At 44.4% G+C, this 72,089-nt stretch overlaps 1 pseudogene across 1 annotated transcript; it reads right to left on the reverse strand.

Annotated features, from left to right (window-relative positions):
• Positions 1-6,112: 6,112 nt before the first annotated feature.
• Positions 6,113-34,023, reverse strand: LOC119620308 (putative uncharacterized protein UNQ9370/PRO34162; annotated as a pseudogene). Its single transcript, XR_012091741.1, has 2 exons — positions 33,913-34,023; positions 6,113-6,708 (listed from the first exon to the last, which is right to left on the reverse strand). The product of XR_012091741.1 is annotated as a putative uncharacterized protein UNQ9370/PRO34162 (transcript).
• Between the last annotated feature and the right edge of the window lie 38,066 nt (positions 34,024-72,089).

The following is a 72,089-nucleotide window of genomic DNA, read 5'->3' on the forward strand; positions in this document are numbered from 1 at the left end:
AAAAGAAGCAATTCCACCTAAAAATGAGACTCTACAGTTTGATGTGTCGATTCAGATCTCAATTGTTCATGCCCTTTCACTTGGCAACACCACTTCCACATAAAATAGGAGAACTTCTCTTCCATATAAAGGGAGAGAGCTTATGGACAAGAGGTTCATGACAGACCTTGAACAGCAGAGGACTGAAACCACCTAGGAACAGGCGAGTTGCGTAGCCTAATGTCTTAGTCTGTTTGGGCTGCTATAGTAAAATACCAAAGTCTAGTATACTGACCAGTCTTATAAACAACAGAAATTTATTTCTCATGGTTCTGGAGGCTGGGAAGTCCAAGATCAAGGCACCAGCAGATTCAGTATGTGGTGAGGTCCACATTCCTGGTTCATAGACTGTGCCTTCTCCCTGTGTCTTCACATGGTAGAAGGGGCAAATGAGTCTCATTTATAAGGGCACTAATGTCATTCACAAGGGTCTCATTTATAAGGGCACTAATGTCATTCACAAGGGCTTTATCCTCATGACCTAATCAGTCCCAAAGGCTCCATGTCATAGTGCCATTACCTTGGGAGTTAGGATTTCAACATATGAATTTTGGGGAGGGACACAAACATTTAGACCACAGCACATATTATTACATATTCACAAGCTAAAATGATATGGTAAGTAAAAACCATGTTAAAGAATGTTTATGATGTGGAAAATACATACAATATGAATGCATAAGTTGCATATGCTAGGATCCCAGTTATTTATGCTAAACACACACACAATATGAATATGTTCATTCTTTGATTCAAATACGCATCACCTACTATGTTCTCAGCAGTAGAGATACAACAGAGAACACCACAGACAAAGGCGTTGGCCCTTGTGGTGCTGACATGCTTCGGAGGAGGGAGCAGAAATAGACAATCAACAAAATAAGTAACATCTGTAGGACATCAGTGACACCTGCACTGGTGAAAACTCAAGGAGGAAGTAGGGAATGATGGTGGAGGGGGAGCGACTGCAATGGGCGTGGTGGCTCACACCTATAATCCCAGCACTTTGGGAGGCCAAGATGGATGGATCACTGGACGGTCAGGAGCTTAAGACTAGCCTGGCCAACATGATGAAACCCTGTCTCCGTTAAAAATACAAAAATTAGCAGGCGTGGTGGCGTGTGGCTGTAATCCCAGCTACTCAGAAGGCTGAGATGGGAGGATTGCTTGAACCCAGGAGGCGGAGGTTGCAGTGAGCCAAGATTGCACCACTGCACTCCAGCCTGGGTGACAGAGTGAGACTCTGTCTCAAAAAATATTAAAAATAAAAATAAACTTGCGGGTGAGAAAGGCCTCCATGAGAAGCAAAGAACCTCCTTCAGGAGGTGAGGGGCCAGTCATGAGCACATCCTGAGCTAGAGAGTTCCAAGCAGGGGGAAAATGAGTAAGTGTCAAACCCCCGGAGGCAAGGACCAGCCTGGCTGAGTCACGGGAAGGTCAGTGAGCCCAGTGATCTCAGCCCAAGGGGGCAGGGGCTTAGCACCCAGAGAAGAGGCCAGCAGGGGGTAAGAGGGTTTCAGTTCGCAGACATGGAAAACCACTGAGGCTTGAGCTGAACAGCATGATCTGAATATGTTGTAACAGGATCGTCCTGCCTGCTGGTGTTGTTCCATCAGCACATCAGCAATCAGTTGCTTTGATGGTAGAAAAGGGTGTGTATGTGATAGATAGATAGATAGATAGATAGATAGATAGATAGATAGACAGACAGATAGACAAGGACATTTGATAGGATCTCCAGTTATGCTAAACATATAGGTAATCTGAATATGTTCATTCATTGATTCAACAGATATGTATTACCTACTATGTGCCAGGCAGTGATCTCAGCCTCTCAGTTTATGTATATATATAAATCTCATTACTTTAGCAAAAAAAGGGCAGTATAATAAAATGAAACCAAAAAAAAAATTAAAGCAGGCCAGAAATTGCAAAGTGCCTTGAATTTCTCACAAATAGATACCAGATTGCGTGGTATAGATGAGGTGCAAATATTAATGTACCTAAACTTGACCAATGGCATTAATCAGTTTCATTTATTCCGATAGTAACATATCAATGTATGAAAACACACATAAAAAATGCTCTTCTTCATTTTCTGCCAAATTCCCACAATTCCTTCCTGACCCACTTGAAATACCTTTGTGACAACTGCATATTCTCCCGATCCCCCACCCCCATTGCCCCCACACCCCCTACAGAAGAGAAATTGCTTTCTCTTCTGTGTTTCTATAGAACTTTCTATAAACTAACATCATAGCATGGTTTCCTAATTTTTTATCTCTGCTGGAATAAGTGCTTATTGTCTTTATATCCTCAGCTCCAAGCACAGGGCAGAAAATATTTTCCCAACGGGACCACACTCTCTCCTCCAATCACAGCTTTCTTTCCCACTGAGCCTGGGTGTGAATTCAGTCAGAATGCTTTTCAACATGGTGAAATCAGCAGCTGGAGCTGGCAAGCTAAATGAAATCTAATTGCCAGTCAGACTTACCTCAGTGCCTTGGAGCAAGGTAGGTGGTGCACCTCCAAGTTTTGTTGATTAAATAAGTAAAATGAAAAACTATTGTTAGGTTTCTGGAAGGAAGAATAGTGGATGAATAAAGTAATGTAAATGCCCACACTATGCAAACTAGGACAGGTATATAAACGACCAACTGGCAAATTCAGACATGAAAACAATAGCTCAGGAAATTCACCCAAACAAACTCAACCACAATGATGTAACTGCAGTTAGATCAGACATGTTGCTGAAACCAATTAGGCTGATCAACTGCAGTGAGTCACGATCGAATGATAGCCGTTATGTCAATATATGTTGGCAAGAAGTAGCTGTGCTATAATTCTGGCATGCATGATCTACACTACGATCATACAGTTTACCAAAAAGTGTAAGTAAAAGCATTAACACGGTACTGAAAGGTGCCCTCAACATTTATAATAAATTGGCAACAGCATGTTCTTGGGAAGAGCCCCAAGAACACATCAACTTAATGCTGACCCAAAGGCTAAATATTTTTTAATTTATAAAGTAATAAAGCAGCTAAAAATGCATTCATATAATTCTCACACTTAGTAAGAATACTAATAAAACTTTCAAAAGTTTGTAAAAGCTCTGAGAGAGGAGTTGTTTTTAAAAAGAAAAAAAAAAGTAACAGAAACCCAACTTGTTTCTGTTCTGGTCTCCATAGACAGCTCAGTCAACAGGGAGTAACCTGTTGCAAGGAGTTAGCCCCAAATTCATCTTCCAGAGCATTTAACTGGTGGTACACATTTGAATCATCTGGGAAGTTTTGAAAAACATACTCATGCTCAGAGCCTACCTGAAAAATTCAGTTTCTCTTAAAGAGGACCTGGACATCAATATTTTAAATAGATTCCCAGATCTGAGAGCTGCAGTTCTAACCTTTACAACTGTACTTCAATATCTGTCAAAGATAAGACCCTAGATAGGATATCTGGACAGGAATGTCAAGAGCAAATTTTAATCACCCCAAGGCTGCACTGTCCAATAAAATTGCTACTTTGGCAGTTGAGTCCTTGAAATGTGGCCAGTGCCCTTGAAAACCGGAATTTTTATTTTATTGTAGTAAATTTAAATTTAAAAACCAATACTCAATTTAATTATTAGAAAACCAGTTGGGCGCAGTGGCTCACACTTGGAATCCCAGCACTTTGGGAGGCCAAGGCAGGTGGATCACTGAGGTCAGGAGTTCGAGATCAGCCTGGCCAACATAGTGAAACCCCATCTCTACTAAAAATATGAAAACTAGCCAGGCGTGGTGGCACACCCTAATCCCAGTTACTCAGGAGGCTGAGGCAGGAGAATCCCTTGGACCTGGCAAGCAGAGGTTGCAGTGAGCAGAGATCGTGCCACTGCACTCCAGCCTGGGCAACAGAGCAAGACTCCATCTCAAAAAAGAAAGAAAAAAAAAAAAAAAAAACCTTTAAATATATTTGGAACAACTTGGGTATATAAATCTACTTTTCAACTGTAAATTTTGTGAACTCTAAATACAGATCAAATAGTTCTGGTAAAAATTCCGTATCTGAATTGAGACGTGCTGTAAGCGTAAATCACAGACCGGATTTCCAAGACTTTCTACCAAAAAGAAATGTAAATATCTCCTTAATCAATCCATATTGATTCTATGTTGAAAGGGTAATATTTTTGATACGGTGAGTTAAATGAAATTATATTATCAAAATTCATTTCGCGTATTCCGATTACTTTCTAAATGTAGCTACTAGGAAATTTTTTACTACATACTTGTGTGACATTATATTTCTATTGGTCAGTACTCTCTAAGAGATTTAGGTATCAAAAACAGTACTGAAGAAAAATGTTTTGAAAAGCAAATAGCCAGCTCCTAATTCCAATTTTGCATTCATCAGGAATTTTCTTGAGTCAGTGAGTACTCACCTGAGTTGTGCTAACATTGAACTAGATGTTTCATATCAGAAATGGTCAAAAAGGATGTTATGCCCACCTGCAAAAAAACAAACCTTAGTAGAAGCCACAAACTCAGATACCATGTGCTTTCAAATTCATTCCTTCTTTTTTTTTTTTTTTTTTTTTTTTTGGTACAGGGTCTCACTCCATCACCCAGGCTGGAGTGCAGTGGTACAGTCATAATTCCCTGCAGCCTCAACCTCCCGGGCTCAAGCAGTCCTCCCACCTCAGCCTCCTGAGTAGCTGGGACGATAGGCATGTGCCATCATGCCTAGCTAATTTTTTTATTTTTTATTTTTTATTTTCATAGAGACAGGGTCTCACTATGTTGCCAAGGTTGGTTTTGAACTCTTGGATGCAATTACAGCCACTATGCCCAGCCTCAGATGCCTCACATTAATTTTTGTTGTTGTTGTTGTTGGGGGGGATGAAGTCTTCCTCTGTCGCCCAGGCTGGAGTGCAGTGGTTGCAGTCTTGGCTCACTGCAACCTCCACCTCCCGGGTTCAAGTGATTCTCCTGCCTCAGCCTCCCGAGTAGCTAGGATTACAAGCACATACCACCATGCCCGGTTTTGTTTTATTTGTTTTGATACGAAGTCTTGCTCTTGTCCCCCAGGCTGGAGTGCAATGGCGCAATCTCGGCTCACTGCAACCTCTGCCTCCCAGGTTCAAGCGATTCTCCTGCCTCACCCTCCCGAATAGCTGGGATTACAGGCGACTGCCATGATGCCCAGCTAATTTTTGCATTTTTATTAGAGATGGGGTTTCACCATGTTGGCCAGGCTGGTCTCAATCTCCTGACCTCAGGTGATCTGCCCACCTCAGCCTCCCAAAGTGCTGGGATTACAGGTGTGAGCCACCACGTCTGGCCAGATTCATTCTTTCATTTAAGGTTCCCAACAACCCTGTAAGTTATGATCACTATTATTACTATACTATGACTCATTGTACAGGTGAGGAAACAGGCTCACAGTAACCTGCCCAGGACCATATCACTGGTATGTTGTGACAACAGGATTTGGACCCAGGTTTTCCAAACCCAAATTTTCAACTCTTTCCGCTTCATCATACAGCCTTTCTGAAATATGTTCTATTAGTTAGAAATTCATTGTCCATGACTTTTTCCCTAAATACAAGCCTCTTCTCTGAACCAACCACAACTCTGCCCAGTTTGCCAGTTAAGAGTGTCAGAAAACTCAGCAAACAGCTCCCCTCTCCAACTCTGAAAGCAGCATCTTAGCCAAGAGCCTATGCAGGGCCTGAGCCCTCGGGAAGTGTATGTAATGTGGGGTGGGCCTCCTCTCTATTTGCCTAGGACTCGTGTAAAGTATAGCCTTTGAGAAATGCTTGGGAGAGCTGCTTTTCTAGGCTGCTGGGACCAGATAGCATCATCATTTGATTACTGGACTCAAATAAATATAAGCGCAGAGAAGAGCAATCTGAACATCTCTAATAAAGCCATTTCAAAACAGAAAATTGAAGGTGATGGGTGTTGTAACCCTCCCATGAGCAGATCTTTACTGAGCACGCATGGGGAACTCAGCTCTGGATTAAGACCTCAGGAGTCTTTATTAATGAAAAGTCCTATTTTCTGTGATGGGATCCATAGAAGCCCAAACCTTAGCACCACCTGATACACCCTGGTAACAAACCTGCACACGTGCCCCCTGAATCTACAATAAAAACGGACTTGTTTTCAAAGTCCCATTTTCCAAACCCAAAGGACTTTTTCAGAGATAGCCTGTGAATAGATTTCAAAGGCAAACTGAGATTGAGGTAAACTGCAGCCTTGGGTCGTGGCTTTCGGTACAGACTATGGAAATTCAGGTCCAAGAGGCACTCAGCATGCTTTAGGGCTGTGGTCAGCTTGGGTGTCAGCTCTGGGCTGACAATGTTCAAATGTGAAGCCCCCCCAGGAGCAGTGGGGAGGTTTGGAAAATGCTGAGCAGTCTGCAGGGCGATGGAGCAGGGAAAAAAAGGTCCCCTCTGCTCTGCCAGGCCCTCTCCTGCTTCTTCCAGCCTTGGGCCAGGCTCACCCAAAGCCCAACCTGAGCTATGGCTAGGGGTGCATGATCCATGCATGTCCTGTTCATGGCAGGTGAGCTCATTTTGCAGACCATCAAGAAACTAGGGACTTCTTGGATCTCTAGAATTTACGAAAAGGTGATGTCTGTCTTTGTAGCATAAGCTAAGATATCTCTCCTAACATATTGAACCTGGAGGAGTTCCACACAATATGTGTATGCAGGTGAGAAGCTATGTACCTTATTTGTGAGTGAGAGCGTGTGTTTGTATCCTTGTTGATGCCCAGGGCCTTAGAGTTTTATATAAGGAAACCCCGGAAGTAAAAATATGTTTCTTTGTGGGAAAGGGGCATGGTCATTAATTCGACACCGAACACTGCTCACCAAGCCCAGTGGTAGGAAGATTTAATGAGATCATTTATGTGAAAGCACTTGGTAAAAGAAGATCCCTCAAGTATCAAGGATTGTATTATGTTAACATGTTCTGATGATCAAGTGGAAAGAGTAGTAAATTATGGAAAGGAGAGATGAAAGTGTGGGAAAGGAATTCAGAAGCTAAGATTTGAAAGAGACATTTTAGGCAAAAAATTGAGAGGGCGTGTTAAAAAAAAAAAAAAAAAAAAGGCCCCTTCCAGTAGCAGACAGGGTTGGGAGCCATTTCCCTAAAGACACACCACCTGGCTCCCTGCAGCTGTTTGTTGCAACCTCACACTTACAGGATTGCTCTGACGCCCCTAACTTCAAGCACAGAGATGAAGCTCCAGCCGAGATCCTGAGAACCAAAGGCAAAACTGAAGACAGGGTTGATATAGTTTAGCAGCAGAACATGCCAAAACAAACAAATATACAAACCACATACCTTGGATTTAGCAGAAAATAACATAAGCCAACGGGAAACAAGAAAGTGACTGTATTAATTTCCGATTGCTGCTTAACAAATCACCACAGGTTTCATAGACAAAAACAACCCCTTATTTACTCTCATCGGTCTGGAGGTCAGAAGTCTAAAGTCAAGGCATCAACAGGGCTGTGTTCCTCCTGGAGGCTTTCGGGGACAATCTGTTCCCTTGCCTTTTCCAGCTTCTAGGGGCCACCTGCATTCCTTAGCTTGTGACACCTTGTTGTGCCAAGCCCCATTTGACTCCAATGGGGAGGACACCATGTTCAAAAGGCCAAAGAAGAGACCAGGAGCCAGTAAATAAGACATGGGGTTTTATTGAGAGCTTACTGAGAGCTTACAAGCAGGGAAGAGAGTCCAGTGGCAGCAGGCTGGGCAGAAGAACTGCAACCACTTATAAAAGGCATGCAGTTTATATAGCATTTTCACTTAGCACCCTCCCCCTAACAATCTTCACCAGGCAACCTTCATTTTACCCAAAATAAAGGACCTCGATCCCCTATACAGCTTGCATCCCATGGGCCAGGCCAGAGTCTCAGATGTCCCTCATAGATAAGGAATGGATCTCCAGGTTGGCTACTCCCGAATTTCTTAGCCTGGGACTCTGAACACACATTCAGATGCATCTGCCATATGGAGTGTATTAGTCCATTTTCACACTGCTATAAAGATACTACCTGAGACTGGGTAATTTACAAAGGAAAGAGGTTTAATTGACTCACAGTTCCGCATGGCTGGAGAGGCCTCAGGAAACTTACAATCATGTTGGAAAGCAAAGGGGAAGCAAGGCACATCTATTATGATAGCAGGAGAGACAGAGACAGAGAGAGAGAGACCACAAAGGGGAAGTGCCACACTTTTAAACCATCAGATCACATGAGAACTCACTATCATGAGAACAGCATGGGGGAAACCGCCCCCATAATCCAATCACCTCCCACCAGGTCCCTCCCTCGACATGTGGGGATTATAATCCGAGATGAGATTTGGATGGGGACCCAAACCAAACCATGTCACAGGGTCATTGTTAGTGTATGCTCAAATCATCACTGTCAGGTGTGTGTACCATACACGCCTTCCTCCATCTTCAAAGCCAGCAGCATAGAATCTTCCAGTCTCTCTCTCTGTCTCTGTCTCTCTCTTTCTCTCTCTCTCTCTGTGCTTCCATCGTCACAGCACCTTTTTCTTTCTTATAAAGACCCCTGTGATTACACTGGGCCCATCTAGCTAATCCAGGATTATTTCCCTGTAAGAGTTTTAACTTAATCATATCAGCAAAGTCCCTTTTACTATGTGAAAAATATCATATTCACAGGTTCCAGGGATTAGAACGTGGACATTTTGGAGGGGACATTGTTCAGCCTACCATAGTGACTATCTCTTAGGCTATATCAATTAAGGTATTATGCTCAGAAAAAAGAAGGTGATGGAGTCTGTTCCTTTCTATCCTGGAGTCTGGGTTCACTCCTAGGGACTTCATCTTCAAAGGAATGGAGATCACCTATTACAATGCAAACACAGTATTATTTTATTATAGTATTTAATGTTGGAGAAAGTGTCAGAAAACAAATCTTCCAACAGGTAGTTGGAAGCAGTGCCAATTATTTTAAAAATTTTGGAGGGTAACCTGGCAACATACAGTAAAACTTTCTCAGATGTTCATTTCTACTGATCTAGAGATTTTACTTCCGCGGATTTATCCTATGGAAATAAACATGAACACATGCAAAGATTTACTGACAAGGATATTCACCAAAGTACTTTCAAAGTCATAGGAAGAAAGTAAATTGGGAGGAAAAACTAACTTCCTATTCCTCAAGGTTGAAATAAACTCTGGTACATTTGTTTTAAAATATATCTAAAACCTACTCAGCCATTCATCACATGTTGTAGAGGAATATTTAACAACATGAAAAGGGGTTTTCGATATCCCAAGAAATGACCCAGCAGGTTATATGTCAGTGTGCAGAGTCTGTTTCTCATTTGCAAAATACAATCATATTAGTTTTAAGTTCCTACTGGAAACAGCACTCAACTAGGACAAGGAAGGATGGGTCATTGACAAAGGGGTAGGAGCAGGGAACTACAAAGGCCAGGACAGTAGCTCAAAGCTAGTAAGTAGCAAAAGGCCCAGGACAGAAGCCACTACAGGCACGACAGAGGAAAGTGTTAAGTAGGCTGCCCTGAGTGGGACAAGTCAGCCCCAGGCAACTCCACAGGGAGGAATCAGGGACATAAACAACTTGACCTCTCTCCTCTGTCAGATCTGTGCCCTGAGCACCTCATTGTCTAAACCCAGCAGAAACCCAGGGACACAGAAGCCCCTGTGAAAGTGTGGCCCACTGTAGGCCAACCTCTTGGGCAGAGAGAAGGAAGAAGGGGGCACAACCAGCATAACCACATGTGTGCCACATGCATAAAACTAATGGAAGAAGAGCCATCAGAAGGTCAAAGGGGCTCATGTCTTGGCCACTTACTCACAGGTGAATTTTCATTTTCTTCTTCTTACCTTTCTGCATAGTCTATGATAGACATATAGTACTTTAGGAATCACAGATGAAAGCAATCCCAGTTGAAATAAATTCACAACCCATTATAGTATGCTCATGGTAGGGCAGTGAAGAAAAACAACACTGGTCCCACTGGAAAAGCTGGGGACATTTTTCTGGTGTGTGATAGAGGAGGCTTAGCTATTTTCAACAATCTGAAAGTCAGTCCTGTGAAGGAGGGATTAGATTTGGTCTGCAGTTAGCTCAGGACCAAAAGGCAAAATGACAGGCAGGCAGATGCCAATCAGCCTGATTAAAGCTGCCTAGAAATGGCACATGTTTCCTCAAACATTCCTGAGCTGTCTGGTCCTGAGGATAATTTAAGCAGAAGCCAGAAAACCTCCTGGTGGACATTCTGTAGAGGCACCTGAAGGATCAGATGGAGCTTTGTACTAGACAAACTTCCAAGTATCTTCTAGGAGAAAAGAGAGTAAATTACTATTTTAAATTATATGACAATGGTGACTGCCATAATTTATTTAATAGTGCTTCCTCTGGTTTTAGGGGTGGAGCCAGGTGGGAAGGGGTGTTTAAGTGAATTCTTGTTATATCAGACATTTAGCTCCAAGAAAAAGCATCTCATGAAAAGCATATTGGTAAAAACACTTGGAGAGAAAACTCAAATTGGCATAACCAAACAGCCTAGACGCCAGGCTTAGCTGGATCCAGGCACTCAAATGACTCATCGAGGCCCAATATTTCTCCACATCTTGGCTCATTCCTTTATCAGGCTCTCTCTCATGGGGAAAGGATATCAACAGGCTCACATCCCCACCACTCCAAGTCCAGTGGAAAAGACAACACCTGTTTGTAAATTGTTCGGCCTCAATTCCTGAGATAAGCTCTATTTGAGCCTGATTTGTTTATGGGTCAGCTATGTGTTCCTGAAATATTTACTTTGGCCAAAAGGATGCTACATTCTGGCCACCTCTGGTTCCTTCTGAATAATAGAGAGGAAATAAGAAGCTGGCATTAAAAACAGCCTCATTTGGCCTGCAATCCCAGAACCTGGGGAGACTGAGGCAGGTGGACTGCTTGATCCAGGATTTCGAGACCAGCCTGGGCAACATGACTACCAAAAACATAAAAATTATCCAGGCATGGTGGTGCGAGCCTGTAGTCCTACCTATTCAGGAGGCTGAAGTGGGAGGATCTCTTGAGCCCGGGAGGTCAACCCTGCAGTGAGCCGTGATCAAGCGACTACACTCCAGCCTGGGAGACAGAGCAACACCTTATCTCAAAAAATAAATAAAAAATAAATTAGTAAAAGTTTCATGCTAAGTTCTGAATGTTTTTCCTTCTGTGTGGGAATTTGACTCAAGTTCTTTTCAGCTATTGGTCTTATTCTTCAAATGCAATCACAAGCAGAGCTACTCTATCTAGAATAATTTGGAGAGTATGTTGCTAAGGAAAAATTCCCAAGTTGTTGATGCCACCAGAGAGGAAAGGAGTAGCTTCAGGAACACCACTCTGTAAGCACATCATGGACGCCTCGATTTCCCAACCTGGAGGCCAGCCCTTCTTGAAGTTCCATCTATTTGATACCAGTGGGTGCCTCCTCCACCAAAAATGACTGGAATTCCCTGGCCAATTAAGGTTGAGAAATTTTCAGTTCAATAAAGTCAGAGAATTCTTGACTATAGGATATTTCAGAGCCTTTAGTGTTTGAATGTGCATTGGGAATATCAGGAGGAAAACACCATGTGCAGAATTTCTAAACCTACTTGATCATGAAACCATCTGAAGCATCTCTTGGGACTAGTATTCCCCACAACAAACTCGGGGACACACTGCTCTAGGGGAGACAGTTTTTCTGACTCTGCCCTACCCTGCCCTGCCCATCATTTTCATTGGGATCACAAAGTAATAAAAGATTACTGAGAAAGGCGGGCTTTGTTCCTCCATCACCTCTCTGGAATGTTTAGAAATGAATATAATAACTCAGAGATAAGACCCATCAAATCCCTGGCTTGTCAAAAGAAATCCTTTCTCCATCCAACCTGTTATATGGTTGCTGGAATCACATTGCAAAAATCCTACACTAACTCCAGCTCCAGTCAGAGAAGAGACCACTGGTGGACTACACCAAAAGGACTTTTGGCCGCCACGGGAACTCACAGTCACCTCTGGCAAACCTCTGTCTGCAGCTGCAGAAGATCAAGTCAGGCTCACATCTGTTCCCCAGACACCCAACACTCCACTCCAGCTTCCCTGTCCAATAAAGCCTGGCCAGGTTTTCACAGTTAATCCCTCCAGGCCCCTAGCTCATCTTCTCCCTTCTTACTCCTAAGAATTCTCAGAGATCAAAGCCAAAGGCTTGTTTGCACAACATTCCGCAGAACACCTTAAATTCTCAGCTTGAAAGGAGGCTGAAAGAAGGTCAAACATACTCTATTGTTGAAATACTTAAACAGCAAGACATGACCAAAGTGTTAACAGATGAACCAGCGTCATCTCTCTGGACTTTGGGGTCCTGTGAAGTGAGGGACTTCCCCCAGTAAGTCAAATATAAGCATCTGATGAGAAGTCAACTAGAATTCTCCCTGGAGGTCACCCTGAGTTGACTCAGGCAATACACTGATTCTGAGATGGAAATTGAGAGCTACTGCCACAACCCAACGGGTCAAATTCAAATGAGGCCTGAAATGTCCATTCCGGATGGCCCTCTGATCCATTCAGTCCCCTGTTCTTCCTCCTTGCAGTCTTGGTTCACAAAATAATATGGCTTTTTAGAACAGAAAGGCCATCTAGTCTGGAGATTTTCAAACTTTCTGGCAGCAGAAAAAAAAAATTGCAGACACAGTCTTACACGGGCTCTAATTTAAAGCAAATAAATTTGGGGTCCCTGGAGGAGGGTAACAGTGAGCATAGAAGGATTTTCACCTTCTCAGCCACCCCTTCACCATTGTGGCTTTGGACTCCCACAGCTTGAAAAGTCCCTGATATAGTCCAACGCCTTCAGATTACGCGAATGCTGAGGACCCAGAGAAGGAAAGGGAACTTCCCAGTCTCACATGGTACACACTACAGAGCCCACTAAACCCAGGTCTCAATTCCTGGGCAAAGCCATCTTCTCCTTCCAAACAGCTGATGCCACCACAATCAACCAAGTCTCTCTCTTGTGCTCCAAACCTTAAGTACTCATTGGAGCTCATACCTTTGCTTTTTGCTTCAAAACAGTCTCCAACATGGTCAGTCCTACTTTCCGAATGTCCCTTTTCTGTTCTCACCATCACCACCTTTCTTACTGGGAAACACATGGGACCTGACATCTGTCCCTCAGCCCCCATGCCCAGGCTCTGCAGTTGCTAGATCCTGTTTCCTAACCTTGATTAATCATTAGAATCACCTAGGAGCTTTTTAAAAATATAAATTCCTGGGCCCAGCACTAGACCTAATGAATCAGCATTTCCAAGGGTGGGTCCAAGAATCTGTGATTTAAATAATTACCCCTAGACAATTGATGATTGGCTAGCTTTGGGAAGCATTACATTCAATGAGGTTGTGTTCCTTATTCATATCCATCTCCCAAAGCAAAAGAATTTTCACATTAAATCACAGCCCTCTTTGCTGGTGTAAATTCACTGGACACCTGTTTGGAATTATGGAGGGAATGGTCTCTGCAAAACCCTTCCCTTGTGTATTCTAAAGACACAACCATAGACATGAGTAAAGATGTACCTGTTATGATGCTCATTGCTGCACTAAAGGATGGAAATGTTCACCAATGAGGGAATTGAGTCAATAAATTTTGGTATATACATGCAATCTTATACATTTACTAAAAAATATTTAGAATATTAATAACATGCAAATACGTTCACGTATTAATATAAACACATGTTACAAGAGTCAATGTACAATAGGATTCTATTTTTTCATATGCATAAAATAACTAAAAAGAGAAACAAGAACATATTAATGATATCTCTAGAATGGTGGTGGGATTAGTGGCATTGTTTATTTCCTTACTTGTATTTCTTTCAATCTTCCAAAATGTCTATAAAGATCATGGATTTCAGCATCTATACAAAAACAAAGCTACCTTGAGACTATCTTGAGAGGAGAAAAAAAGAGCAAGTTAGAGGATCCAGATGATGGTTTAAGATATGTTACTGTTTGTAATCTTATCCATATCACTTAAAGTGACAAACAAGAGTTTCTTGTTTTGCTGTTGTTATTGTTTTAAGTATAACTTCATAAAAGCTCTGGACAACAGGAATACATACCAGCCATAGGGCAGATATCATAAGAAATTCCTGGCATACAGAAATATCTAGGGACCCCAGTAGAAAGTTAATGGGGTCCCTAGATATTTGAGGAAAATCAATAATGTGAAGGAAGAGAATAAAAACAAAATCTCTTAGTATGTAGGGAAAAGAGACAGGTTCTAAATAAGAAAGAAAACATATTTAAAGAACCTATCCAAAAATCTAACTTCCATCCATTGGGAGAAGAAAACAGAGAAAATGGGGAAAAGGGAGAAAAATAAAAGAACTAATGGGGGAGGAGGGGAATGGCCAATGGAAGAAAGGGCATTCAGATTAAAATAGCCTACTGAGTAGATAATATAATAATAGTAAAGCTGAACTGTTTCAGAGCAAGACACTGGGCTAAATGGTTTCCATGCCGTATGTATTTTCATCTTTGTAGCAACCCTGTGAGTTCCCAACTCATAATTTCTCCCATGGTACAGATGAGAAAACTGTTTGGAGAGACTAAAATCACTTGCCCAAGTACAGACAGCTACTAATTAATGGAGCCACATGCTTGATAAAATTTTAGTACACCTAAGATATTCTATGAACTTTCTTTTCCAGAAAGAAAAGTGCCTCGTCTTTAAGAAATAAGAAATAGATAGAAACAAAACTCTTCTTCAGTAATACTGGATTTTAAAAGGCAAAAGATTTATGCATTCTGAAGAGAAGCCAGAGAATAACACTGGATTTTAGAAAAGACCACCAAAGTCACAGAGAAAATTATTTTGAACCTAGAATCCTATATGTAGCAAAAACAACAACCATAAAATGAAGACATTTTTAATCACTAAGGACTCAAAATGTTTGAATCCAGACTCTCACTGGAGAATGAGTCAATAATTCTATAAATTAATTAATTAATTCCAAAACAGAAGGATGTGGGATTTGAGAAATAATGGTTAACAAATCAATGAATAAAACATAATTTAGTCTAAATAAATACTGTAACATAATGCTAAAAGAAGGAAAAAAAAAGGAGAAAGAAGGAAGATGGAGAGGAGAAGAAGGAGGAGGAAAAGAAGAAGAAATAAACCCCCTGATAATTATAGAATGGAAGGGGATAAAAGCCGAGGAGGAAAGTAATCGTGTGCTAAAGTCAAAGAAGAAAAAATAAGAAAATTAAAAGTTATTTATAAATAATAATAAAGACAACATATGAAAATTTGTAGAAATATAGCTAAGGCATTTCTTAGAGAAAAATTTATGAGTGTGTGCATGTGTATTGTGTATGCCTGGGTGTGTGTATCACTCATTCACATACACACACACACACACACACACACACACACACTCTTAATATTTAATTAACAAGGCCAGGCATGGTGGCTCATGCCTGTAATACCAGCACTTTGGGAGACCAAGATGGGCTGATTACTTGAGGTTGGGAGTTGGAGACTAGCCTGGCCAACATGGTGAAACCCTGTCTCTACTAAAAATACAAAAAGTAGCCAGGTGGTGTGGTAGTGGGCACCTGTAATCCCAGCTACTTGGGAGGCTGAGGCAGGAGAATCACTTGAACCTGGGAGTTGGAGGTTGTGATGAGCCAAAATTGTGCCACTACACTCCAGCCTGGGCAAAAGAAGGAGACTCTGCCTCAAAAACTAAAATAAAATAAAATAAAATAAAATATATAAATATATATATTTAAGGCATGACATCAGTGGAAATAGTGGAGTAAGTACCTCTGAAAGTCTTCTCCTCCATTAAAGAAATAAAAATGCTGATAGAAATGGTCAAAATCAGCATTTTCAGGACTGTGGAAGTTAATCAGTGGTTGCAGAAATCCATGAGGCATTTCTTCAAGAAAATGGCTGAGTCTCAGTAAGAACAGCAAGCTTTGTGGCATTTTAACTTCCTAACTCCTTCTCTCTAGCCCCGTAGTAGCTTTGAAAATTGACAGTCCTACAGACAGTCCTGAAAACAGCCCTGAAAACCAGCAGCCTGACAGCCACTCCAAGAGATAAAATGAGGTTGAATGTTCTCCAGAATCCCCTTCCCAGAGAAATGTCATAATTTTTCATATCTGGCATTTTCCTAGAAAATCCCACCACCAGCATTTGTCTTTATTTGACCTGCCTCAGAGCTTGCTCAGTACAAACAGCATTTCCCTAAGCTTTTATCCAAAACAATCAGCAGCAACTGTGTAACGTTGCAGCTGCCTGAGGCAGTGATATCAGTTAGGACAAACAACAACCAGAAACCAAAAAAAAAGAAAAAAAGGAAGGAAAAGCCAGGAGTCAGGTATCAATGGGGCTTTGGAAATGTCTGTCATATTCCTGAGAATCTGAGAGGCCACATGCATGCATAGGGCCGTGTGCATGCCTGGGGATACGCATGTGTTTAGTAAAGATCTGAGAAAGCTCTAAGCTCTCACATATGGACGACCCTGAGGCTCTGCACAAACAGAAGGTGAGGGCTAAGGCAGAGTTGCAAACTGTCTGTCTAAGGATTGAAGTTGCATGCCTGGGGATATGCATGTGTTTAGTAAAGATCTGAGAAAGCTCTAAGCTCTCACATATGGACGACCCTGAGGCTCTGCACAAACAGAAGGTGAGGGCTAAGGCAGAGTTGCAAACTGTCTGTCTAAGGATTGAAGTGTGCTTCCAATACACATGTCACTAGCAGGCCTGCCTAAGAGAAATAAAGAGGGACCCAGAGGCAGATATGAAAGAGCAGTAGACAGTAATGCAGATACATGTGAAGAAATAAAGAGTACTTATAAAGATAATGACATAAGTCAATAAGTAAATACAAAAGACAATGTACATTTAGTTTTTGTTTGTGAGTCATTTTGGCTCCTATCTGATTTAAAACAACTAGAGGCCGGGCGCGGTGGCTCACGCCTGTAATCCCAGCACTTTGGAAGGCCGAGACAGGCAAGGTCAAGAGATTGAGATCATCCTGGCCAACATGGTGAAACCCCGTCTCTATTAATAATACAAAAAAAATTAACTGGGTGTGGTGGCAAGCGCCTGTAGTCCCAACTACTCGGGAGGCTGAGGCAGGAGAATCTCTTTAAGCCAGGAGGTGGCGGTTTCAGTGAGCCGAGATCTCACCACTGCACTCCAGCCTGGCAACAGAGCGAGACTCTGTCCCAAAACAAACAAACAAACAAAAAACAAAATAAAAAAATAGATAAAGTGGTCATTATAAACATTTTTATAAATTATAAAAGTATGCAGAAAGTTTATAAAAGTGTATAAAAAGTGTATTAGTCTGTTCAAGCTGCCACAACAAAATACCACAGACTGGATGGTGTAAACAACAGAAATCTATTTATCCCAGTTCTGGGTACTGGTAAGTTCAAGATCAAGGTACCAGCTGATGTGGTTTCTGGAAAGGACTCTTCCTAGATTGTAGATGGCCACCTCCTTATTTTGTCCTAATGTGGCTACAAGAGAGAGCACTGGAGTTTCTTCCTCTTCTCAAAAGGGCATTAGCACCATTAAAATTACATCTCTACACTTATGACCTCATTTAACCTTTATCACTTCCTCACAGGCTCCACCTCCAAATACAGGGGATTAGAGCTTCAACATATGAATGGGGGCGGGGAGACACAAACCTTCGGTCCATAACAAAAAGTTTATAAATTATAAATGTATACAAAAAGTTTATTTTAAAAGCGATTATACAGAACCTTATTATTAACTATAGTCACTGTGCTGTGCATTTGATCTCCAGAATGTATTCATGTCATAACTGGAAGTTTGTGCCCTTTGGCCAGCATCTCCCCATTCGCCCCACACCCTGTCCCCTGATAACCAGTCTGTGCTTCTATGACTTCAACTCTTCTAGATTCTACATGTAAGTGAGGTCACGCAGTATTTCTCTGTCTGGCTTATTTCACTTAGCATAATGTCCTCAAGACATTTGCCAACTTATAAGTGGGAGCTAAATGATGAGAACAAATGGACACATGGTGGGGGAAACAGTCACACTGGGGCCTACTGGAGGGTGGAGGGCGGGAGGAGGGAGAGGATCAGGAAAAATAACTAATGGATACTAGGCTTAATACCTGGGTAACGAAATAATATATACAAAAGACCACCATGACATGAGTTTACCTATATCACAAACCTGCACATGTACCCCTTATTTTAATTGAAAATAAAAGTTAATAAATAAATAAAAATTTGGTAAGAGAGATCTTAAGTATGCTCACACACACAAAAAGGTAACTAACTATGTTAGATGATGAATACGTTAATTAGCTTGATTGTAGTAATCATTTCACAATATATATGTATTGTAAAACATCACATTGTACACTTTAAATATATAATTTGTGTCTGTCAATTATGCATCAATAAAGCTGGAAAACAAGATGATTATAAATGTGCTATGTTGAGCACATAGTGTATGTAATTTGTAATAATAACAGCATAAAGAAGGAAAAGGGAATGGAAATATCTCAGAGCAAAGTTTTTACACACAAATAAGATTAAGTTGGTATTAATCTGAACTATATTGTTATAAATTAAAATGTTAACGATAAGCACAGAGCAACCACTAATAACCTAAAAATACGTAGTAAAAGAGACAAAGGAATTAAATGGTGCATCAGAATATATCGATTTAACACATCGATAGAAAAATGACCACAGAATATAAGCAAATATTCAAAAAATGAAAATAAATAAGAATGGAAAATAAATATACAAAAAGATGATCAACCACCCTATTAAATGGAGAAATATTACTGTAAATGGTTGGATATTTTTAATACATCAAATCAGCAAAAATTAAAGACAGTGTTGCCAAAGTATGCTAAAATTAGGACGCTGGTATGCTGAATGTAGGAGTGAAAATTGGTGTAGTCTTTGAGAAAGGCATTTTGGCTGAGTCCATCAAAATTTGAAATGTGTGTGCTCTTCGACCCAGCAAGACCACTTCCAGAAAGATATCCATATATGCATGCCCAGGGTCGAGTGTGAGAATGTGACCTTGAGCAAAACACATGTTTGAATATGGGGTATTTTGGTCTTTAAAAAAACCAGATAGTTGATTAAAATGATAAACATAAAAATACTTTATATAATGCTGAGTCTTTTTTTTTTTTTTTTTTTTTTGAGACGGAGTCTCGCTCTGTCGCCCAGGCTGGAGTGCAGTGGCACAATCTCTGCTCACTGCAAGCTCCGCCTCCCAGGTTCACGCCATTCTCCTGCCTCAGCCTCCCGAGTAGCTGGGACTACAGGTGCCTGCCACCGCACCCAGCTAATTTTTTGTATTTTTAGTAGAGACAGGGTTTCACCGTGTTAGGATGGTCTCGATCTGCTGACCTCGTGATCCGCCCACCTCGGCCTCCCAAAGTGCTGAGATTACAGACATGAGCCACCGCTCCAGGCCTAATCCTGAGTCTTATAAAAACACACCAATCACACTATGCCTCCTTTTGTCTTTTTGTAGCTAGAAGAAGACTTTTTGCGGGGAGAGATTCACTTTGAGAAAATGTGAAGATTCTTTGCCAAAACAGAGCTGAGCTTCTAGGATCCAAATGTGGGCAGGAAAAGATACTACTTCACACAGAGAAGAAGGAAGAAGAAAGGAAACGGGAGATAAGAGAGGCTACATGCTTTATGATATGTCTTTTTTCCAAGACTCCGCACCCCCTCGTTCTCCAAATAACTGTCAATAGCATTAATAAATTCATCAGGAACTGTGGATCCACTCTATTTAATCTCTATGTCCCAAATCAATCCTTATGTATCCCCAGGGTGTAAGCCCATTCCCCCAACATACCCTGCTCCATGACTGTCCCACGCAGACATTCTTCCCCGCTTAGCTAACAATCTTTTACCTACATGGAGTTACCATTGGTAAGATTGTTCCAGTGATACATAAATTGGTATAAACATTTTTAAATCAATATCAAAGGAAAAGCTTTATGATTTTTTGGATTTGTCAATAATTTCTTGGTTAAGACATCAAGAGCGCAGACAACAAAATTCAACAAAAGCAAAAATAGAGAACAGAGACTGCTTCAAACTTAAAAATTTTGTTCATCAAAAGACATAATCAAAATAATGAAATGGGAGAAAACATTTACAAATCACATAGGTGATAACAGATTAATATTTAGAATATGCCAGGTGCTCACGCCTGTAATCCCAGCACTTTGGGAGGCTGAGTCAGGCAGATCACGAGGTCGGGAGATCGAGATCATCCTGGCCAACATGGTGAAACCTCGTTTCTACTAAAATACAAAAAATTAGCCAGGTGTGATGGTGCCCGCCTGTAGTCCCAGCTACTCAGGAGCCTGAGGCAGGGGAATCACTGGAACCCAGGAGGCGGAGGTTGCAGTGAGCTGAGATCGCACCACTGCACTACAACCTGGCGACAGAGCGAGACTCCGTTTCAAAAAAAAAATTAGAACATATAAAGAATTCCTGCAACTCAACATAAAAAATGAAATAACCCAACTTGAACGGACATTTTTCCAAAGGTGATATACAAATGGCCAAGAAGCATATGAAAAGATACTCAATATCACTAATCATCAGAGAAATGCAAATCAAAATCATGATGAGATATTACCTCATACCCATTAGGATGGCTACTATAAAAAAAAGTGTTTGTGGTGGTGTGGAAAAGTTGGGACTCTTGAGTACTGTTGGTGGGATTATAAAACGGTGCAGCTGCTGTGGACACTATAAAGGTTCCTCAAAAAATTAAAAATAGAACTACCATATGATCCAGCAATCTCACTCCCGGGTATATACCCAGAGTAATTGAAAGCAGGGTCTCAAAGGGATATTTGTATACCTATGTTCATAGCGGCACTATTCACAAGAGACAAGAGGTGGAAGCAACCAAAACACCCGTCAATGTATAAATACATAAACAAAATGTGGTATTACACACAATGAAATACTTCCTTAAAAAGGAAGAAAATCTCATTACATGCTACAACCTGGATGAACACTGAGGACATTATGCTAAGTTAAATAAGTTCATCACAAAAGGACAAATACTATATGATTCTACCTACATAAAGCCTCTAAAGCAGTCAGATTCCTAGACAGAGAAAGTCTGTGGTAGTTTATCTATGGCTGGAGGAAACAGGACAAAAAGGAGCTGTTTTCTAATGGGTACAGAATTTTTTTCTTTTTTTTTTTCTTTTCTTTTTTTTTTTTTTTTTTTTTTGAGACGGAGTCTTGCTCTGTCGCCCAGGCTGGAGTGCAGTGGTGCAATCTCGGCTCACTGCAAGCTCCGCCTCCCGGGTTCACGCCATTCTCCTGCCTCAGCCTCCCAGTAGCTGGGACAACAGGCGCCCGCCACCTTGCCCGGCTAGTTTTTGTATTTTTTAGTAGAAACGGGGTTTCACCGTGTTAGCCAGGATGGTCTCGATCTCCTGACCTCGTGATCCGCCCGTCTCGGCCTCCCAAAGTGCTGGGATTACAGGCTTGAGCCACCGCGCCCGGCAGAATTTTTTTTTTTTTAGACGGCTGGAGTGCAGTGGCGCGATCTCAGCTCACTGTGACCCCTGCCTCCCAGGTTCAAGGGATTCTTCTGCCTCAGTCTTCTGAGTAGCTGGGATTACAGGCACCCACCACCACACTCGGCTAATTTTTGTATTTTTAGTAGAGACGGGGTTTCACCATGTTGGCCAGGCTGGTCTCAAACTCCTGACCTCAAGTGATCCACCCGCCCCGGCCTCCCAAAGTGCTGGGATTACAGGCATGAGCCACCGCCCTCGGCCGGGTACAGAATTTGAGTTCTACAAGATGAGAAAGTTCTGGAGATCTCTTTCACAGCAATGAAGATATACTAAACACTACTGAACTGTATACTTAAAAATGGTTAAGAAATGTTAAGATGGTAACATTTATGATATATGGTTTTAACCACAGTTTAAAAAAATATAACAAAGATACTCTTCTGATGTAGAAGGACTTTTTCTTGACTTTATGTGCTGGTGAATTCTTCAGAGCTGTAGCTAATTAGCGTTGGCTTGACAGGATGCTCACGGCTATGCCATTGCTGGGGGACTCTGGGAGAACGTCCCTGGCCTTGATCCACACGGTACAAGAAGGTACTCTGACCCTCGGAGAACTGTGTAATGCCAGCTTTCATCCTCACTGCAGCTGGCTGGAACTAGATCGATGCTGGACCTTCAGTGGATCACAGAACCTTTCTGAGGTTGGGATAATAATGCAATACAATGAAATAATGTAGGTAACCTGCTCAGCCTCATGCCTAGCACACAGAAGGTGCTCAGGAAAGGCCAGGCGCGGTGGCTCACGCCTGTAATCCCAGCATTTTGGGAGGCCAAAGCGGGCGGATCACGAGGTCAGGAGATCGAGACTATCATGGCTAACACGGTGAAACCCCGTCCCTACTAAAAATAACAAAAAACTAGCTGGGCGTGGTGGCGGGCGCCTGTAGTCCCAGCTATTCAGGAGACTGAGGCAGGAGAATGGCGTGAACCCGGGAGGCGGAGCTTGCAGTGAGCAGAGATTACGCCACTGCTCTCCAGCCTGGGTGACAGAGCCAGACTCCGTCTCAAATAATAATAATAATAATAAAATTAAATAGAAGGTTCTCAGGAAAATAAAGATTCACTTAGTCAATCAGTGTGAGAAGAAACAACCTGTTCCTCTCAGCAACAATGTCAAAAGGAAAAGACTCTCAGAGAAATTAATGCAGGAATGCAGGAATTAATTCATCGATCATGGAATCTGTGTGTGGGGAAGGTGAGTGGGGCAGAGAAGAGTAGAAAGAGGAGGAGGAAAAGAAGCAGAGGAAGGTAAGGGGAAGGAGAGGAGGGAGAAGAAAGAAGTTGAAAAACCGAGGAATCACAATACGCAGAACATTTCCGTAGCACCTCCGGCAGCGCCAGCTACTGCTCTAAATGCCTCGCGGATATTCCCTCATTTAATCATCACAGTAACTCCATCAGGCAGGGACTCTACGTCCATTCCATGGGCTGATAAACTGAGATATAGAGTACTCAGGTAACCTACCCGAGATGCACACAGAGCCAGAGCTTAAACCCCTTCTCATTATTTCCAGAGTCAGGCTCTTCGCTATTTCACCATCCTGCATCTCAGGAAAATGAAATATGAAGAAAATTGCCAATTCTTCCATTGTTCTACTAGAAGATAACTGAGCCACTGACTGAGGCTCTCCTGTGCCCACTAGCTCACTGCTCTGACTGCATTTTATTGGAAATTTCAGCTAACTCCCACCACCTGCCACTAAACCGCTTCCCTGAGGGCAGAAATCCATCTTCCAGCTGTGAATCAGGAATTTGCCACAGGAAACCCCTGCCTGCCTCCTAACACCTGCCATTCATTAGACACTGAATCTGATAGGGCCGTCCTGGGACGTGAAGATCTTTAGATCGCCAGCGCCACGTTTCTGGGAGGCTGGTGTATTTGGAACCGCCCTGCCATTCTGGTGGAGCCCTCTGGGTCTCCAGCTGCTCTGGGGAGTCGCTGTTAGACAGTGCACGCCTGCCCTGCACCCCGGATGCAGACTCCATAATTCTTCAGGACAGCCCCAGTTCATGCAACTGACTTTTCGCAATCAAAGGCACTTGCCAAGTGTTCAAGGATTATTACAGCAATTTGTTACACTGGAAGACTTTTCATCTGGATACATTTGCAAGTCAAAGAAAATCGTTTCTTAGCCCACAGGTCTTAATCACTTTGTTAATCTTAAAGCAGCTGTGATCTTAAAATTCAGTGCTATCAGTAAAGACAATATATAGAGACAAAGACAGAGATAAAGACAGAAAGAGACTAATGTGGAAAACACATTTTAATTTTTTTAATTAAAATGTATTTTAGACCAGGTACGGTGGCTCATGCCTATAATCTCAGCACTTTGGGAGTCTGAGGGAGGGGGTATGGCTTGAGCCCAGGAGTTCAAGACCAGCCTGGGCAATGCATTTCTCCAGAGACCCATCTCTAGGGGGGAAAAAATTAAAAATAAATAAAAATGTATTTGAAATAGAAAAAAAAAAGAGAAAATGTCCATAAGCAAATAGTGGAGGAAAAAAAATCACCCTATTCAGAAACAACTACCATTAGTGTTTTAATGTATACCCTTTCAGATATTTTCCTCTGCACATATATTTATATAAAAGTGAGATTATAGCTGCCGCTTCTAATATGCCTTTTCTCCTGCATATTATCATACCATTCTTCCAGCTTTCCATGCTTCTTGTCATTATTCTCACCGTATCTTATTGGAATTTTCTATCATGTTTTTTGACCCAAAAGTATTCTATAAAATGAACGTATCCTACATATTTTACCAATCCTCTATTCTTGAACATTAGATTGAGTCCAATTTTTTTCTCTTGTAAACAATTCTTTAATTATCTCAACATCTGAAACAAATGCCACTCATCTAAAAGACTGGAACTCAAAAAAATACACTACCAGCAGCAGTCTGAAATCATAGGAAATCTACTCTTACCCTGAATTTCATTTTCTTTCTGGACTTTACATTTCTAAGTCCTTTTCTGTCACCAAACCATTTTACTCATCTGAGAACTCCCTCTCCTTACTCCTTCTCTCCGTTCCTGGCTACTTATTTACCAGTTTTTCTGAAACAGCTTCTTCTTTCCCTTTTATTAAGTCTATTCTGCTATATCCCTTCCCTTGCTTTTATCCACTCACCCTCCATGCTATTGACTCATGCCACCCTTTGAAGCCTACTGCACAAAAGACACACGCAAAGCCCTGTGGGGATCAAAGGGTGAAAACAGAACATCCTGAGTCCTAAAGGAATTCTGAATCTAATTGGAGATGCAAGGTATATATACACAGTGGTATGCTGGTAAACTGGCTCTCTGAGGGGGAAAAACCCTTGATGTATAGGTTTACAATTTCCATGCTATAAAATATTCCCACCATGACCAACTACCAATATGATACTACTGAGCTGGGAAGAGATGAGATGCACACAAACCAGCTGTGTGCAGGACACAACTACATGTACATGAAAAGCTATAATACATACATTTGTATATACACACACACATATACACAAATGCATTTATGTATACATGTACATGCATATGTATTTTAGCTTTTCATGGACATACAGTCATGTATATTCATACATATAAATAGACAAGGCAAACAGAGCAGACATTTATAAGTAGGCAATCATGTTATCACCATTATCATCCCATCAGTAAAGTTTATTGAGAGCTTACAATGCATCCAGTGCTATGTTCAATGTTTTAAATGCATTGCTTTATAACTCTCCTATGAGAGGTGTTGTTATTACTACCAATTTTACAACTTCACCCATGCAAAGTTGCAGTCTTGAAGAAGGAGATAATTTGTCCTTGGTCATTCAATGTAGTAAATGGCTAAGCCAGGATTAAATCAAGGTCCATCTGATTCCAGAGCCCAGTCTCTAACAACTGCCATCTCCTGCTGCTTCAGGCCAGGAAGCCAGGCCTCAGGGCTTCACACTGTGGACCCCAAGGGGCAGACCAGCCATGAATCCAAAGAGGTGAACTGGTGGTCCTATCAAGCCATGTGACCAAGGTTCTCGAATACACCGTTCTCCAGTGCTTTGGACCCACTCTCCAAAGCACTGTGAAGGCTGATTCCTAACACTCAAAATTGCCCTTCAACTTACTATATAATTTTATCTTCATTTAGTTCCCTCCTTTTCTTACCAAAAGCCTCCCTGGGTCTTTTTGTTTTATTTTTAACTGTAACTTTTCTTGTGCTTATTTGTTTATAATTTGTCCCTGGAATTCTTTATTAAAATTTCTACCTCATTATTAATTTTCATTGATAATTCTTTGTTATGAAAACTGGGAGACAAAGAACTTGTAAAACAAGAAGGAATAAATAAATGTAAAGAAGGCAGGTGATGAAACCATAAAAATTCTGGAAGATAACGTCGTAAAAACTCTTCTGGACATTGGCTTAGGCAAAGAATTCATGACTAACACCCCAAAAGTAAATGCAACAAAAACAAAAAAAGTAAATGGGAGCTAATTAAACTAAAAAGCTTCTGCACTGCAAAAGAAATAATCAGCAGAGTAAATAGACAACCCACAGAATGGGAGAAAACATCCGCAAACTATGCATCCGACAAAGGACTAGAAGTCAGAATCTAGAAGGAACTCAAACAAATCAGCAAGAAAAAAGCAAATAATCCCATCAAAAAGTTGGCAAAGGACATGAATAGACATTCCTCAAAAGAAAATATACAAACAGCCAACAAACATGAAAAAATGCTCAACATCACTAATCATCAAGGCAATGCAAATTAAAACCACAATGAGATACCACCTTACTCCCGCAAGAATGGCCATAATTAAAAAGTCAAAAACAACAGACTGGATGTAGTGAAAAGGGGCCACCATTACACTGCTGGTGGGAATGTAAATTAGTGTAACCACTGTGGAAAACAGTATGGTGATTCCTTAAAGATCTAAAAGCAGATCTACCATTCGATCCACTACTGGGCAATGCCACTACTAGGCATCTACCCAAAGGAAAAGAAGTCATTATATGAAAAAGCACATGCACACACGTTTATAGCAGCACAATTCACGACTGCAAAGATACGGAACCAACCTAAGTGCCATCAACCAACAACTAGATACAGAAAATGTGGTATATATACACTATTAGATACTACTCAGCCATAAAAAGGAATGAAATGATGTCTTCTGCAACAACTTGGATGGAGCTGGAGACCATTATTCTAAGTGAAATAACTCAGGAACGGAAAACCAAATATTGTATGTTCTCACTTATAAGTGGGAGCTAAGCTATGAGGACGAAAGGGCATAAGAATAATATAATGGACTTTGGGAACTCAGAGGGAAGGGTGGAAGGGGGTGAGGGATAAAAGACTGTACATTGGGTACAGTGTATACTGCTCAGGTGACGGGTGCACTAAAAACTATTGAAATAAAAAATAAAAAATGTTTTCAAGTAGGTGAAAGGTCCAAAGGGTGGGCCAGACGGCACTGTGTCAGCAGGATAAGGTTGTCATCATTCAGAAGACACAGGTATATATACAGTAGGAGTGTTAGTGTAGGAATTTTGCAATAATTCTCCCATTCCTCGGCTCTGGAGATTCTGAATCTAGTTCTACAGCAGAAGGACTTCAGAAAATTGAACAGAATTCAGCAGAACCCCCTGATTAACGAATTGGAAAATGAGACCAACGATGCCAGGTTAAACACATAAAGAATCTTCCTGCTGATGGAGAAAGCTGAAAAGAAGAGCAAAAATAGTTTCCATTGAAGAAAAGAATGAGGAATTAATATTTCTCAAGCAGTAACCAGGTAGTGGGCAATTTATTTGGCATTTTATATACATTACCTCAAATAACTTACAGTAACCTTTCAAAGTAGGTCTTATTAACCTTGTCAATCACAGAAAACGATGAGACAAGTCTCAATCACTTTTGGAGATTTATTTGCCAAAGTTAAGGACGTGCCCAGGAGACAGGTCAATGCTTTTCTCTGAAGATGATTTTGAGGTCTCCAAATTTAAAGGGGAAAGGGCGGGATATTGAGAAGCACACAGTTTTCACTTAAACAAAAAGGGCAAAGGAAAAATATGGGGAATCTGCATTTTATATAACACACACAAAATAACTGCACCTGTAAAGATAAGCTATCAATTAACATTGCCATGGCAAGTTTGGGGTCCCAAAATTTAATTTCCTTTCACAATCTCCATGCTTTCTGGTGGGAACACAATGTCTACAAGGGTTTGGTAACTTGTTCAGCCCACACAGCTGACATGTGAAGAGTCAGAAAGCAAACCCCTGACTCATGGTGCTCTAAGCCCATGTATTTTCTACTGTAAAGACTGCCTCTTGGCCAGGCATGGTGGCTCATGACTGTAATCCTAGTACTTTGGGAGGCCAAGGCAAGTGGATCACCTGAATCCAGGAGTTCAAGATCAGCCCAGGTAACAAAGTGAGACCCTGGCTCTACAAAATTAATAAACATTAGTCGGGGATAGTGGTGCCTGCCTGTAGTCCCAGCTCGGGAGGCTTAGCTGGGAAGATTGCTTGAGTTCAGGAGATCAAACCTGCAGTAAGCTGTGATTGTGCCATTGCACTCCAGCCTGGGCAACAGAGCAAGACCCTGTTTCAAAAAAAAACACTGCCTCCTATTGAGCTAGCACAGTTTCTCTACTGTGGTGTGATTGACATTTGGGATCAAGTGTTCTTTGCTGTGGGTATAAGGAGCAGGATCAGGTAGGGGTTAAGAGTACAGGCTCTGACCACCCTCTGCCCAGATTAGAATCTCCACCTTTCCACTCACTAGCTGTAAAACCTCGGGAGTTGTTCTTAGTCTCTTCTGCCTTAGTCTCCTCATCTGTACAATGGGAATAATCATAGTATCCACCTCATAAGCTACTGTGAGGATGAAACTGTTAATGACTGTATATTAAGCACACAGAACAGTACCCAGCCTGACCCAATGGCTCGGTCAGTGTTAGCTTTTTGTTATTGTTATCTTTGAGAAGGAGAGGCCCTTACAGGCTGTAGTATCTATTCTCTAACTTTCAGGAACCCCATACATGCCAAAGTTAATAGCTTACATGGTCGATTCATTTTTCCTTATATCTGGTCAAAATGACTGCTAAAAAAATTCTTAGGTAACATGGAGATCCACTGAGCACTGGATCTGCTATAAACTTCCACTTCAGTGACTCTTAATTGGAGGCGATTCTCCCCCTGGACACATTTGACTATATTTAGAGACTTTTTTTTTTTTTTTTTTTTTGAGATGGAATCTCACTCTGTCACCAGGCTGAAGTGCAGTGGCGTGGTCTCAGCTCACTGCAACCTCCGCTTCCCAGGTTCAAGCGATTCTCCTGCCTCAGCCTCCCAAGTAGTTGGGACTACAAGCACGCCTCACCACATCCAGCTAATTTTTGTATTTTTAGAGACGGGGTTTCACCATGTTAGCCAGGATGGTCTCGATCTCTTGACCTTGTGATCTGCCCGCCTCGGCCTTCCAAAGTGCTTGGATTAAAGGCATGAGCCACCGCGCCCAGCCGAGAGATATTTTTTATTGTCACAGCTGGTAAGGCCAAGGCAGAAAGGGCCAAGGAAACTTCCTAAGGTATCACAGCTAGTGAGTGGTGGGGTTGGGATTCCAACCTGGGCAGAAGGCTGTCAGAGCCTATGCTTTTGACTCCTACACGATCCTGCCCCTTACACCCAAATACAGCCAATGAGGCTGCACAAAACGGACCTTTTGCCTGAAAACAATTGTCTTTTTCAATATTAACTCTGCACAGAGGGGCTCAAGATGTGTTTATTCTGACCCTTGCCCTCCCTCCAGCACACAGACCCAAAAGAAAACACCTGGTATGAATCCCGGCTCCTAAAGCTGTGGTTAGGATCATTTGCAAAGAAAACACCTGAGTGCTGTCTTTGACATTCCCCAAAGATTCTGATTCCCTAGCTCTAGGGAAGAGCACAGGAGTCTGCATTTTAAACAAGCTGCCCAGGCTCTAACGGTTCTGATTAAAGTAGCTCAAGGGCTATCCCTCAAGAAACTGGGCTCTGAAACCTTGGGCCTAGTTCAGCATAAAAGCCACTAGGATCCAGGTGAGACATTAAACAGGCTTGATTCCTATGCTAATTTCAGCAGGCAGTGGCTTTCCTGAGACAGATCAAGAGATCCACACGGATGAGTGTGACAGCTGACTGGTGCTGCCTGCCACAAGTGCAGGAATGGAGGTAAGGGTTCACTTGCTCTGTCTGCCGACCCTGATCAAGAGTCAATGTAAGCATCATAGCCATTCCGGACTGCAAGCTCTCAGCCTTCCACCAGTTCCTGGCAAGAGGCCTTACCCTAGTAAGCTACACTCCTTTCTTTAGACACTGGCTATTATTAGTGTGCATAATGCAATTTTTGTTACAGTGGTTATTAAGATAAAAGCAGGATTAAAGCCTGTGTGTTATTGGTGGCAACCACCCCAGACCTGCTGTTAGATTTTTCACAGCTCCTCTTGCGGCTCCCTCACTGTTGCCCACGGCGAACCTCACCTCACAGAACACAGGTTCAGCAATGCAGCACTGCAGCCTGGGGAGCATGGGCGGCCTGGACAGGCTTTCCGCTCCCCTTTCCCTCTCTACAGGAATTAGCCCAGCCAGAGGAGGTAGCCAGGAGGCAAAGTCCTCTGCACACTGAAGTAAGACAAATGCCACAGGAAACAGGAGCTGTGTCCTTTGTGTGCTGCTGCCCGCCCAGTACCCAGCACAGATGAAAGGCCCAATGCATGAAAAGCACTAATCAATAACTGTGGAATGAAGGAAGGAATTGGTAGTGGGCCAGTCAAGCAATAAGTAAAAAAGAGAGAGAGAGAGAGAGAAAAGGTTACAACAAGCATGGCCCCTGACCCTCATAGAAAATGACTGATGAGGCCAGTCATGGTGGCTCACGCCTGTAATCCCAGCAGTTTGGGAGGCTGAGGCAGGTAGATTACTTGAAGTCAGGAGTTCGAGACCAGCCTGGCCAATATGGTGAAACCCTGTGTCTACTAAAAATACAAAATTAGGTGGCGTGGTGGCACACACCTGCAATCCCAGTTACTTGGGAGTCTGAGGCAGGAGAATCACTTGAATCTGGGAGGTGGAGGTTGCAGTGAGCCAAAATTGTGCCACTGCACTCCAGCCTGGGTAACAGAGCGAGACTCCGTCTCAAAAAAAATGACTGATGGATCTGATGGATCCCAAATGAGGGCTTTCACCTGCAACACAGGATCTATGGAGACGCTGAAGATCTGCCCCCATATAACTGTGCCAACTGAGGGACCTGGACTGAATCTTTCACCGCTTTCTTAAGATCTTACACTTTTTATGGGTGACTCTGGCACAAGGGAAATGGATCAGATAGGAGTATTGAAAACTGGTTTGGGGAAAAGTTCCTCTCAGATGACAAAAGAAAAATATAGCAACAACACTACCCTCCTGATGTCACACAATAACTGAACGCATCCTTTCTCTCCGCTCTCTGGGGCAGGAATGTGAAGTCTGCCCTTCCTAGGACAGTGGGATCCTCACTGTCCACTCCCCTATCTTCTGTCTTTTCCCATGCTACTTCATTCCCCATCCCCAGATCTCATCATCCTTTAATAATGACAATGGTAGAAATTATGCTGAAATTCACCAATGCATCCTCTGGAGCCAGGTACCGTATGCAGTAGTTTATATGAATCCTCTCATTTTGTCCTCCTGACAGCTTTGAGAGCCAAACTGTTGTCATCCCCATTTTATAGATTAGGAAACCAAAGTTGAGTCTGTCTCCTCCACGAAGCCTTTCCTGACGGCCCCAGCAGACACCTTTGCTCCCTTCTCTCACTTTCTGCCCATGTCTGACGCCCAACACAGCCACAGTATCAGGCACTGATCTGCCATTCTAAACAACAGAAATGTATTTTTTTTTTATGATTTTGACAGCTAGGAGTCCAAGAACAAGGTGTCGGCAGGGTTGGTTTCTCTGAAGCCAAGCTCCTTGGCTTGTGGATGGCTGTCTTCTCCCTGTGTCCTCATGTGGTCTCCCCTCTGTGTGTATCCACATCCTAATCTTTTCTTCCCTTTTGGTTTTTTTTTTTTTTTTGAGATGGAGTTTTGCTCTTGTCGCCCAGGCTGGAGTTCAATGGTATCTCAGCTCACTGCAACCTCCGCCTCCTGGGTTCAAGCAATTCTCCTGCCTCAGCCTCCCATGTAGCCGAGACTGCAGGTGCCAGACACCACACACGGCTAGTTTTGTATTTTTAGTAGAGACAGGGTTTCACCATGTCTTGAACTCCCGACCTTAGGTGATCCACCTGCCTCAGCCTCCCAAAGTGCTGGGATTATAGGCGTGAGCCACGGCGCCCAGTTTTGGGTTTTTTTTTTTTTTTTTTTTTTTTTTTGTATTTTTAGTAGGGATGGGGTTTCCCCACGTTGGCCAGGTTGGTCTCGAACTCCTGACCTCAGGCGATCCACCTGTCTCGGCCTCCCAAAGTGCTGGGATTATAGGCGTGAGCCACCGCGCCAGGCCATCTCCTTTTCTTATAAGGACGCTAGGCCCATCCTAAGGGCCCCAGTCTGGTTTAACTGCCTCCTTGAAGACCTTATCTTCAAATACAGTCACGTTCTGAGGGACCAGGGGTGAGGACTGCATGTTATTTTACAGAGACAGTTCATGTGACACCTGAATCATGGTTTGCAGCCCCCAGGAAAGAATGACACTTGTCACCCCCTCTGTCCATAAAGCAAGCCTGGAAGGTGAGGATAGCAGGCATTGTTATTTTTCTCTTCCCCACGGTTGCCCACACTTCCTGATGCCTGGAGGTGGCCCATCTCAGGTTACGGCTTTGCCTGGGGAGCTGGTGCAACCAGGGCTGCAGCCCAGGCCTCAGATTCCACATTCTCTCCTCTTTTCAAGGCACAGCAAGAGAATGGAGTGACCAGTGCCTTTGCTTGATGTGACAAGTTAATAAAGTGTCCTCCTCTCTGGGCTGTAGCGCCAGTGTCTCCACAGTGAGAATCCGGCAGGGTCTCTCCTGGCAGCCTCCACAGGCCCAGGGTCGTCCTGGAACCCAGCGCAGGTCTTCTCCATTTCCACACCTGTGCATTGCAGGTCACACCTGAGGAGAGGGCGACCTGAGGGCTGAGTGAGCTGACACGGTGAAGAGCTGCCAGCACCTGCCCCACTGGGGGCTCCCTATTCTGTTCCATATGCACCCAGAACTCCCCTTGAACACAGCAGTCTCCCCCTGCCTGGGGGACAGTGAGCCAGGGCCAACACTGTGCAAGAAGCCGTGGGAAGCCACCTCCATCCCCAACAAGCAGCTCAGAACATCAGCAAGTCAAGAGCGTGGTTTTTAACTACAACAGGCAGAGAGGAAAGAGATGGTGAGTGTAAACCTCTCACTCCCAGGCATTTACCAGGACCCTGTGGTGAATCTCTTCCTTAGTTCACTCCTGGCCAGGATGTTCTTCCCTGACTCTGATGCAGGTCACTGATGTCCCTAACCTCGAGGCCTTGTGATGGGCCCAGTGGGAGGCTGGAGCCAGGCACTATGATTGGGGGACTGAGTGGCTTGGAAAGATGTGCCCTTCTTTTCCTTTCAGCTTAGAAGCAGCAGCCTCAGCTCTCAGCAGCAGGCTCCCAGCAAGCTGCTGCATACACGGCAAACCTCCTCTCTACGCCAGACCCAGTGTGGTTCCCCCAGCAAATCAGGCCTGGCTGCCTCCGTGTCCACGCCCTGACCTGCGGCTGAGGCCCATTTCTGTCTCTGGTGGTGACCCTACCTCCCAGGACGCTCCCATGTAGCTGTCGATTGTTCTCCTTCCCTTCCTCTCATCCTTTCTCCCTCTTCCCTGTCTTCGAATGGCATTTCTGGAGTGTGAGAGAGGCCCGGGACCGCAGGTATGTTTCCTGTCTACCCTTTCTAATCAAAGTCAGATGCCTGCGGTGCGCCTGGCCTCGCAGAAGAGGAGAACCCATCCCCGGAGAGGGGCCAGAGGAGGACTGTGTGCTGCTTCACGGCTGCGTGCTTCGGGTAAGGGCTCCCTTTATGCTTTTTACTATTTTAACTTCAGAGAGGCTACCCGTCCTGTCTGGGGGCTCCTGCCCTGCCTAGGACAGTAAGGTGGTGTAGAATCGTCATGCAGCTGTGAGCCTAGATAATCCTGAGTTCAAATCCTGTGCCATCATTTTCTTAGCTTCCCCTACCTTTCGTCCTATGGGAAAAGGGGACGCTAGATGAGGGAGGAGGAAACAGTACAGCCACTGGCCCTGGCTTGCTTTTGGAGGGATGAAGCAGCAGACCCAAAGGTCTGGCATCTGACGGACACTTCATAGTGCCAGCCACCTTCCCACTCCACTCCACAGTGCCTGAACCTGCAGGTGAGGTTGTAACCATGAGGAAAGATTGGGGACCCGGTCACTCGTGCTCACGGACGACCTGCCACTCCCAAGCCAAAGGGTGACGCAGGGGAGATGCCCAGGAAAGGAAGCGAAACCTGGCATTGTTCCACCAACCTCTTAGGCCCTGAATTTCTGTTTCTTAACAAAGTCACATTGTTACATTTTGTGTTGAAACATAAGATCTAGGGTAACTTCCTTCTTGGGTCTTGGGACTCTTTCTTGCTGTTACATGATCAAGGTGGGGGCGGCATAACTATTCCCCACTGCACATACTCCCTCCCTTCCCCCCCAACTCCCTCCTTCCCCAAAGTCCCCCACTCAATGCAATCTACTAACTGTCTCTCCCACAATGTTTCCCTGACCGCTCCTGCTGGCACAAAGGGTCCCACCTTTGAAGACCTTTGGGTTTAAATCCCAGCTCAGTTCCTAACCAGCTGTGTGACATAGGGAAGTTGCTTAACCTCTCTGAGCCTCAGGATCGCCATCTGTAAAACCAAAGGGCTGATGGCAACATCTTCTTCTCAGGACCCATGGAAAATTAAAAGAGTGCTGCTTCCAAAGATGTTTGTGCAGGGTGGAAACTCAGCAGAGGGTCGTGTCCATTTCACGCCCTTCTAAGGGCTGCAGCCTAAATGTGGTCTCCAGCCATGGGAGAGGATGACAGCTGCCCTTCTGTGGCAGGCCTCGGAGTAAAACTCCCAAACCATCCCCAGTCAGCAGAGGCTGCCCAGCCCAGCCCCTCCAGCAGGGTGGCTCTGTAGACTGCAGGGCATCAGGGCCCAGAGGCTGTCCCTGTCCACCCCTGCTGTACCAAGCTGGCTCTGGGAGGGGCTGGGGAAGGCAGCCAGGGGAGGAGGCAAGAGACTGGGAAAGACGCTACAGACACAAGTTTGATTTTTCATTAAATCCTCTAAATATTGTGAAAGGAAAATAAATCTTGGAACCCCAAAATCACTAAGCCAAAGGATAAAGTCAAGCTGGGAACTGCTTAGGGCAAACCTGCCTCTCATTCTACTGATTAAAAAAAAAAAAAAAGATAGCTACTAAGATTCAAAAGCTACCTACCTCCCTCACAAGGAATTTCCTTCTGGACAAATGACAGACAGAACTCAAAGTCATCCCTCTGCTCGCTGAGATAAATGCATATCTGATTGCCTCCTTTGGAAAGGCTCATCAGAAACTCAAAAGAGTTTCACTAGGTGTGGTGGCTCACACCTGTAATCCCAGCACTTTGGGAGGCCGAGGTGGGCGGATCACGAGGTCAGGAGATCGAGACCATCCCGGCTAACACGGTGAAACCCCGTCTGTACTAAAAAATACAAAAAATTACCTGGGCGTGGTGGCGGGCGCCTGTAGTCCCAGCTACTCGGGAGGCTGAGGCAGAAGAATGGCGTGAACCCAGGAGGCGGAGCTTGCGGTGAGCCAAGATTGCGCCACTGCACTTCAGCCTGGGTGACAGAGTGAGACTCCATCTCAAAAAAAAAAAAAAAAAAAGAATGCAACCATTTGTCTCTTACTTACCTATGGCCTGGAAGCCCCTCCCTGCTTAGAGTTGTCCCGCCCTTCTGGACAGAACCGACGTACGTCTTACACATATTAATTGATGTCTCATGTCTCCCTAAAATGTATATAATATTGTCTAGTTGTGTCCCCACCCAAATCTCATCTTGAATTGTAGCGCCCATAGTTCTCAAGTGTTGTGGGAGGGACCCAGTGGGAGATGATTGAATCATGGCGGCGGTTTCCCCGTACTGTTCTCGTGGTAGTGAGTAAGTCTCACAAGATCTGATGGTTTTAGAAGGGGTTTCCGCTTTCGCTTGGCTCTCATTTCTCTCTTTGCCTGACACCATGTATGACATGCTTTTCGCCTTCCGCCGTGATTGAGGCCTCCCCAGCCATGTGGAACTGTGTGAGTCCATTAAACTTCTTTTTCTTGATAAATTGCCCAGACTCGGGTATGTCTCTATCGGCTGCGTGAAAACGGTCTAATACATGTATAAAACCAAGCTGTGCCCTGACCACCATGGGCACATGTCATCAGGACCTCCTGAGGTTGTGTCATGGGCATGCATCCTTAATGTTGGCAAAACAAACTTACTGAATTGACTGAGATCTGTCTCAGATATTTGGGGTTCACAATGTCAAAGGTGATTCTTTATGGAAAATGTAGGTTGGCATTATGGAAAATCTAGAAAACATATACAAAGTCAAACATATTTTGAAAAGCTTATGATCAACCCCACACTGTGAATGATGGAGTCTTTTTCTCCATCCTCTACCTCTGACTTTGGCTCACTGGTTGATGATATCTTACTGTACACTGCTTTGCATCCTGACTTTGAGCCTACCATTATACAGTCATAAGCCCAAGGAAATGATCTCACTATTTCCCAGTTTTATTGATAAAGGTATTCAGGCTCTAAATAAGTTGGCCAAGGTCATAGAGGTCAAGGTCATATGGAAGAGCCACTTGTATCCTTTCCACCGGCTGCTTCTGAGAAATAACCGCAAATAACGAAAGAACTATTAACCCTTGGCCTTCAAACAGCACTTTATTCTCTGAGAAGTCCTTTTATGACTGTTATTTCTTCCTGTCCTCCAAACACCCCTGCAAGACAGACAGGAAGGCTACCAGCATTTTCAATTTGTAAATGAGGATCCAAGAAGTGAATGACTTGGCCATAGTCACGGAGGTGGAGGCGGAATAAAAGACGGGGGCTATGCCCTTCACACGCCCCACCACCTTCTCAGATGGCGCTGGGCTACCCCCCAGGGCTTAGGCAGAGTGAAGAAGAAGAGATGAAAGTTAAGATGAGGCAAACAGGGGGTGAGAGAGAAGTTCTGTGAAGAAATTCAGAGGAGGGCTGCAGAAAACTCGTCTTTGCCTGCAGTGCCTACTCCAGCCGGATATCAACACAGTGGGCTCCACACCAACGTTCTGATAGATTCTGAGCTACAAGCTTCCAGTATATTAGCAGCCGAGCTCCTCCCCCTCGGGCCAAATATGCCACCAAAAGGCCGTTTCCCAGGTGATTTATCGTAGGTTAGAACCCTAATCAAGCTCCAATTCAAGTTAACCGCTGGTGATTTTAGCACAGTGCTCTGAGCTTCCATTTAAATGCAAGGGGAATTGACTTTTGGAGTAACAGCTTCAGGGCAGGCTTTCTTCCCACGCCTAGATGGAGCAGAAGCTCACACTGTGCACCCAGCAATGAACGGGGACCCTTTTGGAGGCACCTGACTCAGGCTTCTGGATTCTGTCAGGAGGCAGATGTGCCATTTCCAAGAGGCCAGGCATTAGAAAGTGCTCAGCATGGTTCTCGCAGGGCAAAGGCAGCCCCCTGCTCAACTCACTCATACCCGAGGAGACGTGAAGCAAAGGCCACGGAAGGCCCAAGGTACCCCGGCACCCCTAGACCCCAAAATACAAACAGCCAACAGCACCATCAGGCACACACACTCTCTCTCCGCCCCTTGGCCTCCCTGTCTCTTCCACTCTGTATCTCTATCTCTCTTTGTGTCTCTACCTATTTCTCTCTGTCTATCTCTTGGTCTCTGTCTGTTTCTGTCTCTGTGTATTTCTCTCTGTATCTGTCTCTATCTCTATGTGTCTGTGTCTCTATTTCTCTCTCTCTGCATCTCCGTCTCTATCTCTCCCCATCTCTATCTCTACCTCTCCCTCTGTCTCTCTATCTTTCTCTCTGTCTCTATCTCCTCCCGAGGGGGAGGAGCTCAGCTGCTAATATTCCAGAAACTTGTAGCTCAGAATCTATCAGAATGTTGGTGGGAAGCCCTCCGTGTTGATATCCGGCTGGAGTGGCCATTGCAGGCAAAGATGAGTTTTCTGCAGCCCTCTCTCTGTCTCTGTTTCTGTTTCTCTCTGTCTATCTCTTTCTCTGTCTCTTTCTATCTCTGTCTCCATCTCTCTTATCCCTCTGTGCCTTTCTGTCTCTGTCTCTATCTCTATCTCTTTGTCTCTGTCTCTATGTCTGTCTCTATCTCTATCTCTATTTGTGTCTCTCTGTCTCTGTCCCTCTCTGTCCCTGTCTCTCTGTCTGTCTCTCAGGTTCTGTCACTGTCTCTCATATGCTCAGGGGTATTTATGCTATGTGGGCATTTGCAAGGAGCTTTTGAGTCGGAATTATCATCTGGGATTTCTATCAGGCTCCATCTGCTTCCAGAACTGTGTGCAAACAGTAACATCCAAAGCTCAGAAAAGGGAGGACGTAAAACATTTTTATTTGTTCTGACCAGAAAAGTCATATGATCTAGAATGTGTGAAAGAAAGTCAGAAAAAATAGGGGAAAACAGATTGGCAGTGCTGGTCATAGCCCACAAGAGTCTCTCAGACCCAAACAATGTGGCCCAGGCGTATATAAAACAAGCCCACAACATATGCCTGTGTCCAACAACACAGCTTTCTGATCCACTCCTCCTTGTCTACTGGAAGAGCAAGCAAACCTAGTTGAAATACTGGCTCTACAGCTTTCTACTGTGTCATCTTGAGCAAATTCTTAACTTTTCTGAGCCTCAGTTTCCTCCACTGTAAAATAAGACTAGTAATTTCTACTATGTAAGAGTATCATGAAGATTAAACCCTTTAAAAGCCTCTAGCATGGTGTCTACCATGTCACAAGAGTCCAGTAAATGGTAATGGTGGTGATGGCTGCTGGGTGGTGGTGATGGTGGCAAAGATGATGGCATTGAAGGTGGTAATGAGAGTGAAGGTGGTAATGGTGGCAGTGGTGGTGGTAGAGGTATGTGGTGACGGGAACTGTGGAAAAGGAGATTAAGATGGCGCTGGTGGAGGTGGTAGTTGCAGTAGCAGCATCAGCATTTTAGGAAGACCAGGCATATCAGTGACAAACTGCTCCTGCTTTTCAGATGCATTTCTCCCTAAAAGACTTTCAGAATCACCATTATGCATTCCAATCCTGCTATGATTGGATATTTGACCCTCCATAACTCATGTTGAAATTTCATCCCCGATGTGGGAGGTGGGGCCTAGTAGGAGGTGTTTGGATCACGGGGTGGGTCTCTCATGAACAATCCTCACAGGAACAAGTCAGAGTTCCTGCTCTATTAGGCCTCACAAAAGTCCCCTTGAGAGCTGGTTTTTAAAACAAGACTGGCACCTTTTCCCTTGCTCTTGCTTCCTCTCTCATCATGTGATCTGCACACACCAGCTCCCCCTTCACCTTCTGCCTTGAGTGGAAGCTTCCTGAGGCCCTCACCAGAAGCAGATACCTATGCCATGCTTCTTGTACAGCCTGCAGAACTGAGCCAAATAAACCTGTTTTCTTTATAAACTACCTAGCTTCAAGTTGAACAATGAGAATACATGGACACAGGGAGGGGAACATCACACACTGGGGCCTATCAGGAAGTGGGGGGGCAAGGGGAGGGAGAGCATTAGGACAAATACATCTACAAACCCAAGAAAACTGGCATGAACCTATCCATTGACATCAAGAGCTCATTTGGAATTTATTCTCCCAGAGTTCTAACATTACAAGTTACAGTTATAGCAATGGAGAAATAAACCAAAATAATGTGGAATCCCAGAAATCAGTGGTGACAAGGATACAGATAACAAGGGAGAGCAATGGCACATGTATACCTATGTAACAAACCTGCTCGTTCTGCATGTATATTCCAGAACTTAAAGTAAAATAATTTGTTTAAAAAATCACCCAGCTTCAGATATTCCTTTATAGCAACACAAACAGACTAAGACAAATCCCTTCAGTCTAATTCAGACAATAGTTGTTTATGAGTCATTTCAACCCAGCAAACGTTGAGCCAGGTCTGGGCTAAGGCCTGGGAGTGTCATCATGAAAAAAACATGTGCATTCTTTCGCCTTTCTCTTGACTCTTTCACTGCCTGACTCCTAAGTACTCAGCTTTCCAAGCACAGAGAGGCGCTTTTTTTTTAACCAGCTGCTATGGTTTGAATGTTCATGTGTTGGAAACTTAATCCCCAATACAACAGTATGAGAAGTGGGACCTTCAAGAAATGTTTAGGTCATGAGGGCTCTGCTCCTAGGAATGAATTAATGCCATTATCATGGTGGTGGGATAGTTATCTAGGAGTGGGCTTGTCATAAAAGTTAGTTTTGCCCCTCTTGCTCTCTTACCCTCCCTCTCTTGCCTTTCTGCTTTCTGCCATGGCGTGAGGCAGCACAAAGGCCCTCATCAGAGGCCAGTGCCACGCTTTTGGACTTTCCCTCCTCCAGAAACATGAGCTACATAAACTTACTTATAAATTACCCAGTCTGTGGTATTCTGTTATGGCAACACAAAATGGACCAAGACACTTGCTCTCCCTGCTTCCTCCCCATCTCCCTTTCTGCCCTGAAGTCCCGATTTCTTGTTGGCTGTTGAACTTCAGATCTTACACTAGGGAAACCCAAAGTGAGCAACAAAAATACTGATTTTTCTTCAATATAAGCCAATAACTTCCTCCTGCCTTGCCCTAAACTGACCTTGATAAATCCCCTCAACATTCAGAGAACAAACTCTTTTTAAAAGATGAGCCTTGGCTGGGCGCGGTGGCTCATGCTTGTAATCCCAACACTTTGGGAGGCTGAGGCAGGTGGACCACTTGAGTTCAGGAGTTCAAGACCAGCCTGGCTAATATGGTGAAACCCCCTCTCTACTAAAAATATAAAAATTAGCCGGGCGTGGTGGTGCATGCCTGTAATCCCAGCTACTTGGAGGGCTGAGGCAGAAGAATTGCTTGAACCCAGGAGGCAGAGGTTTGCAGTGAGCCAAGATTGCACCACTGCACTCCAGCCTGGGCACCAAGGACGAGACTCCGTCTCAAAAAAAAATAATAATAAAAAAAAAAAGTGAGCCTTGTAATTGTAAACTCCAATTGGATTTAGAACAGAAAAGCCAAGAACTGAGTGACAAATTTTAAAAGGCAATAGTCACTCAAAGCCAATTTCAGCCTTGTACACACTGAAGGCTCTTGAGAGACAGAGAGATGTGTTCTGTCAAGTTTTGCATATGACACATTTTTCTATGGAGATTTCAATAACAATGATAGAAGTGAAGGAGACAGCAGATCTGGGGTCAAAGCTCTGAGTTCAGGTCCAGGCCCTTTTAGTAGCAACTCATTCAATATCCGCAAGCCTCAATTTTCATATCTTCAAATTGGGGATAATTCCCCATGATGAGGAATGGATCAGTTTTTAAATGGTGAGGAGCTCTGCAAATGTGAGCATTTTGTATTCTTCTGGTTTATTTGTACATCTTTCCAGAACAACCAACTTTCATTCTTCAGGCAGGGCTGTGGCTCCCCGCTGTCCCTGTACAATGTCTGTTAGTCTATCTCCTTCTATTTTCAAGCCCCTTCCTAAAAACTTAAGTGGTAATAAGGTCTGTGAAAAACTCCCTTGAATTAGGGTCAGGGGAGGACCACATGCTGCATCAGATTGTAGCCTATGATAACGGAAACTTCTGTAGATTGAGGTTAAGGGGCTAGAAAACATTTTGCTGGGGAATTTGAATATATATGTATCTTCCTGGGCTTGGCAGTCTCTTCCGGGGAAAATTTCCCACACAACAGGAAATGAAGTGATTTTTAAAATCTACTCTGCCCTTTTCCAACAAATCCATTCCCATTCCCATTGAGCCTGGGAATTTTTAAGGGACAAAGTGAGGAAAGTAAACTGCTGAGAGATTGAAATATTCCAAGTGGGGCTTATTTAGAGAACATCACTGTACTGCAGCATGAAGGGCAATGCCTGGTATGTCACAACAATTCAAGAAATATTTGGGAAAGCTGATTGCTGGGAACCTGAGAGCCTGCACCTGTTCTTCCCTTTTCCTACAATTCTTTCTACTTAACCCCCTGGTCACTTTTTTTTTTCCAGCACAAACTGAACTCGGTTTCTTCTTTCTGGGAAGCCTTCCCTTACCATCATCCTGCACTCCCACCTGCTCTAAATGGTCCCAGAACAACTTGGACATAAATCTCTAGACCCCTTTCATACTTCACTGGAATCATTGGTTCAGTGGCACCCACTCCACTAGTCTGTGAGCTGCTTTAAAGCAAAAACTGTATTTTCTTTTTTGTGTGTGTATCTTCACATCTCCAAACCCAAGAAAACTGGCATGAACCTATCCATTGACATCAAGAGCTCATTTGGAATTTATTCTCCCAGAGTTCTAACATTACAAGTTACAGTTATAGCAATGGAGAAATAAGCCAAAATAATGTGGAATCCCAGAAATCAGTGGTGACAAGGATACAGATAACAAAAGATCTTCTTCCACTCACCCAGGGCCTTAAAAACAATGAGCATCAAGAAGAATGACTATGTGGCCTCCTAAGAATTGGTGCTTATGCCAGAGCCTGTTCTGTGACTTCCCCAGCAGCAGGGTGGTCTGGCTGCTGTGGAGCCTACCTGGCTCAAAGACACCTGGCTTCCTTCTTCAATTCACTTATGAGCCCTGACACGTGAGAAAACTTCAGGGTCCTCAACAATGCAATGGAGGTACTCATCCTTCACCCCCATCTGTCTCTCACCACTTTCCAAAACATTGACTTTATTGTATTTTTAACTATGGGAAAATATCCCAAGCTTCTCATAGCCAGGTGGTGCTCCCAGAATCTTCCCCACATTCCACCACATGTCTGCCCCTGTCACTGTTAAAGTTGGGTCTGGTTGGGAGCCAAGAAATTCTGATGAATCCCAAACCAGAAAACTTGTTTCTAACACATCTTTCAGGTTTCTTGTTGCCATGTTTTCAAATCCCACCATGTGGCTGATTAGACAAATGGAGCTTCGCCTTCTTGCTAAGCAGCAGATGTCAGCTACTGACTGAAGGGAGAGTCTTTTAAAACTCACAGCACATATTAACATAGCAGAGAAAAGTGGCTACACTTGCCTTCACCCAGGGAATGTAGCTGGACAGCTCCCCTGAGAAGTGTCTCGCCTGGGTTTAATGCAGCCTTGCAAATAACTTCACAGCCACTTGTCCAGGGCACTGCTGGATGCTGAATAAAGGATAAAGAATTATTACACAGAAAGCCAGACAGGGGCTTGAAGAAGCCATTGACAAAAAAGAAATACACATGGCTGATATTATAGAATCGAACCATTAGTTTTGGAAAATGTACAAGTCAAAAAGCACATTTATCCACTCACTGCAGGTGGGAATGCGAAATACTAACTTCCTACAGATTACTTAGAAATACTGAGTTACTTAGACATACTAAATCTGCAAAATGGGGCAGGTGCGGTGGCTCATGCCTGTAACCCCAGCACTTTGGGAGGCCAAGGCAGATGGATCATTTGAGGTCAGGAGCTTGAGACCAACCTGGCCAACATGGTGAAACCTCGTCTCTACTAAAAATACAAAAAATTAGCAGGGCATAGTGATGTGTGCCTATAATCCCAGCTACTCAGGAGGCTGAGGCAGGAGAATCACTTGAACCCAGGAGGCAGAGGTTGCAGTGAGCAGAGATCTCGCCACTGCACTCTAGCCTGAGTGACAGAGCAAGACTCCATCTCAAAAAAAAAAAAACAAAAAAAAAATTGCAAAACGTACCCACCCTTTGAGTCAGTAGTTCCACTTCTAGGAATCTATTCCAAGGAAGTTATCAATGATTATGGTTGTGATAAACGTGCAAGGGTCTATACTGCTACATTGTTTGAATAGGAAGAATCTAGAACCAATATAGTTGGACAATATGAACATAAGAATTTCTAATATGTAGATATGATTGAAAATTATAGAATATCATGCAGCTCTGAAAAGTCATTCTCCATAATAGGGTTTGGCAAACAGTTTCAACTGCCAGAGGGTGAATATTTTAGGCTTCGTGGGCCATAAGCCAAAATCAAGGATATTATGTGTAATACTTATAATAATGAGAGAAAACAAATTTCCACACATTTTTGGACAAATTAAAAATACAAGAATGATTAACTACAACTTTTTGTAATACAGGTCAACTAGTGAGGATACTCTAATTCTTTCTGGACTAACAATATTTTGATTAATTGGAATTCAACGTCAGTTTTCTTTACCATCAAGTTGATTTCAAATGTTTGTCTGTAAAAAAACAGCTGGCAAACCAAATGAAAACGTACAACAATCAGATTTGGCCCGTGCCTATACTTTGCGGTCTCTGCTATAGAGAAATAGTTGCTCACATGGAAGAACATTCACGAAATATTGTTATGCAGAATCTGAAACAGTATAAGCAGTGTGTATAGCAGTGCTTTGTACTATTCTCCTACTATCTCCAGTTCTCTGCCTTTCCAGGCACAGAGTAGAAGTGCATGTCCCAGCCCCTTTGTGACCACATGTGACCACAAGACTAATTCTAGCCAATTTTCTCACTGTGGAAATAACCCATGTTATTCTAAGGCCACAGATTGGGAGAAAATATTCGCAAATCACATATCTGGCTTCTATCCAGAATATATTCTTTACAGTCTCAAACTCACTCAGTAAGAAAACAGACAACCCAGTTTTTTTAAATGAGCAAAAGATTTAAATAGACACTTCACCAAAGAAGACATATGGATGGCAAATAAGCATGTGAAAAGACACTCAGTGTTATTAATCATTAGGGAAATGCAAATGAAAACTACAACCAGATACCATTTTGCACCTATTAGAATAGCTTAAATTAAAAAAAAAAAAAAAAAAAAAAAAAGCCTGACATTATCAAGTGTTGGGAAGTAAAAGAAGGAAGTAGAACTCCCACATATTCTTGGTGAAAATGTAAAACAGTACAGCTGATTTTGAAAAGTGTGGCAGTTTCTCATAAAGTTAAATATACCATATGACTCAACAGTCTTGCTCCAATATATTTGCTCAAAAGATATAAAAACCTATGTTCACACGAAGACCTATATGTGAATGTTTATGGCAGCTTTATTTGTGATCATCAAAAACTGGAAACAACCCAAATGTCCTTCAGCTGGGGAACAGATCAACAAATTGTGGTACATCCACGTAATGGAATGCTACTCAGCCATGAAAAGGAATGTAACTGAGACATAGAATCACATGGATGAATCGTGAACATAATTTCTAAACGAAAGTAGTCAGACTCAAAAGGTTAAATATTATATGATTCCATTTATATTACATTGTAGAAAAGGCAAAACTATAGGGACAGAGAATAGATGGTTGCCAGGGGCTGGGTGTAGTGGGAGTGGATGACCACAAAGGGGCAGCATGCAGGGTAGTGCAGGGGGTTGGTAGAAGCTCCTTTGTCTTGACTGTGGTGCAGTCGCATGATTATTGCATTTGTCAAAACGTAAAAAACTATACACCAAAAAAAGTGAAGTGTACTGTATGGAAAACACAAAACAGATTTTTTTTCAGTGTTTAATGCCGATTCTGGAAGGAAGGAAGGAAGGAAGGAAGGAAGGAAGGAAGGAAGGAAGGAAGGAAGGAAGGGAGGGAGGGAGGGAGGAAGAGAGGGAGGGAGGGAGGGGAGGAAGGAAGGGAGGGAAGGAAGAAGGAAGGAAGGAAGGAAGGAAGGAAGGAAGGAAGGAAGGAAGGAAGGAAAGAAGGAAGGAAGGAAGGAAGGAAGGAAGGAAGGAAGGAAGGAAGGAAGGAAGAAGGGGAAAGGAGGGAGTAAGGGAAGGAAGGAAGGAGGAAGGAAGGAAGGAAGGAAGGAAGGAAGGAAGGAAGGAAGGAAGGGAGGGAGGAAGGTAGGGAGGAGGGAAGGCAGGCAGGAGGGAAGGAAGACAGGAGGGAAGGAAGGGAGGAGGGAAGGAAGGAAAAAAGGGAAAGGAGGGAGTAAGGGAAGGAAGGAAGAAGGAAGGAAGGAAAGGGAGGAAGGAAGGAAGGAAGGAAGGAAGGAAGGAAGAAGGGAAGGAAGGAAGGGAGGAGGGAAGGCAGGGAGGGAGGAAAGAAGGAAAGAAGGAAGGAAGGAAGAAGGAAGGGAGAGAAAAGAAAAGAAAAAAACGAAAGAAGAGAGGGAAGGAGGGAAAAAGGGAAGGAGCAAGAGAAAGAAGGGCTGAAGGGTGGAAGAGAGAGAAGGACCACTGCATGGGCCATGTGGATGGGCAGCTCAGCCCTGCTTAGCCCTGAGATCTAGCCTGGCTGCTGCCCCTCCTTGGGCCCAGTGTGGGAGTGAGCAGAAGCACAGGCTGCAACTCGGAAGCCGATGGAGCATCACTCGCTAGTGAGGCCTTCAGGCAAAGGGAAGCCTGAAGTCACTGAAGCTGCCCAGCGAGTGCCTACAGTGCAGAACTGCAAAGGCATCTCCTGGCACCTGCCTCTGTCCTTTGCACACCCTGGTCAAGCAGCTCCCTACATCTGCAGGCAGGGGTTCTGCCACATCTACCAATTCAATTCTTTTGGGCCCAATCCTGCACAGAAGCAAATGGAAGTCAGAGAAAGAGATCGAAAGCTCGTTGCAGATTCAGCAGCCTGCATTCAATGCCTCACTGATCCCCAGGCTGAGCATAGGGTGCCACTGCCCACCGTTTTGCCCAGTAATCTTATTCCTGAGCCACACATATGAAGCCCACATATCCCAGTTGTCACTCTCCAGATTAAATGAGACGAAGTGCAATGTCTAACACCAAGTATTACCAGACAAATGAATGCTGACATGTGGCTTTTGTCCCTCCCCTTGATCCTAAGGTCAGCATCCTGGCCTGGGAGCTCTGGTTGAAGGTGGAAGGTAAAGTAATCAACCAATGTTTCATGAGCACCTGTACAGCTGACATCCTGCCACCGTCTGTGAACTGCAGCTGGGTGCTCCCTCACCCGCCCCTCCCAGACCCCACAGTATCAAAGAGGCTGTGTGCTGCTGAGAATAAGCAAAAGCTCGATTCTGCAGAGAACCAGACCCTTGGCTCCCTGGGGAAGCTGGTGGGTCTTACTCACCTGGGGTCCCAGTGAGCTGGCAGCAAGCACAGCGTTGAGTCCTATCTGGTGAAGAATGAATGAATGAATGAATGAATAAATGAACACATGCACTATCACCTATATCTGTTCACACCAAAAGCAAATGATCAAAATCAGTCAATAAAGCATAGAAAACAAGGTATATCCTAGTGCAAGGCTTAATGGGCCAGCTGGTGGACAGTCAGACTTGAGATCAAATCCCACCCTGCTGCTTGCTGGCTGGGAGGAGCTGGACAAGCAGTTTCCTCTCTGGGAGCCCTTTCTTCATTAGTACAATAGGGGAGCATATGATATCTCCCTCATAGGGTTGCCGTGGGGATTAAATGAAGTAATTCATGTAAAGCACTTAGGACAATGCCAGGAACAAAGCGAGTATCAATGAATAGTAGCTATCATTATCACTGTCATCATCGTTATCACTATTCAGCTGTGGCAAAAGAATAGAGCCACAAAAGTTGAAGCGATGAAGTGGATGCTGCCTGCTCTTAAGCCCGGACTCCACTGACAGACTTCATAAAAGAGGCCAAATTAACAGGTCCCTTTATGGTGTCTTCATCTCTGTGATAACAAGGAAGGGCAGGGTACAGACTATCGTAATGGTTCTTTTTTTCTTCCTCCTATACCACCCAGAATGGAAGACAATAGCAACACCAAACAGCCCCTGACTGCCGTGTCTTGCATGTTGTCCCTGGCATCCTGTGTGTGCTGTTGCTGTTTGTGCTCTGTTTGCTTATTTCTCCATCACTCTCCTGGGCAAAATTGATCCCCTCATCAGCAGCTGGGAGACAACCGGCTATGATCTCACGCCTTTGGAAGGTCAGCTCAAGAGGCAGCATCTTCCTAGCAACAGTTGCCAGGGAAGATTATGAGGGTGGACTCGACTCCCAGGGGAGAGGAAGACATGGAGGGGTAAATAATTGGCATTTGTTTAAATGAGCAGGGGTGGGAGGTGGGAGGTGGGAGGGCTTGCCACTGTGAAGGGGATATGCAATCTCCCCGGGTAGTGTGCCTCTCATTCCCTCTGTTAGAAGTTCTGGCTGGCCTTTTTGTCTTAAAGTATTACGCTGAAAATTATTCAGTCCAAAGATTCTTAACCCTGTCAGACCCAACATCCCATTTTATAAAATGGTCACGACAGTAATTCACAATATCCCTTTGGCTATTCTTAAGTGAAACTATAGATATATAAGCTACCTAAGTACATTTCTTTTTTTTTTTTTTTTTACTTTGAGACAGAGTCTTGCTCTGTCACCCAGGCTGGAGTGCAGTGGTGCGATCTTGGCTCACTGCAAGCTCTACCTCCCAGGTTCACGCCATTATCCTGCTTCAGCCTCCCGAGTAGCTAGGACTACAGGCGCCCACCACCACGCCTGGCTAATTTTTTCTATTTTTAGTAGAGATGGGGTTTCACTGTGTTAGCCAGGATGGTCTCAATCTCCTGACCTCGTGATCCACCTGCCTTGGCCTCCCAAAGTGCTGGGATTACAGGCGTGAGCCACTGGGCCCGGCCTAAGTACATAATTTTTAAAACCAATATAATGCCCTATAATATAAATGAGAAGTAAAGTAATATATAATACAATGAAAGTCCAGTATGTTTTCCATTTGTTCACAAATACACCTGGAAAACATAATGAATACATCAGGTGCTTACACCTATGTAATCATATGTATGGTATGTTATCTACATTGGTCTTTTATTTTCTCTCCTGCCCCTCCTCTACATCTACACTTTCTAGTTGACATTAGAAACTGGGTAATTTATAAAGAAAAGAGGTTTAATTAGCTTATTATTCTGCAGTCTGTACAGGGAGCGTTAACACTGGCTTATGTTTCTGGGGAGACCTCAGGAAGCTTCCAATCATGGCAGAAGTTGAAGGAGGAGCAGGCATCTCACATGGCAAAAGCAGGATCAAGGGACAGGGGAGGTGCCACACAATTTTAAACAACCAGATCTAGATCACTAGAATAGCACCAGGGGAGAGTGCTAAACCACTCGTGCAAAATCCACCCCCATGAGCCAGTCATCTCTTACCAGGCTCCACCCCCAGCACTGGGGATTACAATTCAACATGAGATTGTGGGCAGGGATACACATCCAAACCACATCAGTGATAGATATGAATCACCAAGAATCCAATGGTTAGAAGTGCAGTGTGAGAGCACTGTATCAGCACCTCAAACCCTAAGAAGGGTGTTGTCATCAGTGATGTGATTTTCTAAAATGTGAGCAATTCTTGGTAAAGCTAAAAGCAAAACAAAGTATACACTTAGTTCTATTTGCACAGTAATTACTTTACTTGAAAATTCAGTGTATATTAAAACTATGAAACAGTGGATTGAGTTTATATGTAAAACAGAGTGGGATTTGAGGCCCAGATCATTACAACAAGTTTTGTACCCATTGAATGACCAGCAGAGAAATGTCAGTGGGCTATGCCTTGGGATGCCTTGTGCCCCACAGGGTCCCATGACTCTCTGGTCCCACCAACTAATGCCAGTAGAACCCTGCCTCATTGCTGTGATGGTCAAAAATGTTCCCATGGCTGGGCGCGGTGGCTCATGCCTGTAATCCCAGCACTTTGGGAGGCCAAGGCGGGTGGATCACGAGGTCAGGAGTTTGAGACCAGTCTGACCAACATGGTGAAACCCTGTCTCTGGTGAAAATACAAAATTAGCCAGGCGTGGTGGCACACACCTGTAGTCCCAGCTACTCAGGGGGCTGAGGCAGGAGAATCGCTTGAACCCGGGAGGCGAAGGTTGCAGTGAGCCGAGATCGTGCCATTGTACTCCAGCCTGGGGAACAGAGAGAGACTCTGACTCAAAAAAAAAAAAAAAGAAAGAAAAAGAAAAAGAAAGAAATGTCCCCACAAATTTCCCAAATGTTTCTATGAGTACCAGTGGTCCAGTTCAATCCCCTCAATTTAAAGGTAGATAAACTGAGGTTCAGAGGAAAAAAGTGGCTTGTTCAAGAGAAAGCCAAGATGAGAACCAGGGTCTTCTAATGTATAGGTCGGGGACTGAACAATTAACTGAAATTTTGTGAATCATCCCTCACTCCCTGGATGTGGAGACATGAAGCTATGATCACACGATGACGATATTCATGGCTCTATTTATTGTCTCCTCCTCTGTCCATTTTCAAGGTCAACTTTCCTTCTGATGGCCAGTAATTTCTGGCCATGTACTAAGTTGTGAGCTATTCTGAAGCTCTGCTGTTGGCAGGAAGACATTGTTTTTTAGAGAAACAAGTCATTTCTCCACTTTGGTGCTTATGTTGTTTGGGATGGCTCAACAATAGGGTCTGTTGATGCTGGGCCAATGAAGGAGGATAGGCTAAAGGCCAGTCTTGGGCCACTGTGAAGAGTTTTGATTTCACTGTATGTGCAAAGGGAAGATTTCAAGGACAAGAGTTTTATCACTTGGTTTACCTTTCTAAAAATTATTAAAGGTCGGCCTGGCACGGGGGCTCACAGCTGTAATCCCAGCACTTTGGGAGGCCAAGGCGGGCGGATCATGAGGCCAGGAGATGGAGACCATCCTGGCTAACACGGTGAAACCCCATCTCTACTAAAAATACAAAAAAAAAAAAAAAAAAAAAAAAAAATTAGCTGGTCATGGTGGCAGGCATCTGTAGTCCCAGCTACTCCAGAGGCTGAGGCAGGAGAATGATGAGAACCCGAAGGTTGGAACTTGCAGTGAGCCGAGATCCCGCCAGTGCACTCAGCCTGGGTGACAGAGCAAGACTCTGTCTCAAAATATATATATATATATTTTAAAGGTCATGTGTTAATTAATAGTATCATTTTTAGGAGAGACATTAATTGATTGCCACATGTTCAAAGGCAACGTCCAGAATGTGAAATTGAAGAAGGAATTCATGACTTTTACAAGTAAAATCAAAGACAACCAAAAATTTTTACTTTTTCCTTCAAAAGCTAAGTGTAGTGTAGCGCCCCCCATAGTCTAAGTTAGAGAAGAATACTAATGCCTGTTTTTCCTTCTGTGCTCAGCAAGCCTTATCTGTACTCCCCAGTTTCACATGCCTTGAGGCTCAGCAAGCTCCTGCTTCACCTCCCTAGGGGAGCTGCAAAGTTACAAGGTTGGTACCGAAACATGGTTTCCCAAGGATGTAAAACACAGTATAGATAAATATAAAAGAGTGATCAACTGCCTTTGTTCTCGCTTCTGTAAGGACACTCCCTGCATCACGTAGCTCCCGGCCACTGACTGCTTAAAAGTTGGCTGCTTTCTTTATCTGGGGCTCAGACTTTCCTGGACGCTAGTCCTACTGAGCCAGGTGATCACCTTTTAATAAAGACCGTTTCTGAACTCACTCTGTTCGGTCTCTTCTATCTTCTGATTGTCCCGCAGCAAAATAACTATGAACTAGACACCCAAGAAAGAAGAGACAACTGAGTTTGTCTGGTGGGGAGGGGGCTGTGATGGTAAGATGACTTCAGACGTGGAGATGCCCATGAAACAGCCACATAAAGATGCCCAGCGGGCTTTTAACAAAGCGGTCTGAACTTCGCAACAGAGGGGTTGAGCTGAAAGCCCAGCCCTGGGGGTGATAACCAAGGAGAGAAGCGTTGGCCACCACAGGATTAAGTTTAATCGCCCCTAAAAGCAGGTGTTACATATGAAGAAAGGAAAAAAACAGATTAAAGATAGAACCCTCAGGAAAGTCCATGTTTTAGTGGCAAACAGAGACAAAATGCCAAGAAAGGACACTGAGAAAGAACAAACAGGAGATAAAAGAAGAGAGTGTTGTTGGAACAAAATAGCCATTGAGGACTAGGCCCCATGCTAAGACCTTTACAACACACACTATCTCATTTAATCCTCACAATAGACCAAGAGCTCATGCCTGGAATCCCAGCACTTTGGGAGGCCAAGGTGGGCGAATCGCTTGAGCCCAGGAGTTTGAGACCACCTTTGGCAAAATACCAAAACTCCGTCTCTACAAAAAATACAAAAATAAGGCAGGCGTGGTGGCAGGCGCCTATAGTCCGAGCTACTAGGGAAACTGAGGCTGGAGGCTCACTTGAGCATGGGAGGTCCAAGCTGCAGTGAACCAAGATGGCACCACTGCACTCCAGCCTGGGCAACAGAGGGAGACCCTGTCTCAAAAATAATCATCATCATCATGATCATTCCCGCAACAACTCTGACAGCAAGGTAATATTTTGGTCCCCCAATATATCCTTAAAGAAACCACAGAAAAGAAAGGTTAGGTTACTTGTCCACAAATACACAGCTAGTAAGAGGTCAAACTAGAATTTGAAACCAAGTTGTCTGACTACAAAGACTACACGTTAACCTCCTGTTGGATTAAAGAAAGATAAGAACTAAAAATTATGCCTTGGATCTAGCATTCATAACAAAATGCTTGGAAAAGGCCAGGTTTCGGCTCACACAGTTGAGTTGGGGGCTGTGACTCCTGCCCCCGGTAAGCATGGTGCAGGACTCAGAAGGACAGCAAGCTCCGTCAATCTCCATCAGCGATTCACAGCCTCCTGCCGTCCTCAGCACAAGCGTGAAGATGGAAAATTTCTCATTATGGATTACATTGTCTTCTCAATAAAGCAAAAATTGCCCCCCAAAATAGATCTTCCCAGGCAAGTGAGTAAATGGATGAACTAAGAAAACATGTGTCCAGTCTATTCCACATAGCAAATGAATTTGATTTTAAAATGTGGAAAGCAAAAAATTGATTGTATCACTGACGTTGGTCGTTTCTCACTCTTACCCTTAGCAATCTGGTCACCCACACGACACAGCAATTCCTACACTCTTAGGAAGAGTTTTCTGACAGGCAGCAAGAGATGAGCTCCAATTCCACCTTACAAAAGAAAACCAAGCTTGGACTAACTGGGCCAAGCCATCCCACAGGAACAGTTTCCTGGGATTTGAATGAAACTCTCCTTATAGAGAATAAATGACGTTCATTGTTTGTCCTGGACTTTGAGCGATACTTAGCTTTGCCAGTCTCCTCCAGCAGAAGAAAAATCATGTTATGCTCAAAATCAAAACAACGATAGCCCTCCTGAGGTTGTGGTGATGGGGATTAAGAGACTGGAGAGGCCAGGCGCAGTGGCTCATGCCTGTAATCCCAGCACTTCAGGAGGCCGATGCAGGTGCATCACGAGGTCAGGAGTTTGAGATCAGCCTGGCCAAGGTGGTGAAACCCTGTCTCCACTAAAAATACAAAAATTAGCTGGACACGGTGGTGGGCACCTCTAATCCCAGCTACTCGGAAGGCTGAGGCAGGAGAATCGCTTGAACCTGGAAGGTGGAGGTTGCAGTGAGCCGAGATCACGCCACTGCACTCTAGCCTGGGTGACAGAGTAAGACTCCATCCCGAAAGAAAGAAAGAAAGTATGGAAGGAAGGAAGGAAGGAAGGAAGGAAGGAAGGAAGGAAGGAAGGAAGGAAGGAAGGAAGGAAGGAAGGAAGGAAGGAAGGAAGGAAGGGAGGGAGGGAGGGAGGGAGGGAGGGAGGGAGGGAGACAGAAAGCAAGAAAGAAGACTGGAGAGCAGCCGGGGAGGCAGGACTTTAACCTCCTTTTTCATGGCTGTCCTCAACACTACAGCCCTTGCCTCACTTTGCAGCCAGCTGTGGGGAGCTGGAGAGGGCTGGTCCCACCTAGGGGTTAGGATATGGAGAGGAGCACACTGGCCCTCAGGAACTCCAGCTTTAGAGGGCTCAGCTATACACACAGAGCTGTGCATTGATTGAAGGCCCAGGGGACTTTGGTGGAGGCCTTTACAAGTATGTGCCTTGGAGGGAAGAAACGGGACACTGGGAGGGAACCACCAACTCTGCTGTGGGTAGAGGGTCAGGAAGGCCCACTGAGGCTGTGACACTGAGCTGAGTCTTGACAGATAAGTGTCCCCAAGCAGATCAAGGGGACCAGGCCACATTCAGGCAGAGAGAGGCGGGGAACAAAGCCTGAATGTGGCAAACACTTGGGAAACTCTAGCCAGTGGTCACTCACCAACCTTAGCATGCAGCCAAGTCACCCGTGGAGCCTGATTCAAAATGAAATGGCTGGTTCTCCAGCCCAACTAACAAAAAAATCCCAGTTCCCTAGGTCTGGAGAGATGTTTGGGAATATGCATGTTTAACTACTGTCCTAGGTAATGTTTATGCAGGTGTTCCCCAGAAGGAGCTGAGGAACATCACTTAGTGGGTGTACGGGCTGGCTCCCAAAGGAAGAAGGCAGAGGCATGAAATAAGAAAGGAGAGATAAACAGGGCCTTCTATTCCTGGAGGCTGAGAGATCAGGGGACAGATTGCCTTTTAGAAAGACCACCCTCAACAGTGGCCACCTCTGCCACCAAAATATCAGCGCTTGGGGGTCTGTTTTTGCTGCCACTGTCTTGCTACCTGAGTGTTCAGCACATAGTGGGTACACAGAAAGTATTTCTGGAATGAATGAATGAGTGAGTGAATGGATGTTTTTTGGTATTTTTTTTTTTTGGTGAGACGGAGTCTCGCTCTGTTGCCCAGGCTGGAGTGCAGTGGCGTGATCTCGGTTTACTGCAAACTCCACCTCCTGGGTTCACACCATTCTCCTGCCTCAGTCCCCCAAGTAGCTAGGACTACAGGCACCCGCCACCACGCCTGGCTAATTTTTTGTATTTTTAGTAGAGACAGGGTTTCACCGTGTTAGCCATGATAGTCTCGATCTCCTGACCTTGTGATCCGCCCGCCTCGGCCTCCCAAACTGCTGGAATTACAGGCGTGAGCCACTGTGCTCGGCCAAGTGAGTGAATGGATGAGTAAATCAGTGAATAGTGGCAGGATAGAGGATGGAAGGAGGGTGGGGGGCTTTACTGCAGCTCTGAGTGTGGTTAAGGAGGTGTTCTATGCCAGGGGAATGGCGCTAGAAAGAAGAGGCAGAATTTGCCATCATCTGGCATATTCGAGGCCATACAGGCCTCACAGTGCTTCTTGGAGGTGTTTCTGTATTTCTGGCAAATTCAGAAATGTCTACAAGACTAAAGCAGTCGTGAGATATAATCAGGATTGAAATATATTCCAAAGCTTGTCCACCGCCCCGCCCCAGCCCTGGGAAATATTATTCTTCAAGCACAGACAGCTGGGCAGTGGGATGCGGACTCTGCGTTCTCCAGACCAGAACACACCCAGGCCAGGTGGACACGTTTGTGGCTCCTTCCAGCTAGAGGTTTCATTCTGGGTTTGGCAGTCATTTTGGGGTTTCTGTGTCCTAGAGACATTGAACTCTGTACTGAATTTAGGTTTAATAGGCAGCTATTATGTTAAATAGAGACCAGCTGAACTGATTATTTAAGCCATAGTTAAGGTCATTTAACAACTATGTGGTTTGACTGCTACATCTCAAGAAGGTTTTCCAGCCCCCGGCTATGATTACCATTTTGGTAACTGTCCTCACCTAGCCGCTGCTTGCCTGAGGGCCCAGAAGCTCCCCACTCTGCCTCTTTCCCTGGTCCCCAGACTGGTTTCTTTGCAGAGTGTCGGAGTGTCCATGGAGGTCAATGAACTGGAGCTGAGGCTACACATGGCTGTGCAGGAGGGCGTGGCCCTGCAGGCAGGGTGCCTACCAACCACCTGTCCACAAGGCTCTGGATTTGTCTCTCAATGAGAGTATGGCTTTGCTGGAGAGCTCAGATGCCACAGCTGAGCCCGGAGGGGATGAAGTCACTTGGAACCCCTCTAGGAGAAAAGAGTCTGTGTGTAAGAAAGAAATTGGGAAGAAAACTATAGGGGTACAAATTCGCTAGAAGTTTCGCTATTGCAAGGTTACTTAAAGGAACACTGGACCAGTGCTAATGAGACCTGTTCCAGCTGGCCCACAAATTAAGGATAAGAATTCAGGAACGTGCATAGCACTTTAAAATTGCCACAGTACCTAAGCATCACATCAACATGCCCAGTTCATTGAACACGGCGTAGACCAGTTTGCGCACTGAACTCACTAGCTGCAATTAGTCGTGTGTGAGGACCATGTAACTGTCCAGCAAGGACTGGAAATGTTAAAGCTGGTCTTCTGGCTCAGATGCTTTAAGGACCACGGCTTGAGTGCAGTATCTCTCACCTCATTTGTTTCCCCACCCCGCCTGCACACTTTGAGCACATAGCAGGACTTTTAAAATCTTCCTTATGGACATTTAGAAATGCTTATAATGGGCCAGGCATGATGGCTCATGCCTGTAATGCCAGCACTTTGGGAGGCCGAGGTAGGCAGATCCCTGAGGTCAGGAGTTCAAGACCAGCCTGGCCAACAATGTGAAACTCCATCTCTACTAAAAATACAAAATCAAAATAAAAGAAATACAAAATAAATAAAAGAATTTTAATTGGCTCATGGTTCTGCAGGCTGCACAGGAATCATATTAGCTTCTGCTTCTGGGGAGGCTTCAGGAAGCTTCTAGTCATGGCGGAAGGCAAAGGGGGAGTTTTCTTCTCACATGGCTGGAGCAGGAGCAAAAGAGAGAGATGGGGGAGATGCCACACCCTTCTACACGACCAGATTCCATGAGAACTCACTCACTGTTGTGAGAATAGCACAAAGGGGATGGTGCTAAACCATTCATGAGAAATCCACCCCCATGATCCAATCATCTCCCTCCAGACCCCACCTCCAACATTGGGGATTAAAACTGAACATGAGATTTGGATGGGGACACAGATCCAAACCATATCACGGGCACAGGACTAATGGCATTTAGTGGCCAGGAGACAGAGATGTCACATGTCTTCATGCACAAACTGTTCTGCACAACTTTCAAATGTACTTACAGACATTACGTCGGTTAAAAAAATTGCTTATAGGCCAGGCATGGTGGCTCACACCTGTAATCCCGGCACTTCAGGAGGCCAGGGGAGCAGATCACCTGAGGTCAGGAGTTCAGGACCAGCCTGGCCAACATGGCGAAACCCCATCTCTATTAAAAATACAAAAAATTAGCTGGGTGTAAGCAACAAAAATTAATTTCTCACAACTCTAGAGGCTGGGAAGTCCAAGATCAAGGCACCAGCAAATTCAGTGTCTTGTGAGGGTTTAGGGTCTACTTTCTGGTTCATAGATGGTGTCTTCTTGCTGCATCCTCATGCAGTAGAAGGGGCAAGGCAGCTCCCTGGAGCCTCTTTTATAAGGTACTAATCTCATTCATGACAGCTCTTGCCTTTGTGACCTAATCACCTTCCAAAGGCCCCACTCCCTAATACCATTACTTTGGGGATTAATTTCAACATGTGAATTTGTTGACAACATAGTGCTGTCTTTCTCCTTGTAGGCAGTTTATAGGCACATCGTGCTCAACTTTATATCCCCAGCACCTCGAATGTGGCCTGGCTCACCAGTGTTTATGGAATGACTTGCTCCCTCAGGAAGACACATAATTTGAAGACGCTCCACCTGTGTGGCTTTCCTATTCTATATATTAACAATGTATGACTTCTTTGTTTATCCAGGATGTCATCTATTCCTTCCCTAGAAGTAACTTCAGCTTGGGAATTATGAGTCAGCTGTCCCTTTGTAAAACAACCCAGGAGACCCGGACAGTAGAAGGAGCGATGAGAAACTGCAGGGAGGAAGCAACACTCTTTGTAGCCTACTCCGATTGGTTCCTTAGAGATTTTCTGACACAGGGCTGGAAGTTTTGTGTGACTGTGAGCTTTTCCACTTAGGGACTACCCACTGCTGTTTCCTGTAGGACTTTGCTTATTGGAATTTCAGGATTCTCTGGGAATACACAGAAAGCAGATTCTTCCTTTTGTCCACCCACCACCACGAGGCTCCTTCTTGGAGTTAGGCTGGGAGAATCCACTGGTTTCCAGTGTGGCCCAGCCCAGTGAGCCAGTGTGTCAAGTGTCCCTGCTCCGCGTGGCTGACTTCGTACCCTTGGAGGAAGCGGAAACATCTCTAAGAATTAAAATTTTAAAAACCTGGAGCGAATGACAGAGGGAAAGGGGCAGATCTGAATGTGTCTGCTTCCAAAACAGAGGGCGCAAGAAGGAGATGACTTCCCCCTGAGCTCTTTAAATTATATTTTACATTCAGAAATTGATTTTTAATCCTGACTCAGTGCATAAACACACATATTGTGATGGTCAGTTTTATGTGTCAGCGTGGCTGGGCTACTGCCCAGCCATTTGGTCAAACACTAAGCTGGGTGTAGCTGGGAAGGTATTCTGGAGATGTGATTTAAAGTCTATAGTGAGTTGACTTTCAGCAAAGAAGATTACCCTAGATAATATGGGCGGGCCTGGTGTAATCAGTGGAAAGGTCTTAAGAGCAGAATAGAGGCTTCCCTGAAATAGAAGAAATTCGCCCTGGGGATAGCATCAACTTGTGCTGGGAAGTTTCTGCTGCCCTTCCTTCCTGCCCTGTGGACTTGACTGGCCAGTCCCAGAATCAGGCAAGACAATTCCTTGCTGTAAATTTTTTTGGACATATATACATACATATTTTTTAAGATAGAAAGAGTTTTAGGTTGGGCGTTGTGGCTCACATCTGTAATCCCAGCACTTTGGGGAGGCCGAGCAGGTGGATCACTTGAGGTCAGGAGTTCAAGACCAGCCTGGCCAACATGGTGAAACCCTGTCTCTACTAAAAATACAAAAATCAGCCAGGCATGGTAGCACACACCTGTAATCCCAGCTACTTGGGAGGCTGAGGCAGGAGAATCACTTGAACCCAGGAGGTGGAGGTTGCGGTGAGCCGAGATCGTGCTACTGCACTCCAGCCTGGGCAACAGAGAGAGACTCCACCTCAAAAAAAAAAAAGTTTTATATATGATTATTTGATTATTTATTCATTTATATTTCCTACTGGTTCTGTTTCCCTGGTGGAACCCTAACTGATACACATACAACTAGCAAAAGATACTCAAGACAGTTATTAACCTTTCCTATGTACAACAAACTTCTATACAGTCAATGCAGGACAGTCCTCTAAATCAGTGTTTTTCCCTAGTAAAGGGTTATCAGCTGCAGTTTAAAAACCATACAGTGATAGTGAAACTTCTCACACATCCTCCACTGGAAGGTCTGAGCATGAAACAAGTCCGCATGGACACCCTTCTAAGAGGAATCCTTGAGGGACAGAGCACCCAGACTGCACCTAATGGCCCTGCCCAAGTACTGCTGAGCAAGTGTCTCTAGGCCAGATCCTGGAGGAATTTGGACGCCTGCTCTCAGAAGAGGGGGAGAGGAAGGGTGTCAGAGCAGTAACCCTGGGGTCCTCTAAGAGACACAGAGAGGAAGGTGGAGGCATTGATGGGCTCCCCAGGAGGCCAGAGCACTGGAGGACAGGCTGTTCCTTTCCAGGAGCAGAGAACAAGCCAAGAAAACTCTTGGCAGAAATCCAGTTGGAGACAGCATCATGGAGCCATGGGACAATGTTTTGGCAGTGAGAACAATGTGGTTTTCATCGTTTTGAGACAGTAACTCAAAAGGACCTCACCTGCTGGGTTGATGGACTCAGTGCAAGCAACTTCGATTGATCACATGCACCCAGAATGGGGGTGACTATCCTAAGAACATTTATGGGAAAAGAAAGCTGACGGTTTAGTTTACCATGAGCTCAATCTGAACCAATCATAGAAAAAAAAAAAAGGAAAGAAAGAAAACCTCTCACTAAACACCCTGAATAACAAAAACATACTGTATCACCAGGTTCAATTGCAAATAGCATGAAACACTCTATCTAGTTTACACAGAAAGGGACTTCATACAGTGACTTACGTCCTTGCAAAGCTGATGGAATGGCTGTAGAGCAAGCTCAGAGCTAAGCTGCCAGGAATGACTCCCAAATGACAAGCTGCTGCCTTGGTCCTGATTGAAAAGCCAGGTGAGGAGGCTGTTGTCTCGCCTGCTGGGACCAGGGCCACCAGACAACCTGTTCTAACTCCCTCACCTCCCCAGTGCTGGGACCTCTGCTGCGGTTGTCACAGGAAAACCCAACACTTCCTCAATCACACAGAAGCAGTGGAAACAGTTGCACTTAATGTTGTTCACCCTCTCTTTCCACATCTCATGAGACAGGTTTTCTTGGGGAAAGCCAGGCCACGGACTAGAGACAAAGAGGCAAGGGAGTGTAGGAAGTGGAAGCTGTGGTTTCCACTGGGGAGCACAGCAGGTAGGCCTCTCTGCAGGATCTGTCCCATCCCCTCTTCCCACTTGCACACCTAGGAACACAGAGAAAGCAAACAAACAAACCAAAACACCCAGACACTCACAGCACCACTGAAAGTTTAGGACTCAACAGCTGACCTGCTAAAATCTTGGAAGAAATGCAAGAAACCACTTTATTTTTACTCCTGAACCTTTTCTCTACCCACCTGCTCATCATCAGCACAGAGTTTAATGGCTCTAAAGGAAGACTGCCTAGGTTTGAATCCTGGTCTTGCCATTTATAGCTGTGTGACCTTGAAAAAAGTATTAACCTCTCTGTGCCTTGGTTCCTTTTCTGGAAAAAAAAAAGTGAACTGCATAGAAAAAAAGATAATTGCACCGATCTGCATAAGTGAGTTAATACATATAAAACTCTTAGCATGGTGCCCAGCATGTAGTAACACTACTTGTTAGCTATTGCTGTGACAAATTCTATCTCCATTCAAGACTGGAACGCACAGTCACTAAAGGGGGGGAATTAATGTCGCACTGGTATGAGAGGGTGTCGCACTGGTATGAGAGGGTGGTGGCAACAATATTAGCATTGCCATGCAAGGGATGCACATTCTGTGCCGTAAGACAGAGTAGATTGGTGGTTACTAGAGGTTGGGAAAGGGAGGAGGAAGAAAGGACAAAGGGAGAGAAAGAATATGAACGTATTCATCACTGCTGAACTGTACACTTAAAAATGGTAAGGATGGTAAATTTAAAAAAATTAATTAAAAAATTATTTGGGATTATGTTGTATTTACAAACCAGTTTTGTACAAATCATATCGTTATATGAGTCATCCTCATTTTTTTCTTTTTTAAAGTTGAGTTTAAGGAGAAAACTTATGAGCAGAGAAGTGAGAGAGCACATGCAATCCTGTGAACTGTCATTGTCCCCAGCTCAGGCCAGCTGTGGCTGGACTGCAGGCCCCACAGCCAAAGCTCCAGGCAAAAAGAAAACGTCCCCGTTAAGCTCCACATTTTATGAGGCCACGGGGCAGCTACAGACACATGATTATGTAACAAGTGAAGCTCTTGACCAGGATAGAAGAGGGAGCCCTAAAAATTAAAGGCTGGCACCAGCCGGTTCTGCCAATGATCTAACTCAGACCTGCTGAGCCAGCCCATGGCTCTGCTGCTGAAAGGGAGGGGGAAGTGAGCCGTCAGCCATGCAGATCTGCCTCTCCTCAGTTCGTCCCCTCGCTCGTGGGGGATATTAACTACAAGTTCCTCCATAGGCTCCTGCTGACACCAGGATTAATGGTTTCCGAAGCATTCCATCACATCCGGGAGGGAGGTGCCAATAGGGCCCCCACACTTATGCTGGATGGAAGGTGGACATGTCTAATGTCATGAACAGTTTGGGCAGAGCGTATTCATAACCAGAAAAAGAAGAGTTCTTCATCTATCCCCTCTGGCCTTTAACCTCTTCCCCAGGGACAGACGTGGTTGCATCTTTCCAGCTGAGGTCTCTCTCCCCTCTGGGGCTGAGCCAGATGGTCTTTCCTTTCTGCAGGGCAATGACTTCCACAAGGATCCAGCTGCAGCATTTGTCATGGTAAGTGATGTTGGGGGCAGAAGAGGGGGCTAGAAAACAACCCAAAGCAAAGTCAGGATCCAAGTTCATGTCTATTCAGAAATCCTCAATCTGAGCATTATCAACATATGAGCATCATATGAAATAACATGAATTTCCATCAATCCAGAGAACAGAGTGTGTACAAAAAGGAAAAAGGGAGAGAAAGAAGGAAATTGTTTTATTCATTCATTTATTTATTTATTTATTTACTTACTTACTTACTGAGACGGAGTCTTGCTCTGTTACCCAGGCTGGAGTGCAGTGCTGTGATCTCGGCTCATTGCAACCTCTGTCTCCCAGGTTCAAGCAATTCTCCTGCCTCAGCCACCGGAGTAGCTGGGACTACAGGGGCCCGCCACCATGCCTGGCTAATTTTTGTAGAAAGGGGGTTTCGCCATGTTGGCCAGGCTGGTCTCGAATTCCTGACCTCAAGTAATCTGCCCACCTTGGCCCCCCAAAGTGCTGGGATTACAGACGTGAGCCACCGCGCCCTACAAAATGATTCCTCTTTCAATATGTCCAGCTCAAAAGAAAGGAGAGGAGTAGGCTGCTGCTTCTCATGTTTTCTTTGTTCCCCATCTTTGCCTCCTGGGTGCCAAGGAGCTCAGACAGACAGACAAACAGGCAGACAGGGCGAGGCTATGCAGAACTCATAAATAGCTGAAGCCAGTCTGACCAGCAGGCCCTGTATAAGTTGTCACTGGAGACACAAATTACCAAATTTGTCTCAAAGGGAAGCACAAAGGCTAGGCACAGTGGCTCACGCCTGTAATCCCAGCACTTTGGGAGGCCGAGGCAGTCGGATCACCTGAGATCAGGAGTTGGAGACCAGCCTGGCCAACATGGCGAAACCCCGTCTCTACTAAAAATACAAAAATCAGCCAGGTGTGGTGGCGCACCTACTACCAAGTAGTACCCCAGCTACTTGGGAGGCTGAGGCAGGAGAATCACTTGAACCCGGGAGGTAGAAGTTGCAGAGAGACTCTACCCTGGACAACAGAGTGAGACTGTGTCTCAAAAAAAAAAAAAGAGAGAGAGAGAGAAGCACAAAAATTTGTGCCAACCAACAAGAATGGAAGAAAGCAAACCAGGTTTAAAGAACTGCCTCCCCCGAAAAAGGCTTTTGAGTCAGATTGTTGTCACAGCACATTCCTTCAAATATTCATGGAACAGATTATTCTCATATTATAAAAACTGTTCCAAAGTGTGGAAAAAGATGGAATACAATCCAATTTATTTTATCAATCTAGACAGTACTAATAACAAAACATTAAAAAGGACATAGCAAAAAAAGAATAAATTCATTTCAATAATAGGCTACAAAGATCCTAATTAAATTCTAATTATGTCCTAGCACTCTGAATATGATGGCTCCTCAAAAGACATTGACAGCTTTGGTGAGACACAGTGGGCTGGATGTGCTCCTACCATTTGCCACAGCGAGGATGCATGTGTTTCCTCTGGGCCCACTGACACCTGTGAGGGTGGCTGGGATCTTTCCCTAGGGGGCAGCCCACTGGGCAGGGAAACCCCAGCAGCAGGAGGACAGATCTGAGGCTATAGTAGAGTTGTCAAGAGAGTCGAAAAATCACTTGGCTCTTGTAAATAATGCTGCAATAAACATGGGAGTGCAGATATCTATGATTTTATACTTATTTCAATTCCTTTGGATATATACCCAGAAGTGGGGTTGCTGGATCCCATGGTAGTTCTGGTTTTAGTTTTTTGAGGAGCCTCCATAATCTTTTCCACAGTGGCTGTACTAATTTACATTCCCACCAACAGTGGGCAAGGGTTCCCATTTCTCCACATCCTCCACAACGCTTATCTTTTGTCTTTAGATAAAGAATCAACCTAAGTGTCCATCAGAGGACTGGATTTTTAAAATGTGGTATATATACACAATGGAATACTATTCAGCCATTGAAAAGAAGAACACTTTGTCATTTGCAACAACATGGATGAACCTTGAGGACATTATGTGAAGTAAAATAAGCCAGGCAAAGAAAGACAAATACTGCATGATGTCACTGATATGTGGAACGTGAAAAAGTTGAACTCATAGAAGTAGAGAGTATGATGGTTCCTGGGGCTGGAGGAGCAGGGTGGGAATGGGGAGATGTAGGTCAAAGGGTACAAAGTTTCTGTTAGACAGAAGAGACTTTAGAGATGGATTGCACAGCAGGGTGACTGTAATTAATGATATGGTTTGGCTGTGTCCCCACCCAAATCTCATCTCAAATTGTAGCTCCCACAATTCCCACATGTTGTGGGAGGGACCTGGTGGGAGGTAATTGAATCATGGGGGCAGGTCTTTCCTGTGCTCTTCTCATGAGAGTGAATAAGTCTCATGAGATCTGATGGTTTTATAAAGGAGAGTTTCCCTGCACAAGCCCTCTTCTCTTGTCTGCCACCATGTGAAATGTGCCTTTCACCTTCCACCATAATTGTGAAGGCCTCCCCAGCCACATGGAACTATGAGTCCCTTAAACCTCTTTCTTTTGTAAATTGCCCGGTCTCAAGTATGTCTTTATCAGCAGCATGAAAACAGACTAATACAGTTAATCATGTGTTGTAAATTTCAAAATTGCCCAAATGGTAGATTTTAAATGTTCTTACCACATTGATGTGATGGATATGTTCATTAGTATGATTTCATTATTCCACAATGTATACAGGTACCAAAACATCACATTATACTCCACAAATACGTACAATTATTATTAAAAATAATTTTTTTACATAAAGGTCATGCAGAACTAGAACTTTATCTAGAATATTGGGGAACAGCACCTTGGGGAGCTCTGCAGCTCTCCTCAACTAACCCCTTTAGCCCCATGTGCCCTACGAGATCCCCAACCTTCACAGGCCTGGCACGCAGGGGTTCCAACATCACACAGTGAGCTCCGACATCCAGGGAGAAAAGAAGGTGACAGCGTCGAGGGAACAAAGGAAAGTCCTGGCTCCTCCCTCCCTGCTGTGGCCCCAACATGCTGGAGGGGCTGCCTTCCAGGGAGGGGGTGGCCAGTGGGACTGTCTTCCAGGTCAGAGGTCCCAGATCCAGCTTGTGCAGAGGAGGGCGAGGAGGCGCGGTTTCAATTGAGTTTGAGACTGAAGCATTGCACTGGGCTGAATTTGAATAACTCAGGGGACCTGGAGTACTACAGGACTGGGATGCCGTTGCAGGTTCGGTGACCTGGCAGAGACCACTGCCCAATGAACTGGGTGTATTTACCCAATGTTCTCCAAGCATATATTATTTCTATAAATATGGCCAGGCACGGTGGCTCACGCCTGTAATCCCAGCGATTTGGGAGGCTGGGACGAGTGGATCACCTGAGGTCTGGAGTTCAAGACCAGCCTGGCTAACATGGTGAAACCCTGTCTCTACTAAAACTACAAAAAACAATTAGCCAGGCGTGGTGGCAGGCGCCTGTAATCCCAGCTACTCGGAAGGCTGAGGTGGGAGAATTGCTTGAACCCTGGAGGTGGAGGTTGCTGTGAGCAGAGATCGTGCCATTACACTGCAGCCTGAGCGACAGAGCGAGACTCCATCTGAAAATAAATAAATAAATAAATAAATAAATAGAAAAAAAGATTGAATCTGAGACTGTGGGCTCTATGGAAAGGAAAAGTTTGCCATTTAAGGAATGTATGAAGAAGGCTGTGCTATTTGACCTAGGGAAGAGGAAAGGGAATTTATCACATATTTAAAAGGGTATCCTTTATAACCATCAACTCCACAAAAACATAAGCTCTAAATAATAACACTTGGGAGAAAAAATAGGCTTATTGTGTGATCTTGCAAATGCCAGGACAAGGGTCTGAGGGCCACTGATTTCTAACCTCAGGGAGGCAGATTTCTGTTCCGTATGAGGACAATTTTCCATCATCGCAGGATGAGACAGCATCAGCTATCTGCCCATGTGCCACACTGGCTACATTACCACATTCTGAGAAGGATCCTTAGTGGCCCATACAGCTCCAATGTTCTAGAATTCCTTGCTTGCCAGGGCTAGCCTAGAGCATACTATTTAATGCTGAGTCCAGCCAAGAAGGGGTGGCCAGTAGCTGGTATCATCCATAAATAGTGTGAATCTAAGATTGTCTCACACTCAAATACATGAGGCTGTGTTCGCAGCATGGCTCACTGTGGATATGCTGTCCTAAAAAGCTTACTGGAGGTGGTGGGGGCAGGTGGAGGATGGGTAGAAGGAAGTGGAACCCCGGCTTGGGAGAGCAAACTTCCCCTTCTCCCCAGGGAGAGGCAGCGGAGCCAGCTAGTGTGCCCCTGGCTGGAGACAGTCCCAAGCCCAGTGGTACTGGGAACGCTGCCCTCTGAAGTCATTAAGGACATAGTGCCTCTTGGAGTAGCCCCTGGGCAGAGTTGGATGCCCAAGTATCCTTCCTTCATTAGCACTCAGGAAACAAGTGCCCTAGGCCAACGCTCAATGCCTCAACATCAGCTCTCGGCAAAGCCTGGCCATCTTGCAACAAAAAGACGAGGGACATGGTGGCAATGAGTATGACCTCACTCCCAAGCACCATCTCCCCAGGCTTCCAGATTTCCAACTTCTCCAAGTAAGTCCTTCACCAGAGGCCACTTTTGCCCAGGTGACACCTGATTGCAAGAGTCACACACAGGGAGAGAGGATGCAACTTTCTCTGCTTCTATTCGTTACAATAAGGTGGTGAGATCATTTCAGGAAGCCAGGAAGTTAGGCTTCACATTTGCCGTGAAAGTGATGAGTTTGGTTAGCCTGATGTTGCCAGAACCTGCTATTCATTCTATGCATTTTCGGCAGCACAGACTTCACTAAAGTAATAGAAGTATTAGATATAGTATCAGAAGAAATTGAGTCACCAGATTCTCTGAGTTAGAGAGATTACCCCTTAAGGCAGCAGTTAGGATGATGTGCCGACTCCTTGACAGGCATGAGAAACACCGCCCACCCCAGCTGCTGCCCCAGCCTCCCCATCATTCCTCCAGCCACCTGCAACTCCAGTCCTCCAATAAGCCTGTGTCTTTGCTTGGGCCCAGAGGCTCCTCTCCCTCCCTGTTCTTTGAATCAGCCTTCTAGAATCCTCCAGTTTTCCAGAACTCCTCCCTGTCCACCCAAGTCACATCTTGCTGCTCGCTGTGTCCTCTCATGATGACCTGGACATGCCTCTTTCACAGCACGCCAGACACTCCATCACCATTGCCCACCTGCCACTAGGCTGTGTGCACCTTGGGGGTGGGTCTTCTGTCTTCTAAACTCTGAGTCTCCAGCCCTGTGCCCGGCACAAGCAGGTGCTCAGCCAGTGCTGGCTGAATAACTGAATAAAGGAATCACAGCATCCTAGAGGTGTTCCCTTTTTAAAATGCATGCAATCGACAGTACTGTGAAGCCAAAGTGACTGCATTTGGGCAGTGCTTAAAACCTCAATCTCTCTCTCCTTTCTGTAATTCACTGAAGCCCCATACATCAATCAAGGTGGACATGATCGTTGTGCACTTTGGTTAATTGTAAAACCGATCAGTTCCAATCAATACCTGGCATTTTACATAAAGTCCACTGGTTTTAAAAGTGTGTGTGAGGTGGTTTCCTGATGGGCAAAGAACTTCAGGGAAATATTTATTGTGCTCACGGATGACATTCTAGCTATTGTCCGTGTTCCTTTTCACGGAGCTGTAAAAATGCCTTTTTACGGTCAGGCCAGCTGACATCTTCCTCATCCACTCCTCTAATGCACACATTCACTGCAGGATCTTTGTATCAATGAGGAATATTCAGCCACGTTCCACAAAGGTTTTTTGAGTGCTTGCTCTGAGCAGGGCACTGAGTAATGTGATTTGTCTCCAAAGCTTTCAAATCTTCTAAAAATATTCTCCATTTCACAAGCAGTTGGAACAAACAAAAATTTTGCTCGAGTCTCTCTTCTGGGGCCCACTGAGTAAAAACGCACCTAGAGTTGCCCAGGGAAATAAAACCTCCCTTCATGGACCTTCCAGATCTCCTGAAAGGTTTCGTCTCCAGCTGGCTGGAGAGAGCTTGCTCATTAAATTCAGCACACAAGCTCTGTCTCTAAGCAGCTGAGCTTCAGGGCACGCTGCAATCCATCAACCCTAGGAACTTGCCCAAGACCAGTCCCAGAGATGAGAAGAAGCGTACATGACCACGGCTCCTCATCCTTCCCTATTCAAAATCCTAAGGAGCCTCCAACGTAGAAGGAACAACATCTGGTTTCTTCATCTCCAAGTGGGGATAACATTGCCTTACCTCCCAGAAACGTTATGAAAGTTAAAGGTAATCTATTTCAGTTGTCTAGCATAGTGCAAAGTATCTAGTAGATGTCCCAAAACAGGCTCATATATTTGCTTTTTATTTTTTATTTTTTTTGAAACAGAGTCTCGCTCTGTCGTCCAGGCTGGAGTGCAGTGGCGCGATCAGCTCACTGCAAACTCCACCTCCTGGGTTCACGCCATTCTCCTGCCTCAGCTCCCAAGTAGCTGGGACTACAGGTGACCGCCACCACACCTGGCTAATTTTGTTTTTGTGTTTTTAGTAGAGGCGGGGTTTCACCATGTTAGCCAGGATGGTCTCGATCTTCTGACCAGTGATCTGCCTGCCTCAGCCTCCCAAAGTGCTGGGATTATAGGCATGAGCCACCGCGCCTTGCCATCTATTTGCATTTTTTCTAGCCAAATAGGACACCCTGGCTACTCTGTGGATGTGGCAGAAGAGATAGAGAAGAGGGAACAGGGAGGCAAGGAGCACGTTAGAAGGAGACACCACTGGCCTCAGTGACAGGCCAGGCATGGTGGGGAGGGAAAACTAAGAGTCAATGATGGTGCCAAGGCTTCTAGCCCAGTGACCGTGTGGTGATGACATCATGGACTATGGCCTGGGGAGAGGCAGATTTGCTTTGAGAGCTCTTTGTTGTGGTTTTTATCCTATTCCACCCCTTCTTCACTCACCAAACTCTGTTCCCCGTACAGCACCAGTGGTTCCCCCTCCAGGCAGCCTTCCTTGGGATCAGAGGGAGAAGTAATCCCTCTCTCCTTTCATGTTTTGTTTGTCACATCATTCCATAATCATGGACTCCCTTCCCTCTCCATTAGGTAGGAGTGATTCCCCCAGGTGCCTGGGACAAACAAACAGAAGACAAATGGGGCTGAAAAATCATGAATGAACAAATCCCACCCATCGACACCCCAGCAAGAAGCAGAATCCAATACAGGAGGTTCAAATATAGAGAGTTTCAGAGGTGTGGGCAGGATAGAAGGATCAGAGGCACGCCCAGAGACACACACCTGAGTCCATGGACTTGCTAGTGTGCCGATGGTCCTGGCTGCCAAGGGATGGCTTGGACATACTACGCACACAAGGTGGAGGGGACCACCACTAGCAAACGTTGAGTAGAGCACTGTAGAGATTAGAGGAGGGGGGTGAGTGTGAGAGGCTCAGAGGTGGAATGAACGCACCTAAATGCATCACTCGAATGTGGGAGGGGGGACGGCTATGATAGCACCAACGACCAAGGCAGCAAGCACAGAGGAGGATGGGATGGCATCTGGAGCGAGAGCGGAGTGAGGTGCCTGCGTTTCCTCCAGGCAATGCATTCGGGAGGCAGATGGCTTCTATGCCAGAGGCCCGGGCTAGGAGACAATCCTGGAGGCAGCAGGGGATGGGTGGCAGGGATTTTCCAGGGAAAGCCCAGACAGGCATGAGCAATGAAAAATGAGGAGAATCCCTGAGCACACCTTTAAAAGAAGGCAAGACGTGCCACAGGGCGTTGAGCAGAACAACTGGAGAGAGGGAGCACGAAAAAGTCAAAGGAGGAAGTGGTCAGTAGCATGAAATGTTCCTGAAAGAACAAGTGGTGTGAGGAGGATGGGGGCAGAAGGGACATCCCATGCAGGCCTCAGGAGGCTATTGGCTCCATTGCAGGATATATATAGGCAAGCACCCGACTCTGGTGAGTGACAGTGAGACTAGCCGTAACTGCAGTACTGGGATAGGCAGGATCGGGAATCAAGACGTGCATCCATGAGGGATGTGTTAGTAAATTCTACTGTGGAGGAATCTGTAAATCAACGGAACAATGTGTAGACAGACATTAACTATAATGAAATAGGTCTATATATACCATACAGAAAGAACTCATTACATGAAAAGACAAATTGCAGGACAAATGGATATAATATATGGATATGATCCAAATATGCCTAATGTAGAGAGATAGATACAAGAGGTGTACCAAAATTCATTGAGCCACATGCCGAATAGCCAAGAGTTAAAATATATATATATATATATATATATAAAACTGCAAAAAAGATCCAAACCAAATATTGCCATGGAGAAGGAAATTTTGGGATCCAAAAATAAATCTCAAAGCCACTAAAAATTAATTATAGTTACTTTTTTGTTATTAAAAAATTTAATAGGCCAGGTATGGTAGCTCATGCCTATATTCCCAGCACTTTGGAAGGCTGAGGCTGGTGGATCACGAGGTCAGGAGATCGAGACCATCCTGGCTAACACGGTGAAACTCCGTCTCTACTAAAAATACAAAAAAATCAGCCAGGCGTGGTGGCAGGAGCCTGTAGTCCCAGCTACTCGGGAGGCTGAGGCAGGAGAATGGCGTGAACCCGGGAGGCGGAGCTTGCAGTGAGCCAAGATAGTGCCACTGCACTCCAGCCTGGGCAACAGAGCGAGATTCCGTCTCAAAAAAATAAATAAATAAATAAAAAATAACTAAATTGTAAAAGTCTGACATTATACATTATGGGGAAAGAATTATTAATATACACACACTAAAGCTAGTAAGAAGGCAGTTTCATTTTTGTCTAATTTTACCAGGATGGGGTGCTGCTAATGGTGAAATCGACACAGAGTGATTTAGTCCCTTTCTGTCTTTAATAGTAACTGTCTGCAGAAAAGATACATCTCCTCCTCTGTGGCTGTGGTAGGTTGCATTACAGTGCCTTCTTCCCATCCTCTCCCTTTGCCTTATGACTCGGCAGGACCCCCTCTAGATTGCCCTCTCCCTCACCCCCGTTGATTGAGCTGGACCATGTAAGCTTCATTAGCCAATGGCCTGTTAGCAGACATAACATGATCAGAAATTTAAACGTACTTGAGTGATTTGGCTTGGCCTAGAGGCGTCTGCCACTTGCCATGAAAAGAACTTGTCCCACATACCCACTGGTCCCAGAACGATGGAGACATATAAAGTGTACCTGAACTCGACCTGAAGGCTGGGGTTCACAGCGCCCGGCAAAGTCAGGGTAAGCCTGGCTGCAATCAGCTGAACCAAAGCTGTCTTGCAGACCTGTGAACAAAAACAGGAAGTGAGGGTTGTTGTAAACCACTAAGACGCTGGTATTGTTCACTTTACATCATTATTGTAGCAATTGTTGACTAACAACATGGCAATATACAAAACACTTCCAGGAAGATAAGAATTATGATATAAATTATTTTCTACTGTTTTGCCTTTTATTATTTAAACTTTTACAAACATTTGTGTTGCAAAAACAATACGTTCTTTGTAAAGTTACCCTAGATTGTCTTAATATTTGAATTGACTGTTGATCTGTTTTCCTGCTTATTTAACTATTTGAACATTCTTTTTTTATTATTTTTATTATTTTTTTTTTTTTTTGAGACGGAGTCTTGCTCTGTCACCCAGGCTGGAGTGCAGTGGTGTGATCTTGGCTCACTGAAAGCTCCACCTCCCAGGTTCACACCATTCTCCTGCCTCAGCCTCCCAAGTAGCTGGGACTACAGGTGCCCACCACCACACCTGGCTAATTTTTTGTACTTTTAGTAGAGACAGGGTCTCACCATGTTAGCCAGGATGGTCTTGATCTCCTGACCTTGTGATCCACCCGCCTCAGCCTCTCAAAGTGCTGGGGTTACAGGCGTGAGCCACCGCACCCAGCCTGAACATTCTAGTTTTGTACATAAGATGAGTAGCATCCACAATCATTAATTGTTGCAACAATTTGTCTCACAACAAATAAATACACATTTATGCTTCAGTTGATTAACAATTCTATGTGTGAAACACATAAGAGACCTTTACTCCAAATGACATATAAATACCTCCTACACTTAAAGTAACTATTTTTGCATCAGCCCCAAATCTCAAGGACATGTCATGTTCATAATGTGGACATTATCATCCTGATTAGATATGCAGATGATTTCCACAAACACACAATCATTGATCAAGGGTAAGCTCAAGAATGCCAGAACTTACATCAACGTAGGCATACAACTAAGGCCAGGGCAGATTCTAATTCCACTTCTTGGCTTCAAAACCTTCAGCAGCTCCCCACTAAGAAATACAGGTCAAACT

Source organism: Chlorocebus sabaeus, chromosome 29 (assembly GCF_047675955.1).
Source record: "Chlorocebus sabaeus isolate Y175 chromosome 29, mChlSab1.0.hap1, whole genome shotgun sequence".
NCBI lineage: Eukaryota > Metazoa > Chordata > Mammalia > Primates > Cercopithecidae > Chlorocebus > Chlorocebus sabaeus.